At 32.8% G+C, this 65,488-nt stretch overlaps 7 protein-coding genes and 1 long non-coding RNA gene across 15 annotated transcripts; 2 read left to right on the forward strand and 6 right to left on the reverse strand.

Moving 5' to 3' along the window:
* Positions 1–2,059: 2,059 nt before the first annotated feature.
* On the reverse strand, positions 2,060–6,910 carry LOC7488075 (protein WVD2-like 4). Of its 6 annotated transcripts, none has more exons than XM_052448029.1 (11): positions 6,770–6,894; positions 6,604–6,635; positions 6,127–6,391; positions 5,417–5,679; positions 4,925–5,314; positions 4,774–4,832; positions 4,513–4,593; positions 4,341–4,422; positions 4,181–4,252; positions 3,935–4,042; positions 2,060–2,727 (listed from the first exon to the last, which is right to left on the reverse strand). In XM_052448029.1, the coding sequence occupies exons 4-11, from the start codon at positions 5,651–5,653 to the stop codon at positions 2,245–2,247; spliced, it is 1,512 nt and encodes a 503-aa protein (XP_052303989.1). In that variant the 5' UTR covers positions 5,654–5,679; positions 6,127–6,391; positions 6,604–6,635; positions 6,770–6,894; the 3' UTR covers positions 2,060–2,244. The 6 variants fall into 6 exon arrangements, with proteins under 6 accessions (XP_052303989.1, XP_052303987.1, XP_052303988.1 ...); XM_052448027.1 differs by lacking the exon at positions 6,127–6,391 and adding an exon at positions 5,762–5,804 and having other exon boundaries at positions 6,770–6,884; XM_052448028.1 differs by lacking the exon at positions 6,127–6,391 and having other exon boundaries at positions 6,770–6,910.
* LOC112324566 (uncharacterized) lies at positions 2,824–3,928 on the reverse strand. The gene is made up of 2 exons (XR_002978533.2): positions 3,253–3,928; positions 2,824–3,189 (listed from the first exon to the last, which is right to left on the reverse strand). It is a non-coding gene; the product is annotated as an uncharacterized LOC112324566 (long non-coding RNA).
* Positions 6,911–18,518: 11,608 nt separating the features above from the next.
* On the reverse strand, positions 18,519–22,898 carry LOC7469926 (calcium-dependent protein kinase 26). Of its 2 annotated transcripts, XM_002323328.4 has the most exons (7): positions 21,381–22,898; positions 20,825–20,968; positions 20,575–20,727; positions 19,941–20,056; positions 19,624–19,791; positions 18,936–19,160; positions 18,519–18,767 (listed from the first exon to the last, which is right to left on the reverse strand). In XM_002323328.4, exons 1-7 carry the CDS (start codon positions 22,288–22,290, stop codon positions 18,642–18,644), a joined length of 1,842 nt encoding a protein of 613 aa, XP_002323364.2. In that variant the 5' UTR covers positions 22,291–22,898; the 3' UTR covers positions 18,519–18,641. The 2 variants fall into 2 exon arrangements, with proteins under 2 accessions (XP_002323364.2, XP_024443865.1); XM_024588097.2 differs by lacking the exon at positions 20,575–20,727 and having other exon boundaries at positions 21,381–22,864.
* A 2,726-nt stretch (positions 22,899–25,624) lies between these two features.
* LOC7469927 (fra a 1-associated protein) lies at positions 25,625–28,534 on the reverse strand. Its single transcript, XM_002323329.4, has 2 exons — positions 28,160–28,534; positions 25,625–26,207 (listed from the first exon to the last, which is right to left on the reverse strand). Exons 1-2 carry the CDS (start codon positions 28,357–28,359, stop codon positions 25,838–25,840), a joined length of 570 nt encoding a protein of 189 aa, XP_002323365.1. The 5' UTR covers positions 28,360–28,534; the 3' UTR covers positions 25,625–25,837.
* A 4,491-nt stretch (positions 28,535–33,025) lies between these two features.
* LOC7469928 (S-protein homolog 74) lies at positions 33,026–33,725 on the forward strand. Its single transcript, XM_002322734.4, has one exon. The coding sequence runs from the start codon at positions 33,052–33,054 to the stop codon at positions 33,538–33,540; it is 489 nt and encodes a 162-aa protein (XP_002322770.2). The 5' UTR covers positions 33,026–33,051; the 3' UTR covers positions 33,541–33,725.
* Positions 33,726–36,383: 2,658 nt separating this feature from the next.
* Positions 36,384–42,396, reverse strand: LOC7488076 (uncharacterized). The gene is made up of 11 exons (XM_024587939.2): positions 42,048–42,396; positions 41,243–41,464; positions 40,990–41,117; positions 40,723–40,831; positions 40,565–40,604; positions 39,524–39,613; positions 39,310–39,409; positions 39,051–39,190; positions 38,691–38,793; positions 37,008–38,302; positions 36,384–36,874 (listed from the first exon to the last, which is right to left on the reverse strand). The coding sequence occupies exons 2-11, from the start codon at positions 41,379–41,381 to the stop codon at positions 36,595–36,597; spliced, it is 2,424 nt and encodes an 807-aa protein (XP_024443707.2). The 5' UTR covers positions 41,382–41,464; positions 42,048–42,396; the 3' UTR covers positions 36,384–36,594.
* A 12,283-nt stretch (positions 42,397–54,679) lies between these two features.
* On the forward strand, positions 54,680–58,711 carry LOC7469929 (uncharacterized). The gene is made up of 7 exons (XM_002322735.4): positions 54,680–54,846; positions 54,975–55,119; positions 55,256–55,341; positions 55,974–56,132; positions 57,266–57,376; positions 57,965–58,031; positions 58,109–58,711. The coding sequence occupies exons 2-7, from the start codon at positions 54,987–54,989 to the stop codon at positions 58,387–58,389; spliced, it is 837 nt and encodes a 278-aa protein (XP_002322771.2). The 5' UTR covers positions 54,680–54,846; positions 54,975–54,986; the 3' UTR covers positions 58,390–58,711.
* A 344-nt stretch (positions 58,712–59,055) lies between these two features.
* Positions 59,056–60,439, reverse strand: LOC7488077 (dihydroneopterin aldolase 2). 2 transcript variants are annotated; one of them, XM_002323331.4, is made up of 3 exons: positions 60,295–60,439; positions 59,521–59,719; positions 59,056–59,379 (listed from the first exon to the last, which is right to left on the reverse strand). In XM_002323331.4, the coding sequence occupies exons 2-3, from the start codon at positions 59,715–59,717 to the stop codon at positions 59,175–59,177; spliced, it is 402 nt and encodes a 133-aa protein (XP_002323367.1). In that variant the 5' UTR covers positions 59,718–59,719; positions 60,295–60,439; the 3' UTR covers positions 59,056–59,174. The 2 variants fall into 2 exon arrangements, with proteins under 2 accessions (XP_002323367.1, XP_024443783.2); XM_024588015.2 differs by having other exon boundaries at positions 59,481–59,719.
* Positions 60,440–65,488: the final 5,049 nt, after the last annotated feature.

A 65,488-nucleotide genomic window follows, 5' to 3' on the forward strand; every position in this document is an offset into this window, starting at 1 on the left:
ATTATTAAAGAAAAGACTATCTTAGAAATACAATGTTATTAAGTCCAGTCGATTTCATGATCCGTACCTCAAGTTTAACATGTTAGCTTAAGTTAATCGAAGATATTGTTATCATATTTGAAAAAAAAAAAAACCAATTCGGATACATTAAATGTTAAGTTTATAATTAAAATTTTATTTATAATAAAAAATACCTTAGCAACGCTTTCATATTTTCTTAAGCTTGAAATTATTATTTTTTTGGACCGTAGCAAAACACGAAACAATCACACCTAGTTAGGCATCTAGAATGAATTAATTTAATAGTTTTAGACCCGCACTATACTGCCCTATCCCCTCATGAGAAAATGACTCGCCCTTATTGAAGATATTATAACAGGGTTTCTTCTCACGCATAAATTTTAGACGGAGAAAAATAGATGTTAATTTATTGGCAAGTCTTAGTCTTTGTTTGGCAACGTGGTTTGCGTTGTATTTTTTTTAATTTTGAATTTTTTTTGTTAATTTTTTTTTATATTTTTAAATTGTTTTGATGTGTTGAAATTAAAAATAATTTTTAAAAATTAAAAAAATATTATTTTAATATATTGTTTTTGTAAAAAATACTTTAAATTACAATTCCAATCACACCTATAATTACTCGATAATTATGAATTCGTAAGGCATAAATATAGATTTTTTTAAGAAAGGATAGTGGATGGACAAACTAAACATTATGCCTACTACACCAATACAATTACAATTTTAATTAAAAAATATAGTACAATGTTTTATTATAACAATGTAGAAATTCATAATAGTTTTTTTTTTTTATCCTCAAACTATATTTTTCATGTGAATATATTTTAACATGAAACAATTATCTGTTGTGATTCTCTCTCTCTCTATATATTGACTATAAGTTTTCTTTTTATTTTACACTTTGGTTATTTATGGTTAATTTTTTTTTTCTTAATAATTTTTGATAAATTAGTCATCAACAATAAACAATTGTCATATGTTAAATATATTTACATAGAAAAAAAACACCACCAACAAAATGAAAAAATAAAAAAACACAAATGACATATTGTTTGTCTTCATAAAACAAAATATTTCCTTTTCTAGCTCCCAACCAACCACTTTTATTTAATTTAAAGTAAGGAAAAAAATAAAAAAAAATTTAATTTTTTTTAAAATACTTTTAAAACATAAAAACTCTTAGTTTTATAGATAGATCACCCACCTCTGGACACATAGCACTCTTTTTGTTGATGCATTCATGAAAATCTTTTATCACAATTTGAACACAACACATGAACGTGAAGAGCAAACTCATTTACCTTGCTAATCACCAAACAATTGACTAGTAACATTTTAGACTTCATAAAACAATTAATGATTTGATCTTTGAAGTAGTCGATTATCATCAATCTGTCTCCCATTTGGACACTCCAAGCTATCGTAGATCTAGCTGCCCTGGATACCACCATCACCCCATGCTTCAATAGCCAGAGAAATGGCCTTCACCGTGAATGTAGCTTTTTACAACGCCAGCTATAACCTGTCACACTCTGTGCGGCTGGGGAATCAATGAGAGGTTGAAATGAGCTTTTTCCAATTTGGTATCATAGCAGTCACCTTGGCAACGCGTCCAAATCATAGAAAAAAAGTTAGGTGAGGTTTCAATTAGGTTAAGATCTTTACTCAACAACAATCGCAGCTCCCATCTTGCTTTGCTAACAAAAGAAGCTTTGCCTTTTCATGAGCCTCTCACTGTCATTGTTATGTGCTGCCTATTCTTTCGGTGTTCAACACCGAAAAACTTCACCTTACCCTAACACACAACTTACAGCTTCATGATTGCTTCAGCTTTTTTCCTTCTGGGAAAATGAAGGATTTCACTGGCTGCTTGTTCTACTGAAAAAGGGAGTCTTTCAAGGAATCAGAGGTGGAGACACATGCTTGTATATCTAAAAGTTCATCGTTACCGGTGGTTGCATTCAAAGGCCGGCAATCTAAGCATCGCATAAAAGAAAGACTAACGAAGTTACAAAATGTTTTTTTCCAAACACTTCAATAAAATTTTAAAAAGGAATACAAGCTTATATTGATAAGGAATGCATGTTCAAATGGTAGATTTATGTTGACTTCACAAGTACCCTAAAAAAATGCCATATACGCTATCATACAGCCAGCCTATTCACAACAACATGGAACTTGAATGAAAAAAAACTACAGATACAAGATAAAATAATCAAGTTCTCACCCTCCGACTGTGACTTGAGGGAGCATGAACTCAGGATTGGACGAGGACAATACCAGTCCATCGTTCTGAGGAGTGTTGTTTTCAGGCATGGTCTGAATTCCATTATCACATAAAGGGATTTTCTTAGAATTATTCTCGTTTTCTTCCACTTTTCCGACACCAGCTTTCTGGGTTTGATTCTCTGCTCCAGGTGGCTTTGCTTTGGACTTGACAGTCTTTCCTTCCAGTCCATTGGCCATGATTTGGTGAGATTGAAGCTTAGGTTGGGACTTCCTAATTGGGGTTTTTGAAGCGCCATTATCCTTGTTACCATTTCTCTGAATTCCCTTGGTTGGGTTGCTTGATTCTTGGTTCAGACGTGGGCTGTGAGAAGCTCGTGGGCTAAAAGAAGATCCACTGTCTTCCAAAGAGTTGTTCGTTAAAGTGGTGGAGCTCTTGCGCCTTCCAAGCTTCGGTGATATTGCACGAGTAGTTGGTATCTATAAGAATTAGCACACAAAACTTTATCCCGATGTTCCATAGAGAAGATGGAGAAAAAAAAAAACAAGGAATCCAAATGAAACAGGCAGAAGAAATACACATTAAAATGCTGTTAAGCTAGATAAACTTAGAATTGAACTAGCAAGTGTGTTTTTTTGTGCAAATATATTCACATGTATGTAGGATGAGCCGCAGACAATTGTCTCATGTTGGCTTGAATTCGTGAAGTTCCCCAATTATCAATCGGAATTGGCAACGAGGACTTGAGACTAGCACTGGATTTCTGATATTCATGTTCAATAGCACACAAGCTGTTAAGGGTAGCTCCGTTTATAGTTCATGCAATGTAGAATGAAACTACGTGAACGTTCTTCTTTGGAAAAACAGAAGACAAAGCTCCTGAGTCATAACAGATAACCATGACCGTATGCTCTCTTCAACCTCCAGTCCTTTGGAAACTCCTACTGTTAGAGGAAATCTCTCTTCAGTTACACAATCAGCAGAGGAGGATATCTCTCTAACACCTACTTCTATTTTGAAGCAAAGACAGAGACCAATGGCTATTTACAAGCCTTGGTAAGTCTTAGGCATGTACCCATCAATTACGATTGAAGTTCAGACCTTCATCACGTTTTAAAAACACTGGGTGTCCCATTTATTTTTATTTATTTATTTTTGACAAAATCAGCAAGCATTGCAGAGACGCCCTCACTAGCAAACGTCAACACCTTACCATGCAAAATAGACTCATGAATGCAAGATCCTAAGCTAACGCATCACCTGCAGTCCTAAAAAACAATAATTGCAATTTGCAAAGGCCAAACGAAAGCCTAAAAACTGCACAATCATTTACTGTATAAATGCATCGTCATTAAATATGTCTGGTTACAAATAATTAGGGACTTCAAGATTCATTTAAATTTTAGGCCACATTTAGAAAACTCAATTTAACAGGTACAGACAAACAAACATGTCAACAGAACATGTGGATTTGAAACCACAGTTTACAAATTTGTTAGTCCACATAATGTAGATAAGCATTAGCAAAAACATAATGAGACATTTGAAAAAATAGTGATAATTTAAAGGCTTTTAAAGAGTTCATTTGGTGTGCTTCCAATCTTAAAGTTGATGGAATGCTGGTAATGCGGAATGCGAACAAATGACATGACATTATCGATAGATATCTGACAGTTCAAGCATTACCTTCTTTAGTTCTGCTTTTGGAGGAGGTTCTTTGTAGAAACTTGGCATAGGTGTAGCTTTAAATGTCAAACTCTTCCTCAGTTGCTTGATCTCTGCCTCCTGGTTCTCCTGCATGCCACCAAAGAGCGAAAGGTGAAATGAAGATCCAAATTCCTTTGGATTCAGAAGAGAGAGGTCAAATTGTTAAAGAAAACGAAGAGAAAGTCAAAAGGAAAGATGTTCTGCGCAAAAGAAAAATCCTAATACCTTTGATTTTTCCTGCAAGTTAGTTTGTTCAATTTCCTTGGCATGGATCTTCTCTTCAATCTTTGAAAAGAACTGGAGAACAAAGGCCATAATACAATCATGTTATGGATTCAAAAAAAATATTAAGAATCTAAGAAAGGAACTAAAATCCAGCAACAACCTCCTTCCGTTTTTCAGCACGTTCTTCCAATCTGAAGGAGAATCCAGAACCACTGCTTCTCCTCCCGCTAGGAGTGGCACTTCTGATATTAATACAGAGTAGCATGTTAGCAAACAGATGCTTGATAAAAATAAATAATTACAAAACCATTTGTGTTCTATAAGAGCATTACGAGGTTGTGGAATGGGTGTCATCATCTTCTTTGCTTGACAATGTGGTTGTCTCAGGTTTTGAATTTTGATGAGCAGCAGACCTGCCATTAGATAATGATTATACAAGTACTTTATCCACTAAGCAAATATATAAATAGGATTACTTTTATTCAAGGGAAGAGGGTGCAGGTGGGGGCAGGGGAAGCTTCCCTGAATACATTTTGATTGCATCAACCAATATAGGGCAAACAATTTTATGCAGTGGATGGGTGATAACTTACTCAGAAGCCTGGGGTGGATGGCCCTTAGCTGCTTCATTCAAAGAACTTGATTTCACAGACTGTTATGAACAACAAAGAGTTACATAAACAAAAGACCTAAAATAACACAAAAAAGTATTAATGGTCAAGATTTATCAGCAGAAACCCTTACCGTAGCCTGTTGACTGCAAGACTTGCCTGCTGAAGAACTCTGCCTAGTTAAAGTTTTACTACAATTGATATTTGATTCCTTTGAATTCACTCCAGTTGGAACACGCCTGTTGGCTTGATTGAGACGGGGACTTGAAGTGACTGATATATGGGGAAAAGAGACCTTCACCTTTGTTCCTTCATCTCGGGCATGCTTTGCAGCAGTTCTGAGCGGGTGTTCCTCAATGCTCTTCGTCATATTATCAGTACACACTCCTTTTGCGGGAAATGAAACACTTTGAGAAAGTATTGGCCTATGGCTACGTGAAAATGCACCTGAGCCTTTCATATTAGGCTTATCCTTGGCCAATTTGCTGTTCTTTGAACTCGTGTCTTTCCGAGGAGCAGGTTCCTAAACACAGGTAAGAAGAGAAATGTTTCTTTCATTTCGTGCCATGAGAAAATGTTAGTCACAATGAAGAAGCTCAACCAAAGAATCATCTTTGCACTGTACCTTTAAGGCATTTGAGATTTTTCGTTGAGAAACACTTGCTGCACCTTCACTTGCTATAGAAGAAGAATTAAGACCTTCAGCTTTGGCAAAACTCTCAGATGTTTCATTGGCATTAAGAGGCCTTTCACTATTGCTAGCATTTGTTTTTTCTTTTTCTGGTGCCACAACAGTTGCTTCAGCATGAATTTCTTCTGCGATGGTTTCCTCATTCGCTTTAACTGCATTGTCGACCTCCATTCTTCGAGGAATCTTGTTGCAAGGAACTGCAAAATTACAATAGATAAGTAGACTGTGACTGCACACTGCTCTACAGCACACATTTTGACCCAAGCAAAATGTTCTTACTTAGAAAACAGCCAGATAGATTGTTGAAAGTGAAAACCTTATTCTAAGAAACAAAAATGAACAGCAATCAAATTCACAACACAGTTGAATAAGCTACAATTATAAAATGAAGAACCAGAAATAATATAAAATCAAATTGGAAACATATAGATCCTATGTGATTTGATTGATAAAACAAAGAAAAGGGACTCGAACTTCAAAACTCAGAACAGATTAACAAAACTAAATGAAATGAAAGTCTTCCAAATCAAAACAGAACAAAAGAAGTGTTTTGGCTGGCTGGTTTCAGGAAATTGAAACATATCCTTCAATGTTGAAACTAAAAATTACGAAGCGTAGAGGTCCAAATTTAAACAAAAAGTTACCTCCCTTTTAATGTTAATACAGACAAACCAAATTCTATCTTTTACAACTCCTCCTTAGCAATCAAACAAAAGATAAATCAAATCCTTAACTGCAAAACCCCACACAACAACCACACACGTCATTGGAAGGAAAACCCACTTCACTTATGGAAACTAGGAGCAGAATGGAGATTTAACTATTGTAGTTCCTAAAGCATGCGAGCTTCAAGACCTTTCCTTTCCCTTAACATCTCGGCAACCAAACAACACTGCAAACTCTCGCAAACTTTCAAACAGAAAAGATTGGAAATGAGAGATCAGTCCAGGGAAAAAAGATATCCAACGTAATTTGACCCTAAAAAACACCAATCAAGACTTGAACCAACAGAAGCGGAACCTTGTCTAAAAACAACCAAGAAAAGTTCTTCAAGATTTCAAAGCCAACATTACAAGAACATAAATACCATGCAAAAGCAAAATTAGAAAACAAAAGCACACCTTTAGACACCAGCGGAGGAGTGGAGTTTGAACTGTCGAAGGAGACAAGAGAGCAAATGAGATATAACACAGAAATGTATGTAGGAATGGTAAAGAAGTGACAAACTCTGAGTCTAAATCTACAACGATAGATATGTAAGAGCCAGTTATAGTGACATGTACATACACTGTCACTCCATCTGGTTTCTGTTCAAGAAATACAACAGAGAGAGAGATGGGTGAGGAGAGTTAAAGTAGGATGTGCATCTCGATGAAGTGGATCGAAATAGATAGATGAGACGCTGTTTTGGAATGACAAATATGCCACTTTCCTTCCTTCCCTGGCATTTTTTTTTTCCTTTACTGTCTACTGCCTTGTAACTACCATGGCTTTTGAATTCTGAATCTTGATGGAGGGAGGGAATTCTTTACTCTTTTTTTATCCTGTTAAAAAAATTACAAGTGCACGTTATTTACTAAGGATTGATTATATTATACTATAAACTAAAAGAAATTAAAAGAGTGGTTATTTGACTGTTCACAAAACTATTTATTTCAACAGTATTTTTGTTTTTATTTATTTTTATAATTTTATATTTGGATATTGAATTTTATAATTTATTATGATTTGTTTTATACGTGGTTAGCTATGTCTCATAACCCGTGTCATAGTTTTGACGGGTTGACTTGAATTTTTTTTTTAATTGAATTTTTTTTAAGTTCATCATTTAATATTGGGTTCATTGAGAATTAGACTTTATGATTTACTTTGGTTTGCTTTTTATGAAGTTATTTCGGTCTCATAACTCGAGTCACGGGTTTAGCGAGTTAACCTAATTGACTCGAGTTTTTTTGTTTTTTTTAATTGGCATTTTTTTATCATTCAACATCGGGTTGATTGTGAATTATACTTCATAATTTATTTTTATTTACTTTCTATGAGGTTATCTCGGTCTTATGACTCGGGTAACGTGTTTTGCAGGTTAAATTGAGTAAACTAAGGTCGTTTTATTGTGTCTTGTTTTTAAATTAATTTTTTTTCATTTTCAACCTTTAATAATAGGTTTATTGAAAATTAGGTTTCATCATTTGTTTTAATTTGCTTTATATGAGATTATCACAATCTCATAATCTTAATTGCGAGTTTAACAAATTAAATCGAGTTAACTCATGTTATTTTTTTGTTTACTTTCTATGATGTTATCATGATGAGGATCATGAATTTGACAGGTTAACTCAAGTCAATTTTTTTTTCAATTTCATCCTTTAACATTTGATTGATTTGAAATTAGGTTTTTTTTTTTTGCTTTCTATAAAGTTATCTCAGTTTCATTACCCATGTCGCGAGTTTGACGAGTTAAATTGGATTGAATTATGTTTTTTTATCTTTTTTTTTAATTTCATCATTCAATATTGGGATTGCTTATTTTGAGTCGCGAGGTAACACATGTTTTTTTTTTATCCTTTTTTAGTTTAATTTTTTTCTCAATTTATCCTTCAATATTTGGTTAATTTGAAATTAGACTTCATTTTTTTTTTGCTTTTAATGAGGTTATCTCGGTCTCATTACCTCGGTCACGAGTTTGACTAGTTAATCTCGGTTGACTCAGTTTTTTTTTAAATCTTTTTTTATCAATTTTTTTTTCAATTTTGTCCTTCAATATTAGATTGATTGAGAATTGAGTTTCATAATTTGTTTTGATTTTTTTCTATGGGGTTATCTCAGTCACATGACTCAAGTTGTAACTTTAACAGGTTAACTCAAGTTGTTTGTTTTTTATCTCTTTTTTTAATTGAATTTTTTTTTATTTCATTCTTCAATGTTGGTTTAATTGGGGATTGAGTTTCATATTTGATTTTAATTTGCTTTCTATGGGGTTTTCTCAGTCTCATGATTCGGGTCATGGATTTGACATGTTAACCGTGTTGATTCAGGTCGATCCAATATATTTTCATTTTAATGTTAAAAAAAAAACATGTCATCTTGAATTTTTTTTTAGTTAAATTACATTTCTAACAATTTTCTAGGTTGTCTTTCGACCTGTTAAGTTAACCGAGTCAACCCCCACATGATTTAAATTTCTTTTCTACTAGAAAACATATTAGTAACACCTAGATATTTTTTATGTTAAGAAAATTGATCTGACTTGTAATATAACATGGATAATAATATAATAAAAAGGCTAAACTGATAATGAATTTTCATTATTGTAATAGATGATGAGACATCTAAAATTTTGTATAATCAAAATGCATTTTTTATCCACATGCAATTTTTTATATATATTTCATTGTACATTTGTGTCATGGATGATCAGATTTATATAATTAATACACAAGAATTATAATGAGTAGTTAAACTCTCATTGGCACATTTATAGGTGTTTGAAAGTGCTTTTATTTTTATTTTTGGATGTTTTTCAAAAATATTTTAAACTTAAAAAAATAATAAATTAATATTTTTTAGTGTTTTCTGATAGTTTTGAGTGCTAGTGTTAAAAATAAATAAAAAATCTAAAAAAACATTATTTTAATATATTCTCAAGAAATAATTATTTTGAAAAGTACTATACACCATAATTTCAAATTCACATATATTCTATGCATATAACACACATGTTAAACTTTGTAACACAATATCCTTAAGTAGGTAACTTGCATGTAACACACAGTTATACACATCTCAATAATTGTAGCTTGCTGTGTATAGCAACAAAGGAGGTAACTTGGGTTCAAAAACAAGATAAAAAAGAGAAAAGAAAGTGGGTGAGTTTATGTTGAAAAAAAAGAAGGAAAACAAAAGGTAATTTGGTGGCTAAAACCATAATTACAATGGCAATCCTAATTAAAGTTGCATGCCAAACTAGATCATTAGTGTGTTTTTAGTAATTTTGATATATAGTGTTTCTGAAAAAAAAAAAAAAATTATTTAAAAATACGTACATTAAAAAATAATTTTTTTTAGTTTTATCTTATTTTTACATCGGCACATCAAAATCATTGAAAAACATTAAAAAAACATCAATTTTTTGTTTTTTAATGTTTTTTTATATTTAATATTTTTTCAAGTAAAATATACTTTTGAAACGTATTAAAAAGTAGAAGAAGCTATCTCACCCTAAAACACTTACTAAAGAGTGTTTATTTTTTTAGTTCAGTCCATTTTTAAAAATATCTCTTAAACTATTTTTTGTATCGATAAGTATCAAATTGATACTTTAATTATTTTGATGTACTGAAGTTAAAAATAAAAATAAAAATTAAAAAAATATCTTTTTAATTAAAAATATTTTTACGCATACCGTATTACTAAACATACACTAAACATAATGCTACTCCTATAAGAAATTTTATTTTGGAACCAACCTATTATGCTTCTATTTCGTGATCTGGGACATTTGTGCTAGCTAGTGTCCTTTCTTTGGGTTCTTGATGTTGGAATATTTGGAGTTTTTCCAGGTCTATTACTCCTAAAATCATCCCTTAGAAACTTGGAAATTTTCCCGAGTTACTGTACCTGCCTCCATCCCCTTTCTCTTAAATTGTATTTACTGTTTTTCCGAGCTTACTTTGTTAGTCTTTACTGAAGTCTAAAACCTTATGTTAAATTGTCATCTTCTACATTATTTCGATTCATCTGAAAAAAATTCAATAGCTGGAAGAAGTTCCTGGACATTTCTCACTATCATATTAGAGGTAATCTTCCAAAAATTTTTAGGTTGAATTTCAGTATGAAAAATGTATACTTTTTTTTTTTTTCGTTAGCGGTGCATCTTTTAAACAAATACATGCTAAAACATACTGAAAATGTGTCAAGTAGTCCACCTCTTAAACAAACAAACTCATGATCAGTGCAACTAGCATGTATCATCAAATAATTCTGAAGGGTGTAGCTCAACTAATTAGACTCTAGATTTGCTCCCTAGAAATCACCAATTAGAGTGTCACAAACCTCATGTTCACTAGAGGTTTATATAGTCGTTAATTTTAAGATCTCGATGGATTAGTCAAAGTGCGCGTAAGCTGGTCCAGACATCCACGATTAAAAAAAAAAACATATATCACCAAATTATTTCATCAATTAAATTAATTGTCACTAGTCAAAATGGCTTCTTTTCTTTGAAAAAAAGAAGAAAAAAACCATAGAGAAAAAAGAAGCGTGGCTGGGTGCCACCACGAAGATTTCAATAGCTCACGTCCCACCTTATAAAACAACCAATCACACCATTAAACTCTCATCTAAACATGATTAGCACGTCTCTGAATAATTATACTTCTTCTTAAGCCCGTAATCAAGGGGAATTTTGTTATGACGTTACTTTCTTTTTCGTTGTTTTGAAATTTTAAATAAAAATTGCAAGGAATGGTCATAACTAAATTTTCAATAATTTAGGTCCAAATGTTTTGCAAAAAAAATATTTTTTGTGGTGATGAGTATTTTTCCTAGAAATATTAGTGAAAATATTTTTTATGAAAAACATTTTCCTAAACATAAGTTATTTTTTGTTATTTAGATGTATTAAGAAAAATATATATTATTTTTTATTCATGATTTTTGAATGATGATAATAGACAATAACATTGTAGTATTTATGATAATAATAATAGTAGTTAATATAATGATAGCACCGATAATAATTATGGTTGTAGTATTACATATTTGTGACACTAATAATAATAAAATGATGATTATTTTAATAATAAGTTTACTGTGGTGATCGCGATGATGATGATTGTTGTTATAATGATAATAATATTTTAAAAATATATGAAATAATGATAAGATTATGGTTAGATTGATAATAAGATGGAGATACCAGTGAAAAGTGATGGTGAGATAGTGATAAAATAATTATTATATTAGTAATAAGATGGTGGTTGTAGTAGTGGTGGAGGACTATAATGTAGCGGTGGTGGTGGTGGTGGTGTTTGATGAATATTATGAGTTTAGATTTTTTTTCTAAATTAATTCTGTTTAGGGTTGATTGACAAGTACTTTCTATTTATTTATTTTTTAATATTTGTTTTCCATTGAAAAATAAAGAAAAGTATTTTCATAAAATATATTTTTCACAAATCAAAAGGAATCTTAATATTAAAAAAATATATGTATCCAATATTTATTTTACATTAATTAATAAAATGTAAACGAGTTGTACCTCAACTAGCATGACATTAGTGTGCAATCTCTCTAGAATGTAGGTAAGTTTTATATTTTGTATTTTTTTGATTATGTAACATGAGAAAAGGGCATTATGGTAATATAGAATCATTAGCGAGCAAGGGGCTTAGAGCGAGCAGAAGCCGAAGACAATGATTGAAGACAACAGAGGAAACTGTTTAACAACGTGAGGTGTGAGAGAACTCTCATTGAATGTAGGTCCCACTCTCTTACAGAGTCACAACCCACAGGTGGGTGTGTCCCCTCGATGACGTGGCACGACCAAGCAACATGATTGGTGTCACGTTGGAGCCCAACAAACATTAAAATGCACCCCACTTACACCACGTACACCAACCGCTCGTGAGCTGTCACAACGTGCGTTGAGGATTACTGGTTTCCTGATGATGATTAGATGATATGGGCCGTTGGATTAACAATTCAATCATTTACCACATTTTGGGACCCACTGATTTTCTTGGAGATTTGTAGTCTAGTTTATTACAGGATTTTGTGGGTGGTACGTTGCATTCTTGGAGCAAGGCTGGCCTGCTGCCTTCGGCGCTTTTGTTCTGTTCTGTTGGGTTTTTTTTTTTTTATTTAAATGTGGTTAAGGTTAATTTTTAAAATATTTTTTATTTAAAAATATATATTTTTTATTTTTAAAATATATTTTTAATATTAAAATATCAAAAAATTTTAAAAATATAAAAAATTAATTTAAAATTCAAAAGTATAGTTACATTGCAATGTCAAAAACAACCTTCATAAAAAATAAATAATGCCATGAAAGTAATGAGATAATGCGTGACATTCTATTAATAATTTTTTGTGATTTATTTTTTTAATAAATAAATAAATATAAATAGAAAAGATAAATTTCATTTAAAAATATTATCATAATTTTTTATGGATCATTGATTTTATTTTTTTCTGTTCTTTGTGTTTGTCTATCTATGTAAAATGAACTCCATAAAGTAACTAAAAAAGCACTAATTACACTGTAAATAGTAAATACTATAAAATCTTTCAGTTTACCCTTTGCACCTCCCACAAGCCTCACTTTTTTGTCTTTCGATATTTTAAGTCACCAGTAGTGAATTTATCGATTATAACTCAATTGTTATTAAATATTAGGAGTTTAACTTAGATTACACCATTTGTATCTATGATTAATCCATTATATTTTAACTCTGACCATAGCTTTCAGACCCAGTTCGGTGACCGACTTGATCTAAAGTTCGGATCCTAAATTTTGACCGAGTCACCGGGTATTTCATATCAATTTTTTTTTTATGTTGGGCGTGAGTAATTTGTTTAAAAACAAATAGAAGAAAATCTTTGAAACCAAAAAAATGTATCCATGTCTTTGTACAACATGTAATGGATTCATGTGCGAATGTTGAGGATTGTGATTAACTGAGATTGAGAGGATTCATGTTGGTGTGCGAATAGTATGATCCACCAATAATGCTCATATATCGTATTAATTGCGACTGTCCTTATGTTATGATCATATTTGGGTCATTGGTGAGCTTCTGTAGCATGAAAAAATCTCAAGTATCATTTTCAAGAATTTATTTATTTTTGTGTTTAAAAAGTATTTTAGAAATTTTTGAGTTTTTTTTGTTTGTTTAAGTTAATTTTTTTTTATATAATTTTGGATCGTCTCGATATGCTGTTATCAAAAATATATATTTTTAAAAATAAAAAATATTATTTTGATACATTTCTAAATAAAAAATACTTTAAAAAACCACTTTATCACAATCTCAAACACTACCTAATTAACATAAAATACATATATAGAATACCAAATGGCTACCAATAATAATAGTAAACAATATACAAATGCAACCATCTAGTAGATGACCTAGTAGTAAGAATTTGGGACTAAGGGGTTTGCTTCTCATTTGGTCTCAGGTTCGAGCTCTGTAGTTGCTAATATGATGGCCACTGGAGGCTTACATGGTTGTTAACTTCAGGGCCCGTGAGATTAGTCGAGGTGCGTGCAAGTTGACCCAGACACCCACGTTAATAAATAATAAAAAAAACAATTTACAAATGCAAAATCAAATTGGAATTTAAGGTAGTAACCACAATAAGATTTCCTGAAATATGATCAAAGGAGGATAAATTCTGAAGTGTTTATCTTAAACTCGAAGAATTAATAACTTTAAGGAGAGAAATTATCATATGAATTGGATTTCCATAGGTTAAGCAGCACACTAATCATTATAAATCAAATTCATCATTATTTATTATCACAAAAGAGAATCATTATACAATCGTTAATTGCAACGTTGAGCACCAGCACACATCATGGGGTCGCCCTGGAATTCTTCTCTGATCTCCGAAAAGCAAGATAATTTGAATGATATTCTTTTATTTCTAGAGATTTGCACCAAATAATTCATTTGACACATTCAAACTTCAATACCTTCTTCCCCCCAGCTGGCAAATTGACACTGTGCTAGAAGTTCAAACTAGGTCTAAACATTTTTCTTTGCTTTAGTCCCCCCTTAATTGAGGAAGTAGAGGCTAAAGACTTGGATTAGGGAGCTTCCCCAATCTATTAACTCAGCATTTCAATGAACTTTTTGCTCCAAAAGTACTAAAATAATGTTTGGAAACGTGAATGAAATCACGTTTTTTAAAAATTTAAATTTGTTTTAAATTATTTTTTTATGTTTTTATATCGTTTTGATATGCTAATATTAAAAATAATTTTTTAAAATAAAAAAAATATTATTTTAATATATTTCTAAAAAAATAAACACTTTAAATTATCTTACTATATGTTCAATTATTATACTTCTAAACACCCCTGACGCAACCGCGCCCTAGTTTTCCTCAGATGAACAGGAAAGGAAAAAGAAAAAGGGAGAAGAAAGACCGGTGATTTCTCCTTCCAGAAGCATCCCTGCTCATCAAACTTTCTATGAACATCGACAGCATTGGATCCGCAACCAGATAAATCCTCCAGCTCTTGGAAAAGACTAATCATTCCATGCATATTTCCACAACTTTATTCTCGAGAGGTTCTTGAATTATTTGATTTGATTTTATTTAGTGATGTGACATGTATTGTACTTTATTTATTTTTTTCGAAATAATTGAGCTCATAATCCATCCTAATCCTGATTTTATTTATTAAATACATATTAATGACAAATGAAATTAAATGTGATAACTCTTTTGAAGTTTTTTAATGCTTGCCTTGCATTTCAAAACACGGGTATGGACGTGCATGTATGTATACCTTAAAGCTCAAGGTATTTTCGTGTCAATTTTCATACTGTAGAACCAAATCTATTTCCAATCAAATCTTACTACAATCGCAACAAATTTTCAAAATCTTATGAAATTCATAACTCAGATGTATTATTAGGAGTAATTACAAAAAAACCTTTTAAGATTTGATCGTTTTTTCAATTTCTTAATATTTAATGATAAGTAAAAATAAAATTTTAAAAATCAAGAGACAGTTGCAGATCATAATATTTAATCTTGAAAGATGAGATATTTACTCGGTTATGTTTTCTATATTTATTTATTAAAATAATTTTTTTTATTCAAGCAAATGATAATAGAAATAGAAACATAAATGAAATTGATTGAATAAAATAAAAGAGAAAAAAACACTACGCAAGGCTGCCACTACAAGATTTAACAGTTTTACCGACGGAATTTTTCCGTCGGTGTAAGACACATATTCCATCGGTAATTATATTACCGACGGAATCAAAGACGGAAATGATCCGTCGGTGAATCGTTCGTCGGTAATGTTTTGTCCGTCGGTAAATCCGTTGGTAATAGAATTACCGACGGATTTACTGACGGAACAGACGTGTCAGTAATAATTTTTTTATTACCAACGGAATTAGCGAAGGATTTACCGACGGAATTACCGACGGAATTTCCGTCGGTAATTATTGAAAAACATTTTAAAAAAAATTCATTTTATAAAATTATAAAATAATTAAATTAACATAAATTAACACTGTATAATATATACTCAAAATGCTTGGAAAAAAGAATAAGAAAATCAATTCAAACAAATTTGCAACAAATAAATAAATAAAATAAAAAAATAAATTCAACTAAAAAATTAATTCATATGAAAAAAATGAAGTTGCAATTGCTAAAAATTTAAAAATCCTATAAATAAATCTACTAAAAATTGATCTCATATGAAAAAAAAAATCTCACAACAACATTTATACAATTATTAAAAACAAAAAAAAATTAAAAATAAAATAAAAAACAAATATAGTGAAAAAAATCATGAAAAAGGAAGAAAAAAGAAAAATCTTACCTTAATGTAGTTGCAAGTGAAGCTAAGGAGAGAAAAAAAAATTTCATTAAGCATATTAATTAAAAAAAAAACTAAGAGGATAAAAGAAGAAAGAAGAAGAAGACATACCCAAGCATGGAGGAAAAGAGAAGGAGATGAGGAGAGAAAAGAAGAGAAAGAAATAGATAAGAAATGATGTTTTTTACATAAAGTGAAGAAGAAGAAGAAGACATACCTTGATGATGTTTTTTACATATAGTGAAGAAGAAGAAGAAGAAGAAGAAGAACAAGAAGAAGTAGAAGAACAAGAAGAAGAAGAACAAGAATAAGAAACGGCTCTGTCTCTTGTGAAATAAGGGCATTCAGGTTTTTTATTGGGACGATTTACCGACGGATAATTAAATATTAATATTTTTTAATTATTCCGTCGGTAATTCCATCGGTAATATTTAATTTAAAATTTTAATTTCGTAAAATTTTTTCAGAAACCGCCAAAAATTTACCGACGATTTTTCAATCCGTCGGTGATTCCGTCTGTAATATTTAAATGAAAATTTTAAATTAATTGAATTTTTTCAGAAAACCGCCAAATAACACCGACGACTTTTCGGTGATTCCCTTTGTAATTAACATGATGAACAGTGTTCACAATTTACCAACAAATTTACCGACGGAATTACCGACAGAAAAAATTCCGTCGGTAATTCCGTTGGTAAAAATGACACGTCATTATTTTTTTTTGCTTTGTTTTAATTTTTTTTCCCACGGTAATTCCCTCGGTATATACCGAGGGAATATTTCCGTCGGTAAAATCCCTCGGAAATTTACCGACGGAAATATTCCCTCGATATTTCCGTTTGTATTTATCAATTTTCTGGTAGTGTGCACATATTAGAAATATCATTTCAAAATATTTTTTTTATTTTAAAAAATAAAGTTCATCCATACAAAAAATAAAAAAATATAGATGAATAAAAAAACTCTTCAAACTTAATTGTATAACTAAAATAATAATTATCATTTAAAAGAGACTCTTTAAATAAAATGAAAGAGAGAAATGATATTAATTTAAATATAAATTAAAAAATTTAAAGAAAAAACCATAAAAAATCATTAATGTTTTACAAAAATAGAAAAAAAAAAACTAATGGCCAACCTGCCTAACCTATTTTTTCAGGGCCCACACACGGGCCTGCCCTGGCAGACTCGCATGATTGGGCCCTTAATTTTTTTTGTTTGCAACTTGGGCAGACGACATGTCATCCGCCCTAAATTTTTTTAAAGAAAAGAGATTAGATGACGCATCATCAAATGAAACCATTTGACACAAATATCATCTGTTTTGGTGGTTTAAATAGGTGTCAACAAAACATTTTTCTCTCTACCACCGAAATCCGGTCGCCTCTCTCTCTCTCTCTCCTCTCTCAACTAGGGACTAAAAAATAACAAAAATAAACTTTTATACCAAAATTGATTTGGAAAAATATTGAGGTATTGAAATTGTATAATTTGCATGATTTTTAAAGTTGAAGGATCAAAGTGTATCTTTTGCAAAACTTATGGCACGCCACCCATGTTTGACATCTTTTTCATTTCGGTCCCTCTTCTTTCAATCTTACCCTTTCATAAGAAATTAAAATCAATTGGTCTTCGATTAAGACTAAATCACCAGAAGAAAAAAAAATTTGAAGATCAAATGAAAAAAATAAAAATTTTGCATAACCCATTCACAATAATACGTGAGAAGATAAACAGTGGAGTCTTGCACAACAAAAAACCCACAACCTTTAAAGTTATATTTAATTGAAAATAATTTATTTTCTGATTACGTTTGATGCCATACATTCCAATCCACTTCTTAATCATCCCCATGACTTGATATTGATACCAACCCCTCAACTTTGTGGAGGAAAAAACACATTACTGTGCAAATCATTGGTTTCTAACAGTACCATTATCCTTTCGTTCTCTGAATATTATCCTAACTAAATGGCCTCTTTACTGGCCCAAATTCATCCCTTCTTGCAGTATTGGCAGTAATTATGTTCGGTAGAATGTCAAGGAATATAAACTAAGAACGAAATGGACATCCTCTTAATTGAGTTGAGTGTATAAAATTGCAAGGAAAATATGTTTGTTTTAAGGAGGTTTTTTGGAGTGTCTAGAGTGTGGAAGTGATTACTTTTTAAAATATTTTTTATTTTTAAAAATTATTTTTGATATTAACCCGCCGCTCGGTGGAAATTATATTTCAAAGCGGCTCGTGCGACTCTTTCATCATGAGAGCTTGGCCAACGACACGTGCTTTCGGGAAGATCCCTACTGCATGTTGGCAATCGGATGGCAGATGCACATGTTGCAAAATGATAAAAAAATATTTTTAAATTTTTTAGAAATATTGTTTGAAACATAATTTGTAATCCCAGTTTGCATCTATATTGAAATGAAATGTACACTGCATACATCTGGTCATACACCTTTGAGTTTTAAAAATTTCCTTTCACATATCATACAGCTACAAGACGTGTGGTCTATTTTTCAATACAAATCTATCAAGTTAAATAAATTATTTATTTCCAGAAGAAAAACCTCACCACCATGTTAATAAACTGATAGTGCCTCCCTAAATCCAATGCCAAAATTATTACCCTGTAAACCATTCTTTCCCAGTTCAGCATTGCCTTTTTGCATCATGGCCACAAATTCATTGAAATCTATGCGACCATCCTGTAAACACAAAGCAAACGCAAAATCAGTTGAACCTGCCATGTTTCGAAGCATTGAACCAGCAATATAGCACCCAGAAAGAAAAATACAGTAAAATCAAAATGTTTTTGGAGATTGGAATGGTTTCTACCATCAATGGAAACAGCTTCATAATAAAGAAGTACTCACCTTATCTTGATCAACTTCTCGAATCATTTCTTCTAAGTGAACATCATCCATACCAAATTCGTTACAGGCTTGTTGGAGTTCATCTATAGTGATATAGCCACTGTTATCTTTGTCAAAATATGAGAAGGCTGCAAATAGACGATCTTCCCTTTCTACTTTGTTTAAATGTAATGTGGCAGCTATGAACTCCTTGTAATCTATTGTGCCACTGTTATCAACATCTGCCTGCAATTTTGAAACAAACATAGATGTCAAGATTTACAGAAGCAGCTGCATAAAACCAGTACTTCAACATTCCTTCTAATTCTTGCAAGACCGTATTGAATTTCCGAATGTGGAGGATTGAGTTCGATAGTGAATCAAAATCTTGATCCTTGAGGTATGCAAGGTCTAAGGTTAGACAAAAATATGCTCGCAGCTGATACATTTAGGGGGCATTTTGACAATGATATTCTGTCAGCAATTTGAACTAGCCAATGACACTTGTTGAGGTTGCAAGGCATAAACAAGCTATCAAAACCAATGACATAGAGACGTTATGACTAAGTGCCACAGCAGTACTTCAATCATGTGAATAGAAGTTAAGAAATTGTAGGAGGGAGTCCCATAATTCAATTTTATGTCAAGGATTGACCGAGATTTTCATGTGTGTACTTCAGAATTCTTAGATAGTTTTGGATGATCTTACTGCTCGCAGTAGAGAATAAATCTCAGCCTCAGAGAGATTAGCACCGAATCTTCTCAGTCCCACTTTGAGTTCTTCGAAAGTAATCTGACCACTATTGTCTGTGTCTATCATCTTAAATATCTCTTTCAATCCAGCAATTTCTTCTTCAGACACGTTCTCAGCAATGATCTACAGAAAATAGACGTTAAGTCAAGAAGAGGAACATGCACTCTTCGTTTACAATAATATTACACAATTTGTGAGTGAAGAAAACTTCGATTCCTTGAGGACAACTAAGTGTGGAATTCAACAAGTGAGGATATAATTGCCAGACTTACTCTAAGAGCCATTTTCTTAATCTTGTTCATTGCAGAAAACTGCTTCAAGGAACTTAAGACTGCAGGATCTAGAGGCTTGTCTGGAGCCACCCCGTCATCATGAACCCAAGGATGACCTGCAGGGAACCAAAATATGCGTTCAGCAGTGGCATATATAACAGAGCTTTAACATTATAGCAAATGAAAGCCCAAGAAAATATTTCTGCTGAGATGATAGTAGACAATAAATTGAATGAACATAAATGACAAGTTTAAACAGCTGATCACATGAATCAAAAGCCATCTTATCTAGAGGTGCCAAATTAGGCCTGGAACTGAAATGCGGTAACGAACCAGGTGAAAGTTCAGCTCAACCAGGTTATTCAATCTAAATAAATCACAAATGTTCAAGCTCATCGATATATTTCTATCTGAAAGCTAATTGCATGCAATTTGGCATCCTAACTAATAACTTTCAGCAATCTAGACTCATCATTTCTATGATATATGAAGTAAATATATGGTATACCTCATGCCATCTAATGCCAAGGGTCTTGACCAACTATGAATCCTATGAGTTCACAAGTCTCATATTTCAGTGATAAAATCTGGATGGAGGGAAGGAGACTAGTTGAACAAATGTATCACAACTTACAAAGAACTTCGTGGGCAGTAAGTCTCTTCTTAGGGTCCCTGACAAGCATTCTCCTGACTAAATCTTTTGCGCTTGCAGAGATATTAGGCCAGGGATCTGATGTGAAATCCAGATCACCATGCAAAACCTCCTCAAATATATCATGCTCCTTTTCTATGTCATCATCAAAGAAAGCATAAGAACTGGAAGTCAAATTGCTGAAAATATTATGCATATATCCTAGAAGTAACAGACATTAGAAAACTCTTACCAGCCCAAAATGGAGGTACCCCACATAAGAGAATGTAAACTATCACTCCAGCACTCCAAACATCTGCTTCTGGACCATAGCGCTTGCGCAATACTTCAGGTGCAACATAGTATGGGCTTCCAACCACATCGTTAAAAATCTCCCCTGCAATATAGGACTGGCAATATTCAACTTGATATAGCAGATCATTTTAGATGAGATCCTATGATTAACGCTATATATCATCACCAAAAAAAAAAAATATCTGTGCAGGAAAAAACATAGGGATTATCTGTTAAAAGGATCAGGATCTTGAGTCCTTTATAGTATTTGTTATTCTAAGAATCTAAGTGGCAATAGATGGTATTCAAGTGTGCTTATTATGGACTTCATTTGTTGTTCGTAGAACATGGGAAAAATATTAATGCTCAACTTTTCCTCTAGTGTTTGAATGAATGACTTGTGGGAAACTCATGGAAATTAATGCAGTATGCATAATTGGAAGGTGATGATGCGAATAGTTAAGCAAGTGATATGATCTCAAAAGAAGGAAAGCTACTGAAAGTCAGAAACATACCAGGTTTGAAGAATACTGATAATCCAAAATCTATTGCCTTAAGAGGTGAATCCTCACTCTCGTTGACAAAGAGAAAGTTCTCAGGCTTGAGATCCCGATGCATGACCCCTAAGGAATGGCAGGCTTCTATAACACCAACTATAGTCCTAGTGAGCTGAGCTGCTTTTCTTTCTGTATAATGTCCTCGCTTGATAATCCTATCAAAGAGCTCACCACCAGCGCATAATTCCATCACAACATGAACTGCCACTTCATCCTCGTAAGCTCCTTTGATAGAGACAACATTAGGGTGCCCTGCCAAGTGATGCATTATCTGAATTTCCCTCCTTACATCAACCACATCATCTGATGTCAATAACTTCCTTTTTGAGATCGACTTGCAGGCATACTCTTTTCCAGTTGCTTTCTCCGCACATAGAAAAATTGTCCCAAATTGGCCATGTCCAAGCTTCCTCCCCAAGTTGTAGTACTCCCTCAAATGACCGGTTCTTGTCTTCAACACTGAATCTACCTGAAGCCCTGCACTTGGTGTCCTCTTAACAAGAGGCTTGTTTGGTCCTGTGGGCACTGCTGGTTTTTTCTCTTCCTTGTCACTTGCTGGCTGGGCTGGCTTACTCTCCTCCTTAACCTTCATCACAATCTCTGATGGTTTAGCGGCCCCTTCCTTGGGACTTGCCGGTAATGTTACTTGTTTAGTCTCTTCCTTGACTATCTTCATTTGTTCCGGAGGTTTCCTTTGAGCATGGACAGGAAGTTCTTGCACTTTAGTCAAGGACAATCCTTCCCCATTTTCTCTCTTACTATGAATGATCGAGCCATCCGTCGATCGAGACCAACGAATCGAAGAGGAAATTGTTTGAAAAAGACCATCCTTCGAAAACCTTGATCCAATACAATTACTATTCCCCATATTAAGTTCTCTATCATATAACAAAACCCCACTTCTTTACTCCCTAAAGTGTGTGTGATTTTGAAGTGAACAAGATCAAAATGACGCCTCAACTGATCACCAATAAACTCTTTCAATTACTAACTAATGATATCAACCCAACAGAGTATTTCTTCTTCAAGCATAACCAAACGAGAAACACTTGACACGAAACCTTGATTCCACCAACTCCCTCTAACTCAAATGTATGCAAAACACAAGAGTCAACCCCAGAAAAAAAAAAGCACCAGAGCCTCCCTTGCAAAAACCCTGAACACTGCAATCTATATATATTATAACCTTGTCCCTCACAAATACACTGGACAGTTTCTAGAATTTCAAGTCCAATGAATGAATAGTATTACATGAAAAACGATTCAATAAATAGGGTCATGAAAGCCCGCCATTAAAAAAAAAGAGAGACGCCAGAGAAGCAGAAATTCAACAACAAGACAGAGTCTACGTGCGTGTTGTGTGTTGGAAGATTGGTTTTACCAGGTCTTCACTAGCTTTGAGAAAGATGTTCGAGTTGACATACACATAAATATATATTTATAGTAGTACATTGTTGAGGGTTCTTTCCCTTCATTGTTTTTTTTTTTTTGACAGAAATGGAGAGGAAGGTGTATGGAAAGAAGGAAATACCGGTTTTCCTGTTTCAAAATCTGCATATAAAATAACGCGTTCAATGGGCCAGACTATGGTGTAGGTAGCGTAGTGTATAGTTTGAGTTTGAGATGGTGGGTCCTTTGTGAAATTGATGGTTGAGATTGATATTTTTCTCAATTTTTTTTAAAAAAAACTTCTTGGAAACTTTGGTGAATGTGATTCTTGTATTTGTCCAAGGGCTGTGCAGCTGGACATTCTGGATTTCAGTAGGGCCGACTATGAATTGGAAACGACGTAGTTAGAAGAAAGTTACTAAGGAATAAGGAATGAGATAGTTTTGAAAAGTATTGGAATAATAGTATAGTCTTGAATAGTTTAAATACAAACCGTGATTCTGAATTAAAGTTTTAATATAACTACTATTTATAATAGTGATTCTTTAATAATTGCTATTCATAATAACAATTACATAATACAATTGCAATATTAAATATTGTGGAATGTATGAAGAAATCTTATTTTTAAAGAAGTGCATTCTGATTCTTAAGAATTATTTCTTCATGCAACCCACAATGATTCAGAATCGCAGTTTTATTATGTAATTGTATGAAGAAATCTTATTTAATAATTATGATTTAGAATAATAATTCTTAAAAATCAGAATGCACTTCTTTAAAAATAAGAAATCATAATTATTAAATAATTATTATTTAAAATAATAGTTTAAATACAAATTGTAATTCTGAATCACAATTTTAATATAACTGCTATTTATAATAGTGATTCTTTAACAATTGCTATTCAGAATAGCAATTACATAATAAAACTGCGATTCTGAATCATTGTGGGTTGCATGAAGAAATTTTATTTTTAGAGAGGTGCATTCTGTAATTTATAAGGAGGAATACGTGGGTTGGTATCTGAGTATAACATATTGAATTATTACATCAAACCCAACACAAGTTTCTCCATGTGAGGAGATGAAATATGAGCTATATGCACGTCAGACTCAAAATGAAGCAAGTATTTGTTACTTTTTATAGGTTTCGACAAAACCATTGCATTTTATTTATGGATTCATAATTTCTATTTGCTTCATATTAGGTTGGGCAATTGTTACATGATGATCGACGTATAGCGGCTAATCTTCATGATCATGATGATGATGGACTTACTCATTATTATGTATATTTTTTGTTCGAAACTTGTCGCACTACACTTGACCTGTTAAGAGAGACATTGAGCCTAGATAATGTTGTCTCAAAGGATAAGACCATACAGATAAGTGAAAGTTGTGATATTGATGAAGCTGGTCAATCCACCAGTTATCGTATAGGATATAGATAGACTCAGATGTATTATTATGTTGTATATGATTATATTGTGTTCTTTTTTTAGTTAAGAGTTATTTTTATTTTTATTACTTTTGTAATATTGTTTTAGCTAATTATCATGTTGATTTTAAAGTTGTCTTACATATTATGCATTTTAATACTTAATTTAATAAGAATGATTTAAAATCGTTAATTAACATGTGAATAAGTTATTTAAATTTCAAATCACCCATTAACAACTTAAAAAATACACATTAATAAAAATAATATTTAAAAAACACAAGTATTAATTTGAAATTATAATTAACAAATAATTTTTTTTGTTAAAATATCACACTTTCAATTATGAGTTTGAGATTTGGTAATTTAAAGTTTTGTTTAGACTTTAATTATAGTAATTTAGATTTTGTTTTATATAAAATTTAAAGTTATGCTACAACACAATCACTTTTATCATTAACAGTTAGTTAATATAAATACTAATAACAATTATTTACAACTATTATTTGTTATTAATTAAAACCATTTTTTTCAATAAGAATCCTAAAATCTTTCATCAAATTTCATAAAAGACCCTACCTTGACAAAGTAAATCAAATATTACAAACGTCATCTCTGACTTGGTCTAGACCTGTTACGGTAGACCTCCCCCCTCCTCCCTATAGTTTACAAGCAAGCAGTCATGATGATTACTTGATAATGGTTTAGAAAATAAGATGAAAGGACAAACAATTGGTCACATCATAGCTTTGTTGCTTGCCTTATCAAGAGGTCTTTCCACCATTTAAGCCCAGAAAAAGAAGAGTCAGTGCTCATCAATTCCACGAGTTTTCGGTATCCACATTAGTTTTCCCATTGGCCAAAGCACGGATGCTGGTGTGATAATAACTAATAAGCATTATGCAGTCATTAAAATCCTGTATCGGAGAAGACTGCACACGTTATTTCAGCAGCACAACCTCCACCATATTGATTTCAAACAAAACGTGCGAAAGTCTCCAGTCAAAGACCCCATGATCAAAATTTTCTCCTAGCCTGATTTGATATCCCTCCAATACTCAACAAGGAGCAAGGTCGGAGGTGGAAGACTCCATGATCTCAAGAAAGATCAAGCATAGAGATCCAAACTCAGTAAATCAATAAGGAAACAAGTAGTAACCAGATGAAGTCCAGATTTTCTATAAAGAACCAAATGCAAAAACAAAGCACATCTGCAGATTGATTGATCATGATTGGCTCTGGAAATCAGGATTATGCTGTATCATTAATAAAACCTAATGGCAGATATGTATACACATATCATCCAGGGAGAAAAAGGGATTGCGTACACGCTCATAGACCCCAGGTGTGAAAGAGGAAACATATTCATGATGTGGGATGAAGAAGATGCAAGAACTAAGAAGAGTTCAGCACCATGCATTAATCACCTCAAAAGAGCATCAAGATTACATGGATATCAAACTTTTTATCCGCATTAATGAATTGCCTTTCCATTTTAAAAGCAAATAGTACTTGGCTACTACATATTCATATAAAAAGCAGATTAAGGACATATGTTAACTTTGGCAGTTACTGAACATTCTACTTTAAACATCTCTTGCCAAACCCGAAAGGTCAACATCTCCGGAGTTTGGCTCCTTTGGTTTAGGAGAGGCTTCTGTCAGCGGATGGCCTTCGACAGGTATCCCTCGCCTTTTAGATGGTGAGGATGATGAATTCCCATTATGGAAGTCGCCAAAAACATCAAAGAAGTTGTTCTTCATCTCTTCAGCTGCTTCAAAGAAACGGTTGATGCCACCAAGGAAGTGACGTTCTATGTCTTGAATATCACCTCGAAGACCATGGAAGTCAAATGGTACATCCTCAAACTTTCCTGGATGGAGCAACCCTCTAACCACTTGCTCTGTGACATCATCTTCAGTATACTCTTTGTTAGATTTCAGCACTTCAACAGGCCTAATTGCAACAAGCAAAAAAGTGTCAAACCAGTACCTCGATGTGCTGGGTGAACTGAAATGTTTAGGCAGGTCAAGACACAGCAAGATATCGAACCATCAATTAAGACATATTATGTGTTACAAAACCTTTCAATCAGCAATTATACCCAGAAGAAAATGAAAATATGACCATGAATCAAATAGTACCAATGCTAAGGTTATCAAACATTCTCAAGAGAAATGCATGTAATAGAAATCTAGACAAATTTCTATAACCTTTAACAGATGAGGTTATACCATCACCAAGAGCATTTTCAATGTATCTTGCCAAGTTAATGCACAATATGAGCAGCAAATTAAGAGAAAAGAAAAGAAAACAAACAAATAAATAAAGCAGATGCAGCTAGACTCGCGGTACTACAAATCTCTCAAACTTAGATCTCACAAAGGGTAATAATTCTATTTCCTAACCCACAACGTTTTCTGTTCTCAAAGACTATATAGTTTTGTTAAAAGAAAACCAAGTCACTTTTGTTCCATAACCCAATTTGTTTTGAGAGCCAAGCTTGAACCAAAATTTCATATCCAATACTGGTTAAATCAGCTCAACCAAACCATCTAATATCATTGCCCAAGTCATTTTGTCTCTATTCACTTCCATATTGAGTTGCACATGAGGAAATCACATGTTTTTTTCAAAGCTTGCCCATTGTGTTTCTTATCTGTGACCTTCAACTTCTAGATTTTTCCAAACAGATTTTCAGTGAAAGCTACCTCTACAATCGCACAAATGCATTTGTTCCAAAATTTATCTCCTCTCTTGCGACTCTTGTGTATCAGTTATCAAAAGCCTCACTGACTGCCCCATTTGCTTCACCAGCCATGTTTCATACCATAAAGCATCCCTGAACTAAAGCTACTTCTTAACATGAATCCTTAGATGGATAACTGTCTGTATAAGCATTTCATAAAATTCAGGTGTCTCTAACAGTTTCTTTGATTTTATTTTTCTGATGCCAGAATAACTAGGACACAAACAAATAAACATGTGCATTGGCCCTGGGATCATCTATATGGATCCTGAATTCAGTATATGCATATATGAACTATTATATTTCCCTACACAAAAGTAAACCTTTTTTTAACCCGTCCTAAATTTGTTCAAATACACACACAACGTGTTTCAAGGCAAGGCACTTCCTCCCATTGAATTTCCAAAATCAGCATCTAACGCTCTACCATTAAGCTAATTCTGCTAGCTACAGTAGTGGGTCTTCACCACCAATTTCCCAGAACTTACACAATTCAAAGAAGTTGATTTAATCAGAATATGGGGCAAGAGGCATCAGTATTTCATATACATGATGTGGCGGATGCTCATTCCTCAAATACCAAATCACATCTTCTCCAAGAAAAGACGCTAGTGGTTGAAATTGAAACCATATATTTAAAGCTAATAACATCCAAGACGTTGGGTATCTATTTTCAACTTTCGGTCAAATTCATGCATCTTTGGAGCTCATGAGTTTCTTTGAACTCTAAATTCAACTGCTCTCCCCATCAAAAGCTTAACTTTCTAATAACTCGAGTGAAAAAAATAAATTCAACAGCACCTTCTCATTTCTTGCAATCATGTTTATCATTCCCAAATTCTTCCAAAACACTCCAGACACCTTCCATGAACTAACACAACCCCCCTCATCTACTGCTTACCATCCACGTTAATGTGCAAATTGAAAACTCAGTAGAACCAAAATTCTTCAATTTCTGTATATTTAGGAAATTAAAAATTCATAACTCTTTAAGATAAAAAGAAAAAGAAAATTAAAACCTCTCCATCAATTATAGCAGACGAAATCAATCATAAAAATTAATCAATCGCCACAAATTTCCTTCGTTTTAATTTTATTTTTCTCAGGAAACAAACAGAAACCACAAAATAAATTAAAAAAAAAATCTAAAACAACTTACTTTCCAAGGCAATCACGAAGGACCTCCTCGGTTTTCTCGCACTTTCTAACGAACTTTCCAGGCTCAACCTCCTCCGTCTTGCACTGCGACCTCACCACCGTCCTCGTGGAACATACCTCACCAGAAGATGAAGAGGAATAATTAGGGTTTTTTTGAAAGGAATCGTCCGACTCGTCGTCGTCTCTCCACACCCACCCCATTGTCTCTCACCTGCTGCTGCTTTTGACCTTCTTCGTGCACAATACAATCTTAGAAGATGAAGATTAGGTTTGTCAGGAGATTATTAGTATTAATCTGCTACGTTTCGTGTTTTGAGGAGGAGATTCTAGACTCGCTTGGCGACCACGGTGCTGCTTTGTCACTGCCACATGCCTTCATTTTCTGACACGTATCACTCTGTCGTTTTTTTAGCTTATACGAGGGACATGTCATTTAAAGTCCTCGGGACGAAACGACAAGTCGCTTCACTGAGCAATTCTTTCTTCTTTTTCTCACCAAGACATCTACCATCAGAACCCACATTTATTTTTCTTTTATCTTCAAATTAACTCGAGTATCAATTAAAATTAAATTCTTCTTAAATCTTCATAAATATAATACATTTAGAAGAGTGATTTCTTTTAAGCACTAATTTCAAAATTTAAATTGAAAAATTAAAGAGAAAAAAAGACAAATCTTGGGTTCAAAAGCAAAAGGCATATTTTTGTGCTTACTTATTAAAGCCCATTTTGTTTAGCAGCTAAACTTTGCTTACCTTTGCTGTTTAGCCCAAAGAAAACAGTTCTAAAATTAAGATTAATGGGAGCAATCCCTTTATTCATCAGGTCTGATACAAGCTTGGAGGGCTTCTTCAGAACTTCCTGCCCTACATAGGCAGCATAGTCTTGAAATCAGGCGCTGGCCCTTTCTTTTGTACAGAATGGAAGACATTCCATGGAAGTTCTAGTTGCCTTTTTCTAGCTTCTAACTCAGCTTGTAGCTGCTCAACCTTCTTCCTCGACTCTTCTTCATTTTTTAGCCCTTTTACTTTTGTTCCCTGCAAATCAACCTTGTCCTACGACGCCCTAGCTTCTTGGTTTCTCATCGATGGGCCACTAACTGTCTTGTAACTTTACCACTCCAGGTATTTGTCATTGATTGCAGGGCCTTTTCCAGCTAGTTCTTGTTTCACCAAGACTCTTTTTAGCACGTTTAGAGAGAACAGTCGTCTTTGGCCAATATAATGTTTGACGTTACAAAGTGATAGTAAATCTATGTCAACTAACATGTGATTATCACTGTCGTGACATACATGATATCTAAGAGCGTGTTTGGCAGTGTGGTTGCGGGTGCTTTTCAAATAGTTTTTTGTGCCGAAATACATGCCAATGATGTTTTTTCATTTTTTAAAAATCATTTTTGACATCAGCACATCAAAACGATCCAAAAAGTACAAACCGCACTCAATTTTAGCAAAAAAAAAAAAATTCAAAATTTGATGAAACACAGTTACAAACGCAATGTCAAACGGTGCCTAATGGTGGATCTACATTCTAGATTAAAAAGAGTTTTGGATTTAATTATAAAGTTATGATTTTAAATGATCTCAGGGAGTCGTCACCTACTACCATAATTATTAGGAAACCTATGGTCTATAGGACTCTAGGTAAAATGACTAGTTATATAAGGGAAAGATGCAATGCATCCTATCTAAGGTAAGCCATATTATTGATTAATTGTTAATCTAAGTATTTGTTGGTCTCATCTAAGGTTCGAGACAGATCTCTTTTTATGAGGAAATCTCTACCTTATCATGTTAAATAATAATTGTTCTAAGACCCTAATTTTATCATCACATTTACTTCCTATTTAATAACTTTAATACATGAAGGTATACTTTACAATGTACTTTTATACCCCAAACATAGTTATTAAACCCGGCCCGGAGGTTGATCCGGCCAAGGGGCCGAGTCTCGGGTCAACCCAGAAAAATTAAAAAAAAATTAAAGTTTTAATATTTTATATGAAAAAATCCATGTAAATATAGGTTATATATATTGTAAACAATGAAGTTTAAAAGAATATTTTAAAAAGTTTTTTATCCCATATTAAAAAGATATTATGTTAAGCTTTTAAGTTGAAGTATTTAAATCAAAAAAGTTTTTTATCCCACATCGAAAAAACATAACTTTTTTCTTGGGAACATAGAGTATATATACTAATACGTTTCAAATCCCACATTGAGAAAACATAACTTCTTTCATAGGAACATAGAGTATATATACGAAAGGGCTTCAAATCTCACATTGAGAAGATACTATGTTATCCTTTTAAGTTGAAGTATTTAAACCAAAAGATTTTTTATCCCACATTGAAAAAACATAACTTTTTTCTTGGGAACATAGAATATATATACTAATGGGTTTCAAATCCCTCATTGAAAAAACATAACTTTTTTCATGGGAACATAGAGCATATATATGAAAGGGCTTTAAATCCCACATTGAAAATATACTTGTTATCCTTTTAAGTTGAAGTATTTAAACCAAAAAGTTTTTTATTTCACATTGAAAAAACATGATTTTTTTCAAGAGAACATAGAATATATATACTAATGTGTTTCAAATCCCACATTGAAAAAACATAACTTTTTTCATGGGAACATAGAGTATATATACAAAAGGGCTTCAAATCCCACATTGAAAAGATACTATGTTATCCTTTTAAGTTGAAATATGAAAACCAAAAGTTTTTTATCCCACATTGGAAAAACATGATTTTTTGCTTGGGAACATAGAGTATATATACTAAAGGGTTTCAAATCCCACATTGAAAAGATATTATGTTATCCTTTTAAGTTGACGTATTTAAACCAAAAAGTTTTTTATCCCACATTGAAAAAACATGACTTTTTTCTTGGGAACATAGAGTATATATAGTTATATACTAATGGGTTTTAAATCCCACATTTGAAAGAAAAAAAAATCCCGGGTCTCATTCGGGTTCGCCCGGGTCATGGGTCGACCTGCCGGGTCGCCCGGGTTTGACCGGGCTGTTGCCCCAGCCGGTCTTTTAGTAAACCCGAACCGGTCCAGCCACCGGGTCGACCCGTCGGGCCGGGCCAGGTTTAATAACACTGACCCCAAGTATTAAAATCTACAACTAAATCCTAACACTCCGAATATTAATTAAACAAAGTAATTGTTGTGGGATTTTTGGTATTTTTGTTAAACTCTAATGGATGATTATAAACCGGTTATGATATCCATTTTGTATTTTTAAAACATGATAAAAATGCTATTTTGTTTTTTTTAGAAAAAAAATTGCATGAGAAACATTTATAATTTTTTCATATGCACGAAAACAAAACACATTTTTTGTATTTTTGAAATGAGGAAAATTTTGGATTTTTTAAAATTTCAGAGAAAACCGAGTGTTTTTAATATTGGGTTCATTTCTTATAGTGTAAGTCTACAATGTAATATTAAATCAAATTCTTGAAGAAAAACATATTTTTGTGTTTTTTGAAATAAGGGAATTTTTTTGAATTTCTTTTGAAATCTCAAAGAAAAATCAGGTATTTTTCATATCAGGTCCTTATCTTATAATATAAATATACAGTCCAATATTAAACAAAATTATTAGAAAAATATTTGAGGAACCCACAAATAATTTCAAAACGATCCTAGCCCTTTAATTTGTGCAATTTAAACCAATTTTGCCTTAAATTTCAGTTTTTATCCTTAACTTGGCCCTCAAATAAATGAATTGGATTTCCAAATTAAAGTTTTCCATTTTGATTATCGGTATTCCAATAACTTCAATCGTGACCAATTTCAACTTATTTTTTATTTTTTTTAATTAAACCCTAAATTACCCGTATTATTTTCTGACTATCTGTAAATTAAATTCTTGCCTTGTTGTAACCCAAAACCTTTTTCTTCAAAAGTTTTCTTTGAAATTGATTTTTAAAAAAAGAAAAAAAACATACATTCTTCCTCTTCTTCTTTTGGAAAATCTTGAGAGGGGATACAAACTTGCTATCTTTGCAAAACAATTATTGTTGGGATTTGAGAGCTGCAAATGCAATCATCTTCCTAGGAAGCAGCGGCGCAACTTGCATAGATTAGCAATCATAAATGGGTCTTCTGCTTTAGGTTTGTTGTTGATATCATCAGTTAACGGGTGAGATCTGGAATTGGATATCCTCTACACCTTGCTTTCCTTGTAAATTACCAAAGAATCAAAATAATATCTTCTTTTTCCCCCATCAACTTGCTTTCCTTATAAATTACATAGTCTTGATTGCTTTCCATATATATATAGCGGGTGTATTAATTCTTCCATGTTTGACATGGAATTGGACATCCTCTGCAATGTTTGCAATTGCTAGGTTATTATGCTCACGACATGTGATGGCAAAGAAAGACAGAGAAAAGTTGGCGGCTATGGTGGAATAAAAATGGGTTTTAACAGCTAGGGTTCTTAAAAATATTTTATGACAATTACGTAATTTTATAATTTTCGCATTGTAAGTGATACTTAGTCATTAATTAATAAAAATATAATAATAATCATATAAATAATTTGATGTTTTTAGAGTATATGATCAAGAATATACATAAAGGGTTCGGGATGTAAATTATAATTTTTAAAATAATGGAGATAAAATAAAAAATGAACAACTAAATTATAATAATTTTTCTTTTTTTTTTCTTTTCATCAACTTGCTTTTCTTAATTACATGGTCTTAGTTGTGTTCTGTAAAGCAATATATTGCAATAGAAAAAAATAAAACTAAGTATGGAAGGGAACACAACAAGCATAATTAATGCCTTAACATTATATTTGTGTAAAAAGTTTCCAGTTCAGTACAAAATTGAGATATCGAAACCCTTATAAAACGCGGAGACATGGAAATAGCCCGGCCATCTTATTTCTCTGGAAGAAAAATAAAGAGTAGCCCTTCCGATATGAAAGCCGCCACCGTATTGGCAGTTGCCGTGATTCTCTTCATTTCAACCGGCTCGGGCCAAGTCGTGCCCATCGCTCCTCGCTATCATTTGCACATTCTCAACGGATTGAGCCCCGACAAAATCTTGCTCGTTCACTGCCAGTCTAAAAATAATGATCTTGGCGTCCATAATATTCCGGTGAACTCGGAATTTGATTGGAGTTTTAGAACGAATGCTTGGGGCACTACGCTTTTCTGGTGTTACTTAGCCCCGGATGACCACTCTCATGCAGACTTCAACGCGTTCCAGGATAAAGAAAAAATCACTGACAGTTGCGACGGTAATGGCAATTGTTGCTGGATTGCTAAAGATGATGGAGTTTATCTGAGGGATTTTCCGAAGAACAGTACTGATGATCTCAAATATCATTGGGTAGCGGGAACCTGATCATGGATTATTCTCCTGTTACTCTCTTTTTTTTATTGCTTCTGATAAATAATAAATAACAAAGATGTTTTTAAAGCATTCTAAGTTATTTTTAGATGATGATAATCATCATGATTTATTCGGATTTATTCAAGATGAAGTTTTTTTATCAAGCATAATCGATCACAAGGATTCTATTTCTCCCAGATTTATTGAACACGATGATTCTTATACAATATATATGATCTTTTCGGTGACTTTGTTTGTTTAGATCAAATGAATTAGGGTTGTTTTGTTGCAAGTGTTGTCGAAAAATTAGATGATTACACAAAAGTAAGCATAATTATTCGGTCTATATGTACACAAAATTTTAATAATGTAATTTTATATCTCAATTAAACTTGTAATTAATATTAAAATAACTTTTAGAACACATACTAAATATACGCAATAGAATCAAATTAAACAATAAAAAAAAACTAGCACGCAAATTGATAGATAATATATTAAATTTAAACTGAAACAGATTATTATATTTACTTGATGAATCACTTGAAATCTTGATTAAGTTTAATAGAAGTTGTTGTTAATAATTAATCCGTTGTTGATGATTAATTATTTGTTTTTAAAGATTTAATATTCCTTACTTGATGTAAAAAAATAATTCAATAAGCTCCAAAGATTCCAACATCATCATCTTAATTATTTAAATGCATTTCTAAACAGGATACAACAAACTCAAAGGAATATTCAAACAAATATCTATCTACAATGACTGATCTTAATCTCTAGAGTAAGAGGGAAAGAACAAAGATGAAATAAAACTTTAAAATAGAGAGCTAAGCTAAAAATTTAAGTGAAGAAGAAAGTTAAAATTTTACAGAATCTATCCAAAAACTATACGAAAAACTCAATCAGAAACACTCTTCGTTACCTTTTTTATAGATGTTTTTAGAATCAAAATTGATGTAAAATTAATTATGATAATTACAATAATTAATTTTATATCATCTTTGAGTACCCATCATAAAACTAGAATTAAACTTTATTTTTTGGTTTTAAATCTAATATTTTTATAGCTAAAATAACTGTCTAAGGTTTTGAAAAACTCTTTTGGAAGCAACATATCAAGTTTTTATATTCATGTTCTGGAAAAAATAATGGGCTAGCAAAACAGCCAAGCCCAAAATAGATTGGCAGAAAAAAAAAAAATTCTTTTATAGAAAAATTGTTTATACAACAAACCTAAACTCATGTCCAAGTCTAGCTTGAAGCCTGAGCACGAGTTGTGCGCGTATACATATTGTTTTTAACATATATAAATTAATTTTAAAAGAGGTTTTTAACATCATTAAAATTTAAATTGAAATTTAACTTTCTTTTAATTTGCTAATTCTCATATATAGATTTAATTTTGATTTTCTATTCTTTAATCTTTAACCTTTTGATTTGTTATAATTATTTTCCTTTTTTTTTGTTTAATTTTAGAAGGTTGCTATATATTTTTGTTTTAAAGTTATAGTTTATGTTCTAAAATTGTTTTTCATACTTTAACAATTATTTGGCTAGTTATTGTTCTCATATATATTACTGTTTACATATATAAAAAGTTAGTGTGGTAAATAGATGCAGTATAGAAAGTTTTTTCTAAAAAGATTAAGTTTTAAACGGGATAATTTATGACCCCTCTAATCTTTTCTAAAAACTTACTTAGTGAAAGAATTATTCACACAGTACTATTTTTGTATACGGTACCGTTCACATGTGAAATAGTAATAATTAAACAAATCATAATAAACAAAATAAAATTTAACTTAGTAACCCAATAAAAAGAATGATAGTTGATTTTATATAGCATAGTCTAAATATTTTTATTGATAAAGTCTCATATATGTTTGCAGTCTGCTGTAACAATGGCATGATACTAGGATTTGATTTCTTAAATGTATACTTTTGTTACAGCAGACTGCAAAAATCTTACTATTTGTTCGCTGGTTGTATTCCGATTCATCGGTGAACAGCGAATACATATCTTGTTCTTTAAGTTGCCAGCAAGTCTAAATTAATACATATTTTTATTGATAAAGTTAAACGTTATTAGAGATTTGTGGTGTTAAATTATTGCTGTGAAATATTTTTAGTAAGTTTTGTGTTTTAAAAATATTTTAAAAAAAATTAATTTTTTTATTTTTTTCTTTACTTTAAATTAATATTTTTTGGTATTTTTAGATCATTTTGATGTGCTGATTTCAAAAATAATTTTTAAAAAATAAAAAAATATATTATTTTGATATATTTTTAAGTGAAAAACACTTTAAAAAACAACCGCAACCACACTTTTAAACAGGTGAATATATATTATTTAATTAATACATAAAATCATTGTTCATTTACCACTTTCCCTTATTTAGGAATATTCTTATATCAATTTTTGTATATGAAGATTAAATCTAATTTTTAAGTAAGTTATTTATATCCAAACTGACAATGGATCATTCAGATTTTGAACCTTGGCAACATGATATCGGCCAAGATTCCCTAATACATTTAAGGAAAAGATAGCTTATAGTCTCGAGAAAGTGAGGAAAACCCATCTTCGCCGATCTACTCCCATGACAGCCGCCAAAACATGTCGGAAAATGTTTTTTTGGTTTAATTTCTGGTTCAGAAGAACATTGTTGACATGATTCCTATTGAAAATATGAGTGCCAGCGGTCCGATCATTACATCTTCCATGTAGTTTGGAATTCAACCCCAGCATTCTAACATGTAACTAGATCATTCAACAGGCGAATGACAAACAACTTACTCCCTCTACTGCTAGTTTTTACATCAAACTCAAAATTCCCATCAATTTCTACAAATTATTGGAACAACTCATTCATTAATATTTGGTGAAAAGAAAGGTGGAAATATAAATCTCTATTGGTACATCTTTGCCAAAAATAAAAGATATATTGGTAAATGATTGGTATAAGATGGGATACAAATCAGCTGTGAAGACAGCAATATATTCTGTGATTATTAAATCTTCGTCCTCTTTGGTCATCTCAATTTTTTATTTCACTGTATCATCTATTCATATCTGGAACCACAACAGCAGTACCTATAACTTTTTTGCCGAGTAGACTTCTTCCCTTCATGAAAAACATTTTCATGGATGCCATTTGCCTCAAGGCTCGTTTGCTTGTTGCCTTGCGCGGTTATGTCCATTGTTTGTACCTCTGCTGTTCCATCTTTCTGACTTTGAGAAGAATATAAAGGAACATGGTTAGTCTCATTAGGAACTGAAATATATTGGTCTGGTGATTCCGGTGTTATCTTGTTATGGTTTATTTCCCTTGAGCCTGCGCGGCTGCAAAACAAGATCAAACCAGTAATGACATTAAACCAACAGTGGCATTATCCTAGAAGAGTAGAAGTAATAATTTGTCGTTTCCCTTAGATTCATTACTATGATGAGGACAGAAATATGTAGGCATAAGTACCTGATGTCAAGATTGCTGGAGCTATTCCTGGATTCATGTGAATTCCTCTCTACAGGTCTTCCTTTATCAGATACTTCAGCAGATACTTCAGCAGAGACCCCAGCTTTCGGACAGACTCCACTGTCTTCTAAATGAGTTGGATCGATTTCAACGTCCTTGTCAAGATTTGGAGTTTCTTCATTTGTTTTGCTAGAAGAAGACCTGGTTAGAGAACTACTATATTCCCGGACCACAGAAATGGCCTTCTCTAGAGTTTCTAAGGCTCTCCCTACATCAGAACTGATACGCATATTCCTTGTACAGTTTTCAGGGCTTTTTAGAGCAATTTTATTGCTTGAAGGTTGACCTATAACTCTGCAATCCCTCGTTGAATGTCTGCTATTTTCATTTTTTTCTTCTTCAATCCCAATAAAAGTTTTCCTATCTGTAGCCAGTGCAATGTTTTGCAAACTTGCACTTCCATGGTCCTTGCAATGAACTCTCTGTTCCTCCCCCCTCATTCTATCCTTCAAGTGCCTACTTTCTGGATCATTTTCTTCCTTGATCTCACCAAAGGATTTGCTGTCCATAAGTGGTGCACTACAAGGAAAAGCTTTGCTTGCAGCATTCAGTTCCAAACCTCCCAAGTTTTCATCCTTAAAGCCCCTACTCTCTTCATTATTTTCTTCCTCAATCTCACTAAAGGATTTGTTTACTACAACTTCTGCATTCTCTGAAAAACCTTCAATTGCATCATTATCCCCATGAATATTCAGTTCAACATCTCCCAAGTTTTCTTCCACATCTTCAGTAGAATGCTCTTTCTGTAGAAGGGAAGCATCACTGTTATACACTTTCCCTTCCACAACCGAGTGCCTACTTTCTGGATCATTATCTTCCTTGATCTCACCGAAGGATTTGCTGTCCATAAGTGGTGCACCACAAGGAAAAGCTTTGCTTGCATTATTCAGTTCCAAACCTCCCAAGTTTTCACCCTTCAAGCCCCTACTTTCTTCATTATTTTCTTCCTCAATCTCACTAAAGGATTTGTTTACTACAACTTCTGCATTCTCTGAAAAATCTTTGATTGCATCATTATCCCCATGAATATTCAGTTCAACATCTCCCAAGTTTCCTTCCACATCTTCACTAGAATGCTCTTTCCGTAGAATGGAAGCATCACTGTTATACACTTTCTCTTCCACAACCACATCAGCATTTTCAGTAGAATAAAGAGCCTCACGTATTCGAGCATACATTGGATCTTTCAAAGCCTTGCTGTAATCTTCATCATAGTTAGACACTGAAGCCACTGCCTGTAGTAGTTTGCAGATTGGATGTCAGAGAAATAGGTTGCACAGAAACCACAAAAGTTAGAATGCAAGGAGTCAGAAACCACAAAAGTTAGAATGCAAGGAGTTCTTCATTCTTCATGCATAACTCTCCCTATATAGAAACTATGGAGTCTGAAACTTTTCTAGATCCTACCATGACACTTAATTTTCATATTCCCTCCCATCTTCACCCCAGCTAAAAGATAGAAAACCCTGAGCCCAACTATTCCTATCACCTATTGAACCCAGAACCTCTCCCTGTAAAAGCGGTTATGATTACGAACGCAGAGTGCCAGTTTTGTTACTGCAGAGAGCTTTTAAATAGCCAAATGAATTGGCTACAGAAGAGAAACAGAGAAAAATATATAACCTTCTGATAAAGTCTGAAACCATTGCCGACGAGCTGCCTTGAGATAAAGTTAATGAGGGATGGACGGACAAAATCCAGCTTCAAATCCATATTTGCAATAGTCCTGCAAAATGTGACAGTTTTCATAAAATCCACAACAAAGGAACACATGCAAAGTAAAAGATAAAGCTTCAACCTGTCTACTAATGTAGCAGATGATACAGACTTTGATGACTTAATTTTAGTAGAGCCAAGCAAAGGAATGTCAACGTTTATATGAAATTCAATTAGAAGTTTTTGTCTTTGGAACCATAAGACTTGTGCATATGTTTTGTGTATCAAAGAGGACTCACATGAAACATCCAACTAACTATAACTCACCGAAAATAACTTCTTTCTGAAGTAACTTTTTGTATGGCAAAGCCACCCATCACATCAATCCTTACCACGTCCTTTGCTTCAGGGATTCCATCTTTTGAAAACCCATGGGTAGTTTTATCAATGCCCTCCAAATCTGAGATCTGAAAGCAATATAATCGAAAACAATTATCTTCTAATTTAGAATTACATATCCAAAAACAAAGGTAAATAAGAAACTGCATTTGATAAAATGATGAATTCAACCACTTCAAGTGATTACCGTGCTAGCGACAACAACAACCAGACCATCTTGGAGGTATTCAAACAACACATAGTGCACAACAGTCTCCCTGGCTGTCAGCGGCCATGTAACCTTCACCCTTTCTTCCAAAATTTGAGGAAAAATCAGAATTTTATGTTGCAGAGTTCAAGCAAAAGGAATCGAACAAGTTACTTTAAGTTCAAACAACTGGTGCAGTTTGTGAAGGACAAACCTCACTAAAGATATCTGTTCACCGATCCGGATCCTTTGCAAACATTCACAAATGGTGATTCTAAATGGCGGGAAACTATACTGAGGCCACCTGAGAACACGAGATCACCAAATCATCAGTCCAAAGCAAAGCTTGAGATACAAATCTTGATTTCAACCATTTAATTCTTAATCCTTTGCGTCAGTGGTGCACCCTCCCTAATTACCCAACCAAAAGAATAGGAAGCAAAAAATGGAGAAACAAGCAAAATCACAAGAACATACAAGGATGTACAGACCCATATATCCTAGACATTTCTAGGGCATGGCTGCCTGCAAAGATCTTTGTTCTTCTATCCCTAAAACTCCTCATCAATGCACTCATTGCTATACATCACATGTGACCATGCATTTCAGTCAACAATATTTAATAGGAGAAACAAGAATAAATATGGTTGACAAGGACAAGACAAACATGACAAGCAACAACCTCTTATTTTATACTCATGAAGCAAAGGTGTCAAACTTCGTAAGAAAAAAAATTCCTATTCTGTACGCATATGTACATATTGTCTTTAATGAAGTTGGAACCAGGGCCAAAATGTCAAATAAATTAAGAAAAATGACATTTACACAGATCCACCGACCTACACATTCCTGAAGACATTTCCAGAACTATCTCAATAGGATAAAATGCAACTTGTGGAAATTTAGATGAAGCTATTATAGAATTTCACAATCAAAATTAGAAGTCTCGACTCTCAAGCGATCTGATTTCCTTGGCATTTACTGGTAATCAAGCCACTTAAGGAAAACTATAATTAGCAGAGTGTTAAAATATAAGTTTTTCTGCAATTGCGATTTTTTTCTTAAAAGAAAAGCAAAATGCAGTTTTTTTTTTTTATCGAGTTAAGATGCTGCAACAATAGTGCCATCAAAGCTAACAGAGGAATGAACAGAAGAAAGGTGTGTGTGTGTTGTTTCACAGATCCATTAAGAGTGTCTCTGTATATATTATATGTTACACAATGAAGAAAGATACCAAGATAGAAGCAATTATTACCATTTTCTGTAGAGTGTTGCCTCCCAAGAGATGCATAAACCTGCAAGATGTTATTGTACTTGTTAAAGGAGTTTTCAATTTGTGCAGAATAATCGCCTTCATTTTGCTCATCCTTGAGGATAAAGCTCACAATTTATGAATAATTCACATAAACTTACAAGTATCGACGGTGCCATCAACATAGCCTTCGACAAGTAATGAATGAAAGGGAGTACCCTGAGGTCCTGGGCGATACATAACACGGAACTCTTCATGATCCTCTTTTACCTGTCAAGAGAAGTAAGTTCCAGTATATCAGTATCACTTTTCATATATATATGAAATCCGCATCTTTTCTTGCCTTTTCTTTTTAAAAAAGAAGAAGTTCCTAGATAGTAAACAGAAATATTAGAAACCAGAACGTTTAGTTAGCTAAAAGGGCATACTTTCCATTCACCATGTGATGTCTCACTATTTCTTGACACCTCACTTTCACTTACAGAAGCACTCCTCAACATGTCAAGAAAAGAGGACACATGATTAGTCCTGTTTTCTATTAAATTGTCGCTGAATCCTGCAAATTCAGAATCCAAAATTAGAGTCTTTGACAAATTCAGCTAACCATCACAACTAGTAGCCCACAAAAGATAAGGATCTAATAAAATATCGTCCCAGCTGTTGATTCTGAGAAATACTAGCCTTCAGTTTCACCAGGTGAAGAGCGTGCAAGTTGATTCCTGATAAGGGTTTTAAGTGCATCAAGATTTGTCAACTCCGGGGATGCCAGGGTCTTGTCCAGCCTCTCTCTGAATTGAGAGATCTTTCCACTCTTCCCCATTTTGCATCTCCAAGAAAGAAAGAGGAGCCCTCTCTAAACTTTACAATTACTCATATACTTTTAAGTGATTTTGTTATCATCTCCTGGATTCAACATTACAAAAAATATGTTCAAACTTTGTTATAGACTTGTAGCAATAAAATATGCAGAAAAAAACAAGGTCCCTTAAAATCATTTGCATGGATAAGCAATACTATAAAGAGAATTTACATATTTTGGTTCCATAAATACTTAATCAAAAGAAATCATAATATCTTCATCTTATAACACAATAAATAATTAGAACCATTCACTCAGATAATGATTAGCACTAGGTTATGACTGGAAATGGTTTCTCACAACTAATTAATCGAAGTTCGAAAAGAGTGCCTTTGACTCTTCTGAATATAATATGTAGATGATACATTTATTACAAGAGTCTCAAAACAGTTGAATCAATAGCACAACCTTACTGAAAAGACTCCAAATCTCACCAACCGATTCTAAAATTATCCAAACAAGTAAACAGCTATGTGAACCAAAATATTAACACATCTTAACAAGCAAAGCCAACAACCATGAGAGAAACCAATCAAAGAAATACGAACAAGCTCATAAAAACTTGTCCAAAACAGAAAGAAAGAATAAAATAACAAGGGCCCAGAAGAAGAAATCGTGAAAACTAACCAAACTTCGAGTGATCACGTGAAAGCTCTCTGAGAACAACCCAGTTAATTTTCCTTCAAGAACTCTGAACACGACCCTGAACTGAAAGAGCTGAAAATTCTTTTTCTTTTTGTTGGATAAACAAAAGCACGGAATTCATAGATTGCAAAGTGCAAATCTCAAAAAAAAAAAAACAAAAGATTGAGACAGAAGCTCCCGATGCCAAGACAGCAGAATCACGGAAACCACATGGAAAGAAAAAGTTTTCTTATTGTAATAAAACAAAAAAGTTTTGACTTAATGCTTAAGTTGAGGAGTTATGTGTGGTGGGAGCCATAAGTGATTTGTAGCAAGCCTGGCTGCCCAAACTAGAAATTAATCCAATTCACATAGCTCAGTATTTTCCACGCCTTTTACAGGATTAGATGTGTCAAAAGGTTACGAAACAAGCTTTATTGTTCAATGAGATTTTTTTCTTATTTTTTTAAATTTAAATACTGATATCAACACTCAAGAATTTACATTAATCTATGTACAAGATATGTACTTAAAATTTCATAAAAAATAACTTAAAATAAAAAAAAACATAGTGTTATCTATAAATTATGTGAGAAAAAATAACTTTGATTTTGTAATCATATCTCATTAATTTTCATCTATTTGCTAGAGTGCGTGCATGAAATAATTATCTAATCAATGAAGTTATTATCTCTTATAAAAATAAAAAAATATATCAAAAAAAATAAAAAGCCTTATTAAAATTATTATCTAGGTTTTTTTTACAATTCGGTCTCTCAATTTTTTTTTTAATTTAATACTTACATTTGGCACTTTATTTGGTGTTATGTTTTGTTTTTTTTATACGAGCATCTTGTAATATTAGGAGGAATTTTTTATGCTCGATTGATACTTAATTTTGTAAAATAATACACAATTGAGCTAATTTAAAACAATTATATTTTAAGGGACTAGAATTAAAACCAAGATAGGTATGGGAATTGGGGTAAATTGGCAGAGAAAGTTGGTTGGCGTGGGCAACATACATTTAATTTATTTTGAATTTGTCTTTGTGATGTATTTTTTTTTTTATGAGATTGATTTTTTAAAATTTTATTTTTACATGATTGTCATTGTATAATTATGTTGTGAAGCCCAAGTAGATCAAATATATTATCCTCTTAATTTTTTTAAAAAAAGATGTGATACTGAGTTTTTTTATATGTATTTTGTTTATTTTAAATTGATCTTCATGATATGTTTCATTTTGATTTTTGTAGGATTAATTGGTTTTGATTTATTTTTAATAGAGTTTTTTTTATCATCTTGATTTTTGTTAAACCAAAACCATATTATTATCGGTCATCCAATTTATCGAGTTTAATGACACCGCAATCTTCACATTTTTTATTCTTAGAAAAAAAAAATCCAACTCTATGCAAAGTGCAATCAAAGCTAAAATGAAAAAAAAATACTAAAATCAAAACTAAAAGGATTGAATCTGAAATACTAATAACAATGAGGACTATGGTGTATTTATTGGGGTATAAAAGAGAAATGAAGGGGGGAAAGAATTACTGATAATAAACTGGTCACAATTAGCCTACACACACCACTCTTAGTAGAAGATGAGATGATGAGGAATAACATGACACGGAAAATGTTCATTTTTTAGCACCTAGAGTCGCCGCACTCGCCTCCAAAAGCACGTGGCGACTCCAATACATTAGCACATACATTGCACGCGGCATAAGTATTTTTAAAATTAAAAATATTATTTTAATGGTCAATTACGCTACTACACTTGATCAAACTAACAATTAACAAAAAAAAATAAAGACTAAAAGACTTAAAAAATAAAGACTAAACTAACAATCAAATAATACATGTATAACTCTACTGTATATAAAAAAAACACAAATACAAAGATACCCTTACCCGGAACCCTTTATTTTTGAACACTTACAAGTATTTTACTGTTTATAAATTTATTAAATTGATCAAAAATTCATAATATCTAATACACCGTATAAAAAAACAAAAACAAAACTGTGAATAACACAAAAGTCACCTCTTTGTACTGGTAAATAGAAAAAATATGAAGGTCCACTATGAACATGTTTGGGAACGCTGTGTAAACTGTTTTTTCAAAAAAATTTAAATTTTTTTTTTACTAAAATTTAATATGGTTTGTACATTTTGGATCGTTTTGATGTATTGATATCAAAAATAATTTTTTAAAAATAAAAAAACATCATTGACATATATTTCGACACAAAAAATTATTTAAAAAGCAATTGCTACCACACTGTCAAGCACAGTCAGTCAATACTCCTTTCCGTTTAGTATATTTGTTATACTATAAATATTATTTAGTTTAGATGACAATGTCACTTCAATTCAGTTGAATATAATATCAACTTATGCAAGACATAAGAGAGAAGAAAGTTCAGTGCACTATTATAAATTGTCATGATGCTTTGGAAGCTCTCATGTAATCCACAAGATATTTTATGGAGTATAAAGTTCAGCATCTTGAAAGACACCCCCACTCAGCAAAGAATCTTGATGCTCCTCCGTTACAAGAACACTTGCCAGCCGGCAACAGCCTTGAAAGGAGGCCTGAATTGACAGGTAATAAAGACTGCCTTCTGAAGTTTTAAGGTGGGAAAGACACGCTCATCAGCTGTAAGTGGGTGGGAGCAGAAACGACAATAAGAGGAAGACAACAATTATTTTGGCTCGGAAAGGAGGTAGTAGAGTTTAGAGGAAGAAGACACTGAGTTTTAATGTGGGATGGGATGCCTGAATCGGAGAGCCCACCGTCGCTATTCAGCTTTTGTTAGAAACCCCACTCAATGAATGAGTAGGATCAGCATGTCTACCACTTGTTCGATATAATGTTAACACCAAGTAAATTGTTTTTACTGTTTAATGTTATAAGAAGGAAATTTCTCACAATGGGGAAGCAAACCGACAACAACCATCAAGCTCAGCCTTCTAAAAAAGTATGGAACAAGGTAGATGTATGCATTAAACTTGATCGAACATGACAAGTCAATAAAAAGACTTGTCGACCTAGCTTCTGAGTCAGATTAGGTATCAAGTAAATTAGATGGAATTTCATTTAATATAACACAATCGACTTGATAAATGCTGGTGCAACTTGATCGATCAAACCAAAAAGAAGTTTGATTAAAAAAAAAACTAAAAGCGACATTGATTTATTTTTTTATATAAAAAATATTAAAACGATAATATTCTGGATTAATTTAATTTAAATTAGGTTAACTCGTCCAGCTTATAATTTAGATTATGATCTTAATCAGGTTTAATAACTATCACGCTTTAAAAATATCAAAGACCAATCATAAAGAAGGCATGACTGGCACACGGTCGAGTGAATCATCATCAAAGACTAGCCCGACTGAATTACACCTCTAAACTTAAATATGTTAAAAAGCTCATAAAAAAGGATTCCATGTATAAACTTCATCAATCAAATATCAAGGAAAACTCTGTATATAATTTTTATATTATCAAATTATCTTAATCCTAATCTAAATATAAATCATAATCAAAAGTATGTAACAACATTCTTCAAGAATAAATATCCAAATTATGATCTTATTATCAATAATTGATTAATCATCAATTGCTAGCTTCCTCTATTCTTGAAATAAAAATCATTGTGGAAAGAATGAGTTTCCATGACACAGTAAGTAATCAAAATAAATATACCCCAAACTAATATTATCAAACACAAGATTGGATTAGTAAATTTCATACTATTAAATAAATCATCACACCATGTCCATAACCCATCACAACATGAACATAACTCATCACACCACCACATGCACAACCCATCACACCATGTGTATGACCCATCATACAACATACATATCCCATCACACCATTTTCATAATAACATATGATGCAAACAAACATATTTCGTAATAATTGCTCACAATCACATACATATTTTATAAATACTTCCAAAAAATATATTTATATCAATTACTCACATTCACACAATGAATTTCATTATAATTATATGGATGTGAACACATATATTTTATAAATATTCTTAAATATATATTTCATATTGATTATTTACATTCACACTTTTCACTTTGTATTTTGTATTGTTCAACTGCTTTAAATATTTTATATGGTGCTCTCGAAATATCTAAATAAATTTAAACACAATATCCAATTAGCTTCAAATTCAAACAAAATCAAATAAAACTTTATTATAAATAATCAATACATCTTAATTACTAGTTGGGACATAACTAAAAATTATCTTTTACCATCATAGATCAAGTTGTAATTTTCTTGAAATCGAGAGATTAAACTGAAAATATCGTTAATCAATGACCAAAGTGAAATTCATCATCTTTAAACTCACAATTAGTCTAGAATTTCAAAATATATTTCAGGGTTCAAATCATACTTTTTAAAAGTTTAAAAACTAAACTATAATTTTTACAAATTATAAACTAAACCGAAAATTTATCCTCTATAGTCTCAAAACAATTTTTCTAGAATTTCAAGCAAAGATTAGCATAAATTTCTTAACTTTTTTCACCTATAACACATCAATTAAACAAATCAATTTTAAATCATTATTCTTAACAAAATAAACCAAAATCAAATAATTCAACCATTAATAAACTTTTAACGAATATCAATCAATTCATCAAACTTAAAATATAAACTTCAAATCTTCATCTATCTCGAATCACACATATTACATCTAGTTCTTACCTTGACTAATTAAAATCAATCATCCATCTTTCCCCCTTTCTCCCCCATTCCTCTTTCTCTTCTTCTACTTTTATTTTCCTCTTTTCTGTTTATGGTTTGTCTTTTTCTTTTTGACTCTTTATATATATCAACCCATATGAAAAGATTAAATTTCCCCACCAAAAATTCAAATTATTACACTAATTTTACTTTTTAAAATCTATTTTTTATTTAATTAAGTGATTGTAAATATAGACATTTGTATAAAAGAAAGTAAATAAGATTATTAAGAAGAAATATATTTATGTAATGTAAACTTTATTTTTTATCAATACATCTTTTCATTATTTTAACGAAAGCTTTTTTTTTTAGCACGAGCATTGTTTTTTTATTGTTTTTTTAATGTAAACTCCATTTTTTTTGTCATCTTTGTACGTCGATTTCTCACATGCTTTTTCCTCAGCTATGGCACATTATTGCATTTCATTGATCTTAAATCAGACCATGCTTTTGTCCAAGGAAACAATGAGTTTTTCCTTTCCAGTGGAAAATGGGCGGTATCTGAAAGTTTTTCAGTAACAAATTTCTATTATCATATTCACAATCAAATCCTGAAATAATAATAAAAAAAACAATTATCCCAATTCAAATGTTTTAAAGGTAAGATGATGGTTTTAAAAGACTTTAAATGATCCAAACATACAAAATTAAACTGGAAAAAAAAATCTCTCTTAACTTGGATCTAGTTTTTCAAATAAGATGAAGGTTTTAAAAGACTTCAATATATGAGACTCCTTTCATCAAATGTAACTTGTTGACATCAATATCAGGTTATTTTGTTGTCGAAATATGGTCAACCAACAACTTTCACTTTCATTTGCTATAATTCAATAACTCTTTCTCTGTTCTCTCAAACCTAGAAATTGCAATGTGAATAAAATAAAGTTTAGAATCGAATCGTATAATTTTTAACTAAAGAGATCAAAAGTGAATTTTGACAAGATTTTAAACCTAAAGAGCACTAACACCTTTTTTTTTATTTAAAAAAAGGGCTTCCATTTCACCAAGAGCTTAATTTTGGTTCCCTCATTTTTATTTTTTTACAAACAACAAAACTGAATTTGTTTTTGTAAAATCAAGAACCAACTCAATGTCAAGATATTTTTTTGAGACTAAGATAACGCGAAAGAAAGCAACATGAACCAAACCATCAAGTCGAATCACTCATCAACACAATGTAGTGATAAAAGTTTCACAGAGAAGGAGAGAAAAACTCAAGCACACTATTCCATTCACTTTCAAGTGTTATATAATACACGTACATGTCTGTTATAGAGACAACATAAGATAAGATCATATCCTGTACAACTAATAGATACACTTAGATTTGTATTTGAACTATTCAAATTAACTAACAATATGGGAGAGTAGCTGTCATCTGATATGCCCCCTCAAGATAGGCCAATCTTGGTTTTGAGAGTTTGAAACTTGAAGCGGGGCAGCGATTTTGTAAGTGCATCAGCAAGTTGATCATTGGAAGAAACATGAGCCACACGTAGAGAACCTGTCTGGACTTGATCCCGAATAAAGTGAAAGTCTATGGTAACATGTTTCATTCTTGAGTGGAACACTGGATTAGAACACAGCTGAGTAGCTCCAATATTATCGCAATAGATTGTAGGAGCCTGTTGTAAATTAATTCCAAGATCTGTCAAGAGTGAACACAACCATTTTATTTCAGCAGCGGTTGCTGCAACAGATCGATACTCAACTTCTGTTGATGAACGTGTAATAGTCTTTTGTTTCTTTGAGTTCCAAAAGATAGGATTGCGACCCAAGTACACGATATATGCGCTGGTTGAGGAGTAGTCATCTTTGTCGCCAGCCCAGTCTGCATTAGAGAAGGCATGAAGAGAGATTGAAGAATTACAATGAATGATAATCCTTTCATTTAATGTACCATATAAATAGCGCAAGATGCGATTGACAAGAGCCCAGTGCTCAGTTGATGGTTGATGCATATATTGTGATAACTTGTTGACTGCATAAGTGATGTGGGGACGTGTCATGGACAAGTATTGCAGACTTTCAATGATTGTGCGGTATTCTGTAGGATCAGAGAGAGTCATTCCAGAGTGTAAACTGATAGGAGGACTGGTAGGTAGTGGGGTGGAAACAGGCTTAGCACCTGTCATATTAGTGCGAGCAAGAAGATCCTGAATATACCTTCGCTGAGAGAGTAGAATACCATGTCTGTGAGGAACCACTTCAATGCCAAGAAAATATGTGAGAGACCCGAGATCTTTGAGAGAAAATTATTGAGCAAGCTGAGTAATGAACTGATCAACAAGAGCAGGTTGATTTCCGGTGAGAATGATATCATCCACGTAAACTAAAAGGTAAAGATTGGTGGTACTAGTATTGAGGACAAAGAGTGAATTATCTGCATGTGAATTCTGAAACCCCGCAGCCATGAGGAATTGGCGCAGCTCATGGTACCACGCCCTTGGTGCCTGTTTAAGGCCATAGATGGCTTTACAAAGCTTGCAGATGAATGTTGGATGATCAGAATCAATGAAACCCGGAGGCTGGAACATATAAACATCTTCCGATAGATGACCTTGTAAAAAAGTATTATTGACATCGAGTTGGCGAAGAGGCCACCCACGACTGACAGCAATGCTAAGGACGAGTTTCACAGTAGCAGGTTTAACGACTGGACTGAATGTTTCATGGTAGTCAACACCAGGTCTTTAATGGAATCCTTTGGCTACGAGTCGAGCTTTAAACCTGTCAATAGAGCCATTAGAATGTCATTTAATACGAAAAATCCATTTACAACCAACAATGTTAGAGGCAGAAGCGGGTGGAACAAGTTTCCATGTCCCATTGCTGACCAAGACATCATAATCTTCGGATATGGCCTTACGCCAATGAGGATTTTTGAGAGCTTGGGTCATAGTTGTAGGTTCAGTGACAGAGGTGGGGGTAAATTGTGTGTGAAGGTTAAGCTTTTTCTGTGGTTTGTGGATGTTGTTTTGAGAGCGGGTAGTCATGCGATGGGGTATAGTAGGCTGGAAAGTTTGGTGTATAGATGTTGGGTTGTTTAGTTGTGGGGTTGGCAGAGGTGGAGGGATTGGTTGTAAACCAGGTGAGGTGGAAGATGATGAGGAAGCAGCACACGGTGGAAGCTCTTATGGGCACTCAACAGATTGGGTATGTTGCACCGACAAAGTAGGATGAGGAACCGAAACATGAAGAATTAGAGGGATCTAGGAATCAATAGTGGTGGAGTCAAGACGTGGTAACTGATGATGTAGTGACTTGTGAGGGAAGACAGATTCGACAAATTTGACATGACGAGATATGAATATTTTTATGGAGGTTGGGTCAAAACATAAGTAAGCATGTTGCGATGATGAATATCCAAGGAAAATGCACGGTTGAGAGCGAGGATCAAGTTTATGAGAGGAATATGGTCGAAGCCAAGGATAACAAAGACACCCGAAAATCTTGAGGTTGGAGTAGTTGGGAGCAATACCAAAAATGGATTTATATGGTGAGGAAAGACCAAGAGATTTGGTGGGCAATCTGTTAATTAAATATACTGTTGTTGCAAATGCTTGAGACCAAAAGATTAATGGGAGAGAGGCATGAGAAAGCAGTGTGAGTCCCGTCTCAACTATATGACGATGTCTTCTTTCAGAATAGCCATTGTGTTCAGGTGTATGTGGAGGGGTGGTGAGATGAGAGATGCCATTTATTGCTAGAAGATTTCGAAGACCCACGTATTCTCCCCCATTATCTGAATACAGTGTGATAATCTTTGTTTTGAAATGATTTTCCACAATGGCTTTAAAACGTATAAAAACATCCTTAACATCAGATTTCTTTTGTAATGGATAAAACCAGATATATTTTGTAAAATGATCGACAAAAATGATGTAATACTTGAATCCATCATGTGAGTGAATGGGAGAAGTCCATACATCAGAAAATATAACTTCAAGAGGATGTGAGGATTGTAAGGAGGAGGTTGAGAAGAGAAGTTTATGACTCTTATTACAGTAGCATGTATTACATACTAATTCTTTTGACAGAAGAGATGATACGTTTAAATGAAATTCAGAAAGAACATGCTTTAATATAGGAAAGGCAGGATGGCTTAATCTATGATGCTAATTGGAGGAAGTGGTTTTGGTACTTAAGAAGGCGATAATTGGAGGGGAGGAGGAGGTTTTGAAAGCCGGCCACTTATACACACCATCCTTAGAGATGCCCTGCACAAGAGGTGCCCCCGTGTGAAGATCGTTCACCTGAAAACACATTGGTAAGAACTCAACAAAGACATTATTGGTGACACAAAATTGATAAATAGAGATTAAGTTTGTTTTGATATCAGGTACACAGAGGACATCATTTAGTTGAAATGCAGAGTTATTAGTGAGAAGAGAAGTTGAACCAGTGTGAGTGATGGAGAGTCCTGTTCCATCTCCAATCATGACATCATCAGATCCAGTGTAAGGAGCATGAAGAGATAAATTATTTAGGTCTGCTGTGACATGATGAAAGGCACCACTGTTAAGCAACCAAGTGGAATTGGGGGAGGCAACATTAGCAGCAAAGTGAGCCCGAGGCTGCCAAGGGGTTGATGAAGGACTGGAATGTGGTGCAGAGGCCTTGTTGGATGATTGAATAGGAATCACTTGGAATGATGGACATCTCTTGGCTGTGTGTCCTTGAGTGCTGCATATCTGACAATAGCCCAAGTATGGACGTGATGATGGATGACTATCACGGGGACGTGGATGGGAAGTGAGTGACGGGCGCCAACTTGTTTGTCTATGAGAATTGGAACGCCAGTTAGGAATGGTGTTTTGATGTCGCCAGTTTGTGTTGGTTCTATGTATTGATTCACAGTCACTGGAAAGTGACTGGATTTTTGTGTTTTCCCTTGTAGAGAGGCTTCAAATGTTAACAGTTTCTCATGAAGCTCATCAAATGAGATAGAGTTATCACGAGCTTGAATAGCAAGGATCAATTCTTTATAATCTTCTTCTAGCTCATCAAGAATCTTTTCAGTAAGATCTTCCTCATCTATTGGTGCACCAAGTATTGCAAGCTCATCTGCACGGGCTTTAACTGATTGAAGAAAGTCAGTAATATTTAAATTACCTTTAGTGGAATTTTTGAAAAGAGCCTTCACTTGTTTAATACGTCCTTGTGATGGTTTGGCATAGGTGTTGGCTAGAATGGTCCATGCTTCCTGTGATGTTGTGGATCTTGCAACAAATGGAATGAGTGTAGGTGAAAGTGACCCAATGAGAGCATTGAGAATAAGCTAATCTTGACGAATCCATATGTGGTAGGCAGGATTTGATATGTTTGATTGGTTTGTCAATATAGTAACAGGTGGACAGGGTTTAAATCCATCAATATAGCCATGAAGATCGTATCCAATAAAAAGAGTTTGGAACTGAAGTTTCCAAGAGATATAGTTGTTGGAGGTGAGTTTAAGTGGGGCTTGAGCAGAAGTGTTTATGGTGATGAGTTGAAATTCATTACTGTGGAGAATGGTTGAATTTGTTGGCGTGGTTGGATTGAACAAATTTGGATTGTTTGTTGAATTGGTTTGAGTAGCCATTGTAAACAGAGAAGGAAATAACCTGAAGAATTATTCAATGAATAAAAGGGAGCTCTGATACCATGATAGAAGTTTCAAAGGGAAGGAGAGAAAAGCTCAAGCACACTGTTCTATTCATTTTCAAGTGTTATATAATACACGTACACGTCTGTTATAGAGATAACAGAAGATAAGATCCTATCCTGTACAACTAATAGATACACTTAGATTTGTATTTGAACTATTCAAATTAACTAACAATATGGGAGAGTAGCTGTCATCTGATATGTAGAAGGACAAAATTAAAAGAAAAAAAACTCATGGTTGAACCAGAAAAAAGAAGAAGAAATAAAAGATCAAAAAATAAAAAAAAAGATTTTATTTTTAGATACAGGGTTGCTATTTCACCTCACTTTTAATTTCGATCCCCTCATTTTTTGTTTTTTACCAACAATCAAATTGAATATTGTTTTGCAAAATAAAAAACCACATCAATACCAAGACCTTTTGACACTGTGAAAAAAAAAACATATAAAATAAATCATTAAGCTTAATCGACCATCAACATAATATAAAATTAAAAAATTAAAAAAATTAATAACCAAAAAACTATAAGAAGGCTTTGTGTTTTCATTCAGAGGCCATGGTGAAACACTAAGGCCTCTTTCTTTTTCTTTTTTTTTTGTTTTTTTTAGTTTAACGTGGGTGTCCGAGCCAGCTTGCGTACACCTTGACTAATCTCACGGGCCCTGAAAGCCTCTTGTGGCCATTATATGAACAACTACAAGGCGCGAACCTGAGACCACAGAGGGAGCAAACCTCTTGGTATCAAACTCTTACTACTGGGCCACCACCTAGATGGTTTTTTTTTTTAATATTACGTGACCAGGAATCAAAATATTATTATCTCTCGACAAAATGCATTTTGAATGAATGGAACTTGCAATTGACCATCTTATATTGCTTCAAGCATGAATTACTTGTACGTATACCCTTCATTATTGGCCAACTCTTCTGTCTCCTTAGGTTTTACTGTATTGGTGTAGAGTTAAACATCTTTAACTCTATTGGATCTTATGAGGGGTGAGAAAAAAAAACTGAAAAACCAAAAAAACCGGAAAAAAAAAACTAAAAAAACCGAACCGTGAAAAAAAACCGATTAAAATTTTGAAAAAGCCGGCCGGTTCGGTTTCGGTTTTATAAGCCTAAAACAAAAAAAACCGAACCGAACCGAACCCAAACCGGCAAAAAACCGAGCCAAACCGGTTTGAACCGGTTTTTGTCCTAAAAAACCGAACCGAACCGAAACCAGTCGGTTTGAACCGGTTTTGGTTTTTTTTAAAATTTTTTTTTAGTTTGGTTACTTTCTTTTATAAAAACCGAACCGAATAGAAAATGATTACCCCTAGATCTTATAGATTTAAAGAAGAAGAAGCATTAGTTCATCTTGTTGTTAGCCCTTTACCTAGAGATCCTGAATTTGATATTTTTCTTAGGTCCTCGATCCATGATCTGACTACTACCATAAAATATTAGTATGTTTGTATTTATATTTTAAGCGTGAATTTAAAAAACAAATTTTTTTTTGTTATTAATTAATTTTTTTTTATATTTTGAGACCATTTTAATATGTTGATATTAAAAATAAATTTTAAAATATAAAAAATATTATTTTAATAAATTTTCAAGTAAAAACATTAATTTTTTTTTTCCATCATACCAAACATCAAACATTGTGGTAAATCTTCTTCATAAAATTGAGTTTTCCAATAAATAAAATGACTTTGATTGGCCTTGAAACAACAATGAAGGGCTATTATTTGAACAAAGAATTGCACTTATCTCATTACTCTAATTAAAAAAACCACTTAACTAAAGATTTTCTACTGCAATAAATTAATTTAATGTGTTTATGCAAATACAAATTTTAAAATGGTATTATAAATAAAATTATTAACAATACTTATAAAATCCAATTTGATCAAAGAAGATTGGGTAAGTAAATTCAAATAGATCCGGATTCATTTAAAACCATATTTTAAAAAAAATTAAAAATAAAATAATATTGTTTCGAAAAGCAATTAATAAAATTAACTCATCTAATTTTGAATAATTAATTAAATTAACCGAGTTTATCTTAATCAATTCCTAGATTATACATCCAAATCAAATTCCAGGTTGGATGAGTGACATAATAAACCAACTAAGCCAAGTTCTAACATCATATTTGAAAAAGAAAATGGGTTTATTTGGGCTGAGCTTTTCTTAACTTGTCCTTTTCCCGGCCCAACCCGAACCCTTGAAGCTGTACTTACACTGCGTCTGAAGTCTGTAGAGGAGCTGCTGTTTGTCTTTCCTCCTCGCTTAGAAGAAGCCGTTTGGTGTCATTTGTCTACTCTTTCTAACAACACTATCTACCAGCTTGTAGCGACTGTTTCTTTGAATCAGGTAATAATGATAATCTCCCATGGATTTTTTTTTTTTTTTGTAAAAATCAGAGATGGAATCTGGGCTTATTCGACAAGGGTTTAGGGCTTTACATTATTCTCTATAAAATTCCACTATTTCATGTATAGGGTTTTGAAGTCATGGTGGGTTGGCAAAGACATCTACAGTCTTTGATTCGTCAAGTTGGAAGAAGAAGTGCAGAGCACAATCACATTGCCCATTTTTCTACTACTACCACCACTACATCTCGCTTGGATTCTTCTCTTTTACATGGTCACTCTTTTTTTTTTTTTATCTTTTTTTGAATTTTTTAGCTATACGGGTTTTTCTATTTTGATCTAGATTTTTTATTTTTTTGAGGGGTTGGATGATATAATGTGGAGTTTTACTTCCTTTTTTTTCTTGGCAGGTGAGTTGTCTTATCTACCGAGGTTGTGGAAATTGCCTTCTGCTAATGTTTCGACAAGGCCTTTTTATCAGTTCTTGCAACAGGCGGTAATGCTAATTCACCACCCCCCTTTTGGTTTTCTGTTTTTGCTATATTGTTATGAATTTTCTGAATTTCATTCTTTTTTTCATGGTAAAATGGGTTATATTTGTAGTTATGGCACGCCATTACTTACTGCCAGTTGTGTCAGATTTGTTTAAATCAAATCTAATGAAGTACTAAGTTGACAGTGAAAAAAATTGCATTTGTAAAGCGTCAACCATTAGAGGATGGGAGGATGTGATGAATGTGTCTTTGGCTATGCTGATATTTGCCAATTAAGGATCTCTTTGTGCATATTCTTTTGATTACCCGTTCGCTTACATAAACTACTAATTAATATGAATTTTCTGATTTAGAACGGATGCTAGATACTTGGGCCTTTGTTTTGTCTGTGACCTGGAATTAAACAGCCATTGGCAGCATGATTTGATGGTTTAGACTTAATATATCCTTTTTTTTTTTCACCTTCATTTGACTTATGTAGACAACACAGATTATTGATTTAATGTACTTATTTTACTGATACAGTATATTTAGGTTAGTTGCTAATAAAGGTTGGATTATTTTATCCTGCATAAGTTCTTTTTTCCCCCATTTGTTTTGCAATCATAATTTGCTGCTCCTGTCATCTTTCCAGGGCATTTCCAATTCAAGGAAACTACTAGCAGATTCTTCAGAGGAGCAACCTGTTTCATCTCCATTCACTCCTATGCTAGCATTAGAGAGTGGAAAAACTGAACAAAAGGCAGTCTCTAAACCTGAAAAGGTTCAAGCAGTGTTAAAGGGCATAAAAATGGTATGAGATGCAACATTTATCTTATGCATCACACAATTTAATTTGCAACTCCTCAAGATTCCCCCATTTCACAAAAGATCCTTGGTGATCACTTTACTGATAACCAAGAAAATACTCATATAATACCTAAGGTCAAGTTGATCAAGCTGACAAAGTGGTTTTGGTGTGTTAATTTTGAAAGCAGATTGTCCTTGAAATAAGAGAAAACTTCATTACTTTGTGCTTCTACTTATATCAAGCTTCTTTCTTTGCCAAAGTTAATAAGGATGGTTTTGGACAATGAATTTATAACTCCTCAAAATTTCCCCTTTTCACGAAAGATTCTTGGTGATTATGTAAAGCATCTTTCTTTGATAAAGTTGATAAAAGGATGGTTTTGGACAATGAATTTGTAACTCCTCAAAATTTCTCCTTTTCATGGAAGATCCTAGGTCATTATTTTACTGATAGTCAATAAAATACTCATATAATACCTAAGATCAACTTGAGCGAGCGGACAAAGTGACTTTGGTGTGTTATTTGCGAGATCAAATTGTTCTTGAAATGAGATAAAACTTCATTACTTTGTGTTTCTACTTATATAAAGCTTCTTTTGTTGCTATAGTTGATAAAAAGATGGTTTTGGACAGTGAAATGTAGAAAGTCTAGTCATCATCTGTTTTTGGTTGGAATTATTTCAATCCAGTAATTTAAGTTTCAGAATTAGAATGAGTTGCAAAACTAGTACATATATTGCATCTGTTGTGAATTGGCTAGGATTTGGATCCATTTAGATGATGAGACTCCTAAGATTCAAATGTTGTGAAGATGAATATAATAGTTGTGGTGTGAATCATTTCCTACTTTTATGCCCTCAAGGTGGCTCTTTGTAATCCTATGGATTGAAAATTCATTGAGTTGTATTTAATATTCAATAGTTTCTGTAAATGTAGGATAAGTTTTCAGATGTAATAGATTCATTTATATGGTACTTGGAAGCCCTGTTATGGTACCTTGATCAATAGGGCCAAGATGGATGGAGTAGGGCTGGTCTAAAAGACTAAGACTAGGCAAGCCAGTCTCTAGTCTTCTGCAGATGAATTGAATAAGGATGTGCCTTAACTGTTTGAATAATTTTGGCTTGCTGGCTTCAGAGTCCTAAGAAGCTCAACTTGGTTGCTGCATTAGTTCGTGGCATGCGCGTTGAAGATGCACTATTGCAATTGCAAGTGACAGTAAAGCGAGCTGCAAAAACCGTCTTCCAGGTAACTATTTTATAGCCTGTTAGAGTTTCCAAGTTGTGATTGAGTCTGATAGATTCAGTCATAAATTGGAGTGTCTTTCCTTGTTCCCTGCAATGCGATGGGGATTGTTGGGGATGAGAAAACAGAAACCAGCTTATAAGTTGGGTCACAGACTACCCGTCAAAAATCTAGACACCACCTTTTCATTTCTTTTTTTCCTTAATTGCTATGCCGTAATTAAACAAGCAAAATATCATGTCACTTGAGGAAGCAGGAATGAAAGAAAAAGACTCACTTTCTGAAATAAAATTAGAGTTCTTCCCTTGGGTATTTTTTATGAACTATCATTGTGTTGATGATTTAAAATATGAGCATTGATATAACTTTAAGTCTTTAATGTTTATGATGCATGCTCATTTCTCAGTTGCAAAAGGTCTCTGAAATCATGTCAAGTCTCTGATCTCTGTTGGCTTATACCTCATTTCTTGGAATAGACCAGCAGTTTTTGCGCTTTCTAGTAGCAGCCAGTATTTCAACTTCAACAGACTAAAGTTTTTGACATTATAAATAAAGAAGAAAATAAAAGAAACTAAAGTCTGTGTTTTGCAGGTTATTCATTCAGCTCGAGCAAATGCAACTCATAATCATGGGTTAGATCCAGATCGTCTCCTTGTTGGTAAGTAATGCAAGCAAACTTGCACCTCTTACTTCTATCTAAACTTTACTTATCCTGCATTTCTTCTTTTCATGCAGCTGAAGCATTTGTTGGAAAGGGATTTTTTAAGAAAAGAATTTCCTACCATGCTAAAGGAAAATGTGGAATTAGAGAGAGGCCCGAGAGTCGACTGACAGTAGTAGTAAGGGAGACAACCCCCGAGGAGGAGGCTAAGATCGCCAAGCTAAGAGTCCACAATTTCCGCAAGCTCACTAAGAAGGAAAGGCAGCTGGTACCACATAAGCTTATTGAGACCACGTCAATATGGAACCGCAAAGGCAAAGCTGCTGATCGACAACCAAGTGGTGTGGCTGCATGAACCAGCTTTTCTCTTCCATATTTCAAATCCTAGTAGAAAGTTCTGTAGAAGTGTTAAAAAATCCCCTTCCATGTCCTGGCATCTTTGTTGAGACAAGTTTTGTAGAATCGTGTATGCCAAAGCATTGGAATGTGAGCAATCTTGTTTTCATCTAAAATGATGGCTGAACATGTATGCGAAATTGCAGTGATACGAGTGATCTTGTTTTCGTCTCAGGGAATGGCTACATGTGATTGCAAAAGCTTGATATATATATTATCGATGATATATATGGACTTTAATTGTACTTCCTTGATAATAATAAAACCACTCACATTTTTTCCTTGGTATTTGTATATGATGATGTAAAAGGGTGCAGAAGGATACACATAACTGACTCTGGCTAGCTTGGGATCAAGGCTTTTGTTGGTGTATTTGCTTAGTGAAACTGTTAGCAAATGTCTATACAGAAGCAGCGGTTTCCAAGGCCGCCTCCCCGGAGAAAGCTTGAGTATATAGTTTGCTGATCATTGTTTAGAGAGAGAGAGAGGCTGTCACGGCACATGACAGTCTTGTATAGCATTACACTTGCACTTTCACCAATAATTATATGTTGATTTTTGTGTTTAATCATGAAATCCGCCATTCCATGATTTCTATTCCATTGCAATTTGAAGATTATAAAACTATGGTAAACATGTAATGGTCCATTAAGAAGTATTATAGTTCAAACACAACTTGAGAAACTGTAACTCCAAACAAACATGAAACAACTTGGGGTGCCAAATGGATTATATACTAGAAATTTAGTTTGGCATGTCACTGCTTCTGTGTCTAAGAATCTCAACACCCAAATAATCCAGAGGACCATGAACAGCAACATGAGGCTTCCCAACTTTCACACGAACAGCAGATATTTGGGGATAATTGGACAACGTAGTAGAAGCAATCAGTTGAGCCACTGACTCTAGGAGATTCTGTGGCGGTCCCTCAACAATTTCCTTAACAATGCTGTTAGATGACCCAAGTCAATAATCGAAACAAACAAAGCAACTCATTAGTAGGCATAAATTATGCATGTTTGATTTAAGGAGCCGTGAGACAATACTAACAAATGTTGGATGACCGATCGTAAGCACGAAAAGCTCTCACCGGTAAATTTCAGTATAGCTAATAGTGTCCGACAAGCAGTCAGATTTGCCAGCTGCCTGAAGATCCATCCAAGCATCCACATCTATCAAGAACTTCTGACCCAGTGCCCTTTCTTCTGGTTTCACCCCATGGAAGCCATGAAACTTCAGCCCTCTTAATATAAGTTTGTCCCCCCCTCTTATTTCCTCATCTCCCATCGCTGCTTAAAATAGTATTATTATACGTAAGTATGGACTCAAGGATTAAAAGATCAAATCCCCAAGCACAAATGGGAACATATTCACTTTGGCCATAAAATGCTCAACAAGAAATGTTTCGTCTTCCTTCCCCATTTGGACAGTTAAAGATTACTCACTTTTCAATGAGTCAAAATAACGAGCACCTGATGTGCATTGCACAGTCATGCTTCTCACATGCTAAAACGCAATAATCCAATCCAATCAAACAAAGGGAAAAATAGCATAAAGTCAATTCACTGAGTCGCATTCTGAGGGCAACAAACACTTCCCCAACTCATCAACCTTACTTACGGAGTCAATCCACCGATTCAATTCTGGGTTGTGAAATGAGAATGGGTGCGGTGCTTCTTCAAGAATCTAATAGCGAAGATGATGCACTTAAAGAGTGATGAAATTGGAGATTTTGGGGCTAAATTTTGCAACAAAAGGAGCTAAAATTTTTAAACATGGCCGAAAACGGTAGAGAAACAAATCATTTAGCATAGCATCAACAAATTATGTAAGCAAAGAAAAGATTCTGAATTGTACACTTTACCTTCACTGAGTAAATGGGAAAACTTGTGCTGTGCCTCTGTGACTCGTGAGTTGGCACCCACCCAAATGGAATGGAAGTTTTTGAAGCGATTGAATGGTGGTGGGCCTGGTGGCCTACAAAAAGATCATCATTACTTTCTTTTAGAGTGTCAGCTAGCTTTTTTTTTTTTTTTTAATGATTGTATAGCTTTTTTATAAAATTTATTATTTTTTTTTGTTTTAATGAGTTAATATTAAAAAATAAAAAAATATTTTTAATATATTTTTAAATAAAAAAATATATTAAAAAATAAAAAAATAAAAACTCAAAACACTTTTAAAAAATATTATGTACCGTATTACAAAATATATTTAATTATATACTTAGTTTGAGTTTACTTATGAACAATTTTATTTTACACACCAAAATTTAAAACTCTAAGTTATTAATTATCTAGTTAATCAAGGCACATCCAATTCCCTAGAAATTTTCAATTTAATAATCCATTATTGTTTTATATTTCTTCATGTAATTGTAAAGTCTTATGATGAGAGTGAAAAACAATGGTGATTTAATTAAGGGTTTAATAATAGTATAGTTTTAAATAAGGAAATTGATTTTGAAAAGCTTAAAAAAACAAAGAACACACATGAAAATCAAATAAATATTTATTTTTTTAACAAACTTTAAAAATTGCCTCTAGTCTCAGTTTTCTCTCCAAACAATTTTCTAGATTAATTTTATCTTTAAAATTTCAAAAAGTTATTATATCTTTATTTGATCATGGATTGCATTGAAATTGCACTCTTTTTATATAAGAAATGACATGATGTGTTGAAAGAAACTTAATGCTTTTTATCAAGAAATTCTAACAAAAGGATTAGAATTAAAATCCAAATTGTTTGAGGATAAAATTCATACAAAGATTATATGGGGAGAAGAATTTGTACAACCCCAATATTTGTGGGGCTATATTTAAGGTTTTTCTATTTTTAATAGAAAAATGTATTTTTTTTTAAGAAAACAATTGTCTATTGTAAGAAACAAAAACAAAAGTTAGACATTAAATACCTAAGTAATCTTTTTTAAGGAGGTATTTGTGTTGTTTTATTTGTTGGTATCAAAATCCAAAGATAGCATTTAGAAAAATTTATTAATTTTTTTTATCCACAAGATTAATATATATAGAAGTTGTGCTCTTAAAAAGGAAACTTATTCTTGATTAATGCAAAAACTAATCTAAAGATAAAAAAAATCCAAACAATCTTTAAATTTCATAATAACTTGGAGTATTTATTTTTATTTTTAAAAAAATACTAAAAGCCTAAACCCACTCAAAATATGCTTCAAAAAGTCAATTATAGATTCAAGTTTTATATTGGATGTGCATATATATATCTAATATTATCAAGAGTTGGAATGCATGCATTAAAGGTTGTGAATAATTTTAGATGATGAATTTGATTATTTCAAAAATTCAAGAAAAAAAATTAATAAGTTGAGATGTCAAATTTGGTTTAATTTTGGTGGTCCAGCATGATGAGCATCTTACATACCACTTTTTTTCATTGATAATTAATTATTTTATGCCTACACTTTTTCACATGACACATTACAATTAATGATAGCATCAACTTCTTCACCACAAATTCAACTCCCTTCCCCACGCTTCACATGATATTAGTAACTCATATTGAGGTACTTAAGCACCACTCTCCATGCTATATGAGGTATGCAGTCGTGATCAATATCCATAAATATCTTGGTGACAGGTAAAAAAGGCTAAACAATTTGATACAGAATAACAATCTTCAACAATTCCAGAAACTACAATCAATTATTCAACAATACAACAACTTTACACATAGAAACACATAACATTCACAGATACACACCCTCTATAACTTCATTTTATTTTCTCTTCATGTACACTATTTTCTCCTTCTACATTTACTAGCTTAAACATCAGAGTATTCACTTTTCAAATAGAGAACTTGTTTTTCACGAACAACCTTGGCTAGAGACAAAAGCCTGCATTTAAGACCAATCAATAACTCAGGATGAATCCATGGAAAGCCCAATTATTGTCTGAAGTTTTCATGACTTCATTAGTCGTATTGTTTGTGGGAACTACAACATCAGCTAATTCATTTTCTTTTTACACCTCCTTACTTAAAAATTGATTTCCAAAGTAAACAAATTAGACACTCTAAGACATAAAAGAGTAATTAATCTCCTCATCACAAGAACTCCAACTCCTCTATATCTCCACAAATATCTTATTAAGTGAAAGTATTTAACAATGTTATTCTAGCTATACAAGAATATCATCGCACTCTTTCATTCCCTCAATAGGAACTCCTAGCTCTATTACATGCACCAAGTACACAGAAACAACTCTAGTTTCTTAAAGGAACATGAAAGAAGTAGACACGATATGAAGGAGTTGTTCTCGTTATAACTGACACTTTTTAATAAGTCTTAGCCACATGATTGTCTACCATCAAATCTTCTTCTGAGTCTTGTTCGTATGCTCCATTTTTGAAAAAGACATAGACATGAGATGAGATGAAACATGCATAAGCTATTAAGAATAAACAACATTCGCACTAGGTGAGAGACTATGCACTGTATCATCAAGTGTTACACATTCATCTCAATCAAAACAATATTTCGGTGAAGGCCAACTTAGATAATTACGATGGTTTTATAGATCCTATAGAGCATATATAAAACATCAGAAGCATTCAAGAGCTTATAATGCAAAAAAGCGATGTTATATGTAAAATTCTCCTGACAACATTCTACAAATCTACTTGGGTATAGTATCATAACCTTGAGCTTGGCTCTATCCTTGGCCTTCATGATCTTTGTTTAAACTCATCTCTCATTTCAGTACTAACATACTAGCAAAAAAAAAAAAAAAAAAAAGCAAGCATGAATGAACTCTTCATCATCACCCATTAAAAAGATGAAAGCATTATAGTATCTCTAAATATTTGACAATGAAATGCTAAACATGAAAAATATACTCAAACCCATTGCCACTAAAGTTCTAATCGGTGAAGTATATAACTACTTTCCCTGATAGAATCCTCCTTAACGTGAATCACGCAATAGAGAACCATATTAGAGTAGAAGAAGCAAGCATGACCAGACAAAAATACCCTTATTTCTAGAAAATAGATTTCTACAATGTCATCAGTCGCTTACTAGGGCATCGAAGAGGAGCACCAATGATCTATTCGTGATCCCCTGACATTCTATAAGCTCTTGATAAGACCTTTTACCATTACACATTCTGAGGCATTGGTTGTCATTTAAGGAAATGATTTTGCGCAATACCTATCTTATATGAAGAGTGACATAAACACAAGAAACCTTAACAAGTTCTGTCACTTTCACCACGATCATGTCATGACACTAAGTAATGTCATGCCATGAAAAAGAATATAGAAATATTAATCTCTAGAAGAAACCTCTAATAATTTATGAATAATGAGATGCAACTAAAATAAAAAGAGAAAAATCATATGATTAACTATCCGAGATCAAATAATTTTCATATATTATATCTTCATTATCTTATGGACTTTGAATAAAAGTAGTAATGTTTCTCCATGTCTCAAATGTCTCTAATGAAAAATCTATATGATGAAATCTTCATGTTTCCATTAAATTCTCTATATTTTCAAATGTATCTCCAAGTCTCTAACAAAAAATCTTCACAAAAAGATCTCCATATCTCTATTAAAATATCCTAATGAAACATATAAAACTAATGAAACTTTTCTTATTATTGAAAAAAAAACATTAAAGATATATAAGAAGAACTTTTATGCAGGCACGTTAACGAAAGCCATGAAAAGGTAACATACTTGCATAAACCATTAAGTATTTTTTTTCCTCCATTTTTGTTGGTCAAAATCTTCCTAATATGATTGTTTAAAAGACTTAGAGGGGAAAATGATATAGAAAATTCACCATCCTAGTCACTTTGACCATGTCTAAGCAACTAGAATTTTTAGCCATTCAAGACATACCTGAATGGCCAGATACACCCACTCGACACTCACCTTGGTCTGTCTAAAAACTATCCCAGGTACATACCTCTATGCATTTTTAAGTACCCAAGACTGTGTAGACACACATTACAGGCCGCATATGAAATTTTTCTATACAAACTAAACACTATTTTTTCCACCAATGGTTATCTTGTACCCACACTTCTCCACTAATAGAACAATAAGCACAACCAATGGCAACACCAACTTCTTTCCTAATGGTTCAACTCCCCTCCCCATACTTCACAAGAACATGTAACTCACACTAAGGTACCTGAGCACCATTCTCTATGCTCCGAGAGGTAAGCAAACATGACCAGCGTCTATAAATACTTTGGTCATCATATAAGAAAGGTCAGACAATTTGATACATGAGTTGAAACCATTCAATAATTTCAGGAACCACAATTAACCATTCCACAATTTAACATGCTTCACACACAAAAACACAATACATTCACATATATACACTCCCTATAACTTCATTCTATTTTATTTTCCTGCATATTATTTTCTTCTCCTACATTTACTAACTTAAAAATTGAAGCATCTCTTATTTCAAAATCAGTCAACAACTTAGAATGAAACCATGAAAAACTCAATTCATATATGAAGTTTTCACGGCTTCATCAATCATCTCTACAAACATACACTAGTTGCTTGATGACAAAGCATCTCACAAATATCATTGTGGCTAAAATGTATATAAAGGTTCAAACTTGAGATTTTTAAAAAAATAGAGAGTCAATAATACCTATTGAACTAAAATAATGATAGATTTAAATTGCTTGTATCCAATAACGAAGTGAAATTTTGTTGCAATTATTTAATAGTTAAATAGGTATTTTAAGTAAAATGTTATTGCAAGTGCATGTTATGACATTTAAAGCGATTGTTTTTATTATATATGTTCAACGGAATTTATTTTACTTTAAAAATAAGTATATAAATTTACTAAAAAATATGATATATAATTAGCTTAACTGACATTGAATTTACAATAATTTGTTTCAAATGTCATTAAAATTTAATGACATTTGAAACAAATGCCTTTATATCTAATATTCTTAATAATATACAACAATTACCACTAATTAAGAAAATTGTGACTAAAGTATATATTAACAATAACAATTATGAATGTTATTATA

The sequence above is a fragment of the Populus trichocarpa genome, chromosome 16, assembly GCF_000002775.5.
Source record: "Populus trichocarpa isolate Nisqually-1 chromosome 16, P.trichocarpa_v4.1, whole genome shotgun sequence".
Taxonomy (NCBI): domain Eukaryota; kingdom Viridiplantae; phylum Streptophyta; class Magnoliopsida; order Malpighiales; family Salicaceae; genus Populus; species Populus trichocarpa.

What these genes read in the sequence shown, in the direction of transcription:
- LOC7469926 (XM_002323328.4), bottom strand. Translation starts at nt 22,290, where the DNA reads ATGGGGAATAGTAATTGTATTGGATCAAGGTTTTCGAAGGATGGTCTT. An exon ending in TTAAGAAAATGGCTCTTAGA is followed by an intron (nt 19,792 to 19,940) that starts GTAAGTCTGGCA and finishes TATTTTCTGTAG; the next exon opens with ATCATTGCTGAGAACGTGTC. An exon ending in GAGAAGTTGATCAAGATAAG is followed by an intron (nt 18,768 to 18,935) that starts GTGAGTACTTCT and finishes TTGTGTTTACAG; the next exon opens with GATGGTCGCATAGATTTCAA.
- LOC7469928 (XM_002322734.4), top strand. Translation starts at nt 33,052, where the DNA reads ATGGAAATAGCCCGGCCATCTTATTTCTCTGGAAGAAAAATAAAGAGT.
- LOC7488077 (XM_002323331.4), bottom strand. Translation starts at nt 59,717, where the DNA reads ATGGGAGATGAGGAAATAAGAGGGGGGGACAAACTTATATTAAGAGGG. An exon ending in AGCTATACTGAAATTTACCG is followed by an intron (nt 59,380 to 59,520) that starts GTGAGAGCTTTT and finishes GTCATCTAACAG; the next exon opens with CATTGTTAAGGAAATTGTTG.
- LOC7488076 (XM_024587939.2), bottom strand. Translation starts at nt 41,381, where the DNA reads ATGGGGAAGAGTGGAAAGATCTCTCAATTCAGAGAGAGGCTGGACAAG. An exon ending in TTCACCTGGTGAAACTGAAG is followed by an intron (nt 41,118 to 41,242) that starts GCTAGTATTTCT and finishes CTGAATTTGCAG; the next exon opens with GATTCAGCGACAATTTAATA. An exon ending in TCAGAAAGAAGTTATTTTCG is followed by an intron (nt 38,794 to 39,050) that starts GTGAGTTATAGT and finishes CACATTTTGCAG; the next exon opens with GACTATTGCAAATATGGATT.
- LOC7469927 (XM_002323329.4), bottom strand. Translation starts at nt 28,359, where the DNA reads ATGGGGTGGGTGTGGAGAGACGACGACGAGTCGGACGATTCCTTTCAA. An exon ending in CTTCGTGATTGCCTTGGAAA is followed by an intron (nt 26,208 to 28,159) that starts GTAAGTTGTTTT and finishes TGTTGCAATTAG; the next exon opens with GCCTGTTGAAGTGCTGAAAT.
- LOC7488075 (XM_052448028.1), bottom strand. Translation starts at nt 5,653, where the DNA reads ATGGAGGTCGACAATGCAGTTAAAGCGAATGAGGAAACCATCGCAGAA. An exon ending in GACACCCATTCCACAACCTC is followed by an intron (nt 4,423 to 4,512) that starts GTAATGCTCTTA and finishes TATTAATATCAG; the next exon opens with AAGTGCCACTCCTAGCGGGA. An exon ending in CAAAAGCAGAACTAAAGAAG is followed by an intron (nt 2,728 to 3,934) that starts GTAATGCTTGAA and finishes TAATTCTTATAG; the next exon opens with ATACCAACTACTCGTGCAAT.
- LOC7469929 (XM_002322735.4), top strand. Translation starts at nt 54,987, where the DNA reads ATGGTGGGTTGGCAAAGACATCTACAGTCTTTGATTCGTCAAGTTGGA. An exon ending in CTGCAAAAACCGTCTTCCAG is followed by an intron (nt 57,377 to 57,964) that starts GTAACTATTTTA and finishes TGTGTTTTGCAG; the next exon opens with GTTATTCATTCAGCTCGAGC. An exon ending in TCCAGATCGTCTCCTTGTTG is followed by an intron (nt 58,032 to 58,108) that starts GTAAGTAATGCA and finishes CTTTTCATGCAG; the next exon opens with CTGAAGCATTTGTTGGAAAG.